The sequence below is a fragment of the Notolepis coatsorum genome (assembly GCF_963971535.1).
Source record: "Notolepis coatsorum genome assembly, chromosome: 2".
In the NCBI taxonomy this organism is placed as follows: Eukaryota; Metazoa; Chordata; class Actinopteri; order Aulopiformes; family Paralepididae; genus Notolepis; species Notolepis coatsorum.
This window is the reverse complement of record NC_140166.1, coordinates 24,574,210-24,646,298: the sequence shown is the minus strand read 5'-3', so window position 1 is coordinate 24,646,298 and position 72,089 is coordinate 24,574,210. Positions and strand designations below refer to the sequence as shown.

The following is a 72,089-nucleotide window of genomic DNA, read 5'->3' as shown; positions in this document are numbered from 1 at the left end:
AGACATATGTACAATGTTCTGAGTTACCATATAATATACAATACACAATACTATGCAGTGTACTAATGTACAGTACTATCTAGTGCAAAGCAGAAATGGGATGAGGTACAATTTTAGGTACAATTTACAGTAAGGTGTACGAGTTGTAGTGCAATCCTTCATCCATAAATATAAAGTGTGGGGAGTGGGTGCTACAGTGTGTTTGTTTAAAGTGGGTGTGTGCTATAAGTGTGTGGAGTGGGTGCTACAGTGTGTTTGTTTAAAGTGAGTGTGTGCGTGTGGATGTGTGTGCTATGTGCGTTTGGTGGTTGTTGTTGTGTAGTGTTCATTCATTGTTCGTTTAGCAGCCTGATGGCCTGGGGATAGAAGCTTCTTCTGAGTCTTTCTGTGCTCGCCTTGAGACTCCTGTATCGCTTGCCTGACCGCAGCAGTTCAAAGAGGCAGTTGTTCGGGTGACTGGAGTCTTTAATGATTCTCTTAGCCTTGCCCTTGCAACGCTTGTAGTAAATGTTCTGGAGGGTGGGGAGCCCCCCTCCAATTGTGCGTTCGGCTGAACGTGTCACTCTTTGTAGTCTGCTTTGGTCTTGTGCAGTGCTATTCCCAAACCAGGAGGTGATGTTGCCGGTCAAGATGCTCTCTATTGTACATGAGTAGAAGTTCTTAAGGATCTTCTGGCTGACTTGGAACTTCCTTAGGCGCCTGAGGAAGTAGAGGCGTTGTCGTGCCTTCTTCACAACACTGTTAATGTGTGTGGTCCATGTCAAGTCCTCGGATATGTAGGCTCCGAGGTACTTAAAGCTGTTGACTCTCTCAACCGGTGCCCCGTCGATGCTGAGGGGGCTGTAGTCCTTGACCCCCGACCTCCTGAAGTCCACAATCATCTCCTTTGTTTTGCTGACGTTCAGGGAGAGGCTGTTTTCCTGGCACCATCCCGCCAGGACCTTGACCTCTTCCAGGTAGGCCCTCTCGTCGTTGGCAGAGATCAGGCCCACCACCACTGTGTCGTCAGCAAATTTGACGATTGTATTGCTACTCCGCTGAGCCACACAGTCGTGTGTGTACAGGGAGTAGAGGAGGGGACTCAGAACACAGCCCTGGGGGGCCCCTATGTTGAGGGTGATGGATGAGGAGGTGCAGTTGCCTGCTCTCACCACCTGGGGTCTGCCAGTCAGGAAGTCCAAGACCCACTGGCAGAGGTCATAGCCCAAGCCCAGGTCCCTGAGCTTGGCTATGAGTATGGAGGGGACTATGGTATTGAATGCCGAGCTGTAGTCGATGAATAGCATTCTCACATAGTTCCCCTGCCTCTTGTCCAGGTGTGATGCTGCTGTGTGCAGCACATGGGATATGGCGTCCTCCGTGGACCTGTTGGGGCGGTATGCAAATTGCAGGGGGTCCATGTTGATGGGGAGGGAGGAGCAGATGTAGCCCTTTACTAGCTTCTCGAAGCACTTCATGGCTATGGAGGTGAGAGCTACAGGGCGGTAGTCGTTGAGGCAAGCAGGCTCAAACAGTGTAGATTGTAGAAGAACATAAAAACTAGTAAGAGGGTAAAAAAGAACATAAAATAAGTAGGACTAAAACTAGTAAAAGAGTAAAAAGAACATGAAATCTGAAGGACTAAGACTAGTAAAAGAACATTGATTGATTGATTGATTGAAAAGTTTATTAACAGATTGCAGAATGGGTACAGTACAGTACATCTCAATACATACAATTGTTAAGGGGATGCAGACCAGAGAAAGACTTTTGTCTTGTTTCCACCAGGGTCCCCCATTTTCAATTCATCATAACATATATGACATACATGACATACAGATAGACAGTACTGCTACATCTATACATTTATGACATATCAGATTTGCAAATACAGTACTGTTTGTGATACAAAAGTGTCCAGAAAAGGAGTGTATATACATTTGGCGTAGAAACTGTACATTGGAGGAGGTTGGTGGGGTGGGGTTGGGTGGGTTGGGTGAGGGCTGTACATTGGAGGTGGGGGGGGGGGGGGGGGGGGTTGGGTAGGGGACACACACACATTTTACACTGTACATTGGAATGTTGACAAAGCCTTACTTGGTCATTTACTGTACAACTAGGTTAGGACATTTGTAGGGGCCAGTTTCGAATTGCAGTCTCACGTAGGTGTTTTTTGAGAGTGTTTTTGAAGGTGGGTAGTGACATAACATCAGGGTCGCCTCAGGGGGTGTGCGAGCAGTGCGGTCGCACAGGGCCTCGCGGGAAGGGGGGCCTCGCAAAAAAACAAAACAAAAGAATATATATTATTAATTTAAAAAAACATTATTTATTTATTTTTTTAATTTTTTGCGAGGCCCCCCTTCCCGCGAGGCCCTTTTCATCACAGACCTAAAATCTAGTTTTGCTTACATGGTTATATATTTCACATTAGACACGTTTGTAGAATTGTGTTCCGGGCTCTGCGGCTCTGCAGATATACTATTGGTTTCATTCAATTACTTTTGTGCAAAGCATCGTTGGGGGGAGCCGAGCTGGTTGGCGTCGGTCTGGTAGTCGGTAGAGAGATGTGAAGAAGACCGGATCCACGAGGGGAGGGGGTACAGCCAGGTACAGGGTCTATTCAGCGCTATCAACAGGAGCGAGTGGATGTCTTTTGAAAAGCAGCATCGGAGCAGAAGAAATAACACTGTGTGCCATAAGCTTGTTATCAAAACCAAGTATGATTAGGTTATGCCAAGACGAAGAGGACGTTCGGCAGATGGACTGAAGATGAAAGTTGTTGCGTGTTAGAACATTCAGTCAGGCTATAGCTATGTCGGCTAGTAGCAATTAGCTAAAGGCAGGGAGTCGGGACAGCTAACTAGCGTTAGCTACGTTATCGAGTGCTAACGCGTGGCAGATAAACTAGGACTCCCAAGTTCATCCCAACGGGGGGACAATATCATGGATGCGACTGGTGAACTTTTTCATCTCCACGGTAGGAAAATGCGCAGACGTCGTCTCCTTCCAACTTTGCCATTGATTCTGCGTTAGGGTGAGTTTTTCATGCAATCTATTCTGTTCCCGCCGTGGTCTCTCTCTCTCTCTCTCTCTCTCTCTCTCTCTCTCTCTCTCTCTCTCTCTCTCTCTCTCTCTCTCTTCTGTTGTGCTGCACCCGCCGTGGTGTGGTCTCTCTCTCTCTCCATCTCTCTCTCTCTCTCTCTCTCTTCTGTTGTGCTGCACCCGCCGTGGTGTGGTCTCTCTCTCTATCTCTCTCTCTCTCTCTCTCTCTCTCTCTCTCCATCTCTCTCTCTCCATCTCTGTCTCTCTCTCTCTCTCTCTCTTCTGTTGTGCTGCACCCGCTGTGGTGTGTGTCTCTCTCTCTCTCCATCTCTCTCTCTCTCTCTCTCTCTCTCTCTCTCTCTCTCTCTCTCTCTCTCTCTCTCTCTCCTCTCTCTCTCTCTCTCTGTCGTGCTGCAACCGCCGTGGTGTGTCTCTCTCTCTCTCTCTCTCTCTCTCTCTCTCTCTCTCTCTCTCTCTCTCTCTCTCTCTCTCTCTCTCTCTCTCTCTCTCTTGCTATATGTTGACAGTTGACTGTATAGCCCAGCCTCGGGCAGCGCTATTATTTAAGAATATGTTGACTGTATGCCCAGCCTCGGCAGCGCTATTATTTAAGAATATGTTGACTGTATGAAAAAGAATATATAATAATTTTTCTTTTATTATTATATAATTTTTTTTAATTTTCTTTTTATTTACACCTTTAGGGGGGGGCTCACGTTTAAATCTTGCACAGGGCCTCGCATTTCTCCCAGGTGGCACTGCATAACATAAGAAGGGCTAAAACTAGTAAAAGAGTAAAGGAACATAAAATGGGAAGGGCTAAAACTAGTAAAAGAGTGAGAGTAAAAATAACGTAAAATAAGAAGGGCTAAGGCTAAAACTAGTGAAAGAGTAAAAGAACATTAAATGTGTGGAGCTAAAACTAGATAAAAACCAACAAAAGTCTCTATTATAAAAAGATGTGTTTTGAGTCCTTTTTAAAAGCATCCATGGTCTGAGCGGATGAGCAGAAAGCCTGATCTCCCATGGTGCGGAGTTTGGTCCTCGGGCGCTGGAGGCGGTTTGCCTGGCCGGAGTGGAGATGTCGTGAGGAGGATTGAGGGGTGATCAGTTCTTTAAGGTAGAGGGGGGTGTTTCCGTGGAGACACTGGTGAGTGAGCAGGGAGACTTTATACAAATAGACGTATAAAAGGTCACGGACCCCTGTTTGATAAGATGTACAGTAGTTCCAGGGACTCTCATCTGAGAAGATATTTGTTGTAGGATGTGATTTAGTCTAGAATTCCACAGTCATTACTGTATAGGGATCAGAGGAGAGAGTGAAACCTATATCAGAATAGTCACTCTTATACATTCTCTCATTGGCTTAACTAGTGAATAAAATGTTTGTGAAAGTAAATTATTTCCCACTCATCTCCCACCCCTGGGGGTCTGCTGGCCCCACTTTTAGGCCTTTCACACCGGCCGGGCTCCATGCCGGAGCTGGTTCCCGAACGTAATCTCTAACCGGCCGGCGCGTTCATACCGGGAATAATTGGTTCGGAACGTTAAAAATCGGTGCTCAGTGTTTTCTTAGAGGGCCGAACTAAAGCCTCTTTACGTTCGGGAACCGTTCGGGAACCCAGCCGGTGTGAAAGGCCTATTTGAGGACCACTGGTTTAAAGTCAATTAGGATAAATGTCTCCTAATATCCACAATCACATAATAGACCAAACGTCATTATGAGGAAATTAAACGGTAGTGTGCCTTTCATCTCCCAGGAAGAAGTTCTTCAAAAAAAGACAAAACCCACATAATAATCCCAGAATCACATGTGGCAAAATATGAAGTAAGTATTTATTTCTCAACTTGCTGTGCTATTGTATTTTTTATAAAAGGGACAAACTTCAAAAGAGCCTCGTCAAAAGCTTCCATGTGTGCTTCCAAACACTAGGCTACTGTAGATCCACAAAGAATGGATTGCAAGGTGATAATTGCACCCTTACTTACAATTCATTATGAATTGAAAATGGGGGACCCTGATGTAAACAAGCGGTGATTGATTGAATGAAAATGTTATTAACAGATTGCAAAATGGGTACAATACAGTACGGCTCAATACACACAATTGTTAAGGGGATGCAGACCAGAGAAAGACTTTCGTCTTGTTTACATCAGGGTCCCCCATTTTCAATTCATAATGAATTGTAAGTAAGGGTGCAATTAGCACCGTGCAATCCATTCTTTGTGGATCTAGCCTAGGTATGGAAGAAGAACATAATTCTTCTTCCTATATTATCTTATTTTATTGTATATCTGTACTGTATTCTATTGACTTCGTAGTGTTTTGTCACCACATGTTATACTGTGGTGCTTGTCATGGTTTTTGCTTCATTTCGTCTTTCTGTGAGGGACAGCTGTCTATTTCGTCTTTCTGTGAGGGACAGCTGTCTATTTCGTCTTTCTGTGACGGACAGCTGTCAATCACTGGCCTGAGGCCTCTGTGGTTAATTGCCTCATGGTAGGGCAGATATGTGGGCTTGATTGCACCTGATTCAGTGCAGCTGTGCCTATGGTAGCTGAGTCTATTTAAGTTTGAGTCGCGCAGGGTTAGCTGCTTTCTCATTCCCTTTGTGTTCCCTTTGTGTTGGCTATCCTTCTGGTCAGGCTTGTTATATTAAAGGGGAACTATTTTACTATTTCTTTCACTATTTGGGCACTTTTACACAATTCCTGTGAGTCTATGGAACACCTCTGTAATATATATATTTTTTTTATTCATTGTTTTGTATTTCTAATCAAGTCCTCAAAAACAGCATTTTTCTACCTCAAGATCTCGAGCCGTTTTGAGCCTGGGCTCCAACCACAATGGTAAGTTACTGCGCCGGCGCCTGGTTCGCCTGAACATTATCATGCAGCAGTGTCTCTCTGACATCACAAATGGCGCACATTTTCAAATGACTCAGTTCAGTGAGGGTGAATATTGTGAGAGGAGAATTGGAAGAATGCGCCAATATGAGAATTTTGAGACATAGATCATATCAATATAAGTTCACATAGCTAGGAAACAATGCTAAACACTCAAAAAGGCCATTTATAAGATAGTTCCCCTTTAAAGTGTAGTGCTGATCTCTGCCTTTCTTTGTAGCCATTCTGGTTTTAGGCTACTGGCTTTATTTTACACTTTGTTTTATGGAATCATTTTCTTTTTTTAAGATTTCTTTTTTTGCGTTTATCCCTTTTTTCTACTGGGCAGTCCAGTAGAGAGAGAGAGAGAGAGGAAGAGCGGGAGACAGAGTGGGGGGAAGACATTCGGCAAATGACGCCGGGTCTGGGTCGCGTGAATATTTTAGGCAACCAACTTGTGTTTAGCGTTTCTCTGATTGGCCAATACGCCCATGTGACCACGGCAGCGCGAGAGAGCTGCAGCGCGGAAATAGGCTGTCTATTGCCATTCTCTAAGACAAACTCTAACCTTAACCAGCTCCTTAACAGCGCCTAAACTTAACCCTTCTAACCTTAAGCAACTCCGAAACAATGCCTAACCTTAACCAACTCCGAAACAATGCCTAAACTTAACCGGCGAAAGAATGCATGTTAAAAAATATTGCCATTCTCTAAGACAAACTCTAACCTTAACCAGCTCCTTAACAGCGCCTAAACTTAACCCTTCTAACCTTAAGCAACTCCGAAACAATGCCTAACCTTAACCAACTCCGAAACAATGCTTAAAGTTATGCCTAAACTTAACGGCGAAAGAATGCGAATGCACGTTAAAAAAAAAAAAAAAAAAAATTGAAGGGAATCGAACTTGCCAGCAACGGGCCGTAGGATCCACAGCAATGCAGCGCTGCCAATTGAGCTAGTTCTGGATAGTAAAAAAGGGCGGATTACTGCTACATAATGCTGCCGCGACGGAGCTCCGCGCTACCGCTCCGCTGCTGCCGCGACGCCGCGGGGGCGTGGCTAGACGCAAGTTGGGCGTGGTTAGACACAAGTTGGTTGCCTTTAATATTCACGCGTCTGGCGTTGGCAATCGAACCCGGGTCGGCCGTGCCGCGACGCAGCGTGTTACATGGTTCGCCACTTGGGCGCCCCTGTTTTATGGAATCTGAGCCTTTTATGGTACCCAGGTGGCCAAAAAGTTCCGGCCCATTAATGGCCTGTATCCGGCAGGCCGGAAGAAATTAATCGGCCCAAGTCCGGTTGACAGAGTCGGCCAAGTAGGCGGCAATGACTGACTGGCCGATTCCGGCCCGAGTACACTGGGCCAGGTCCGGGGTTGCCGGAAGCGGTGAACGTCCGGAATTGGCAGAATCGGCCCAGTAGGCGGCAATGACTGACTGGCCGATTCCGGCCCGAGTACACTGGGCCAGGTCCGGGGTTGCCGGAAGCGGTGAACGTCCGGAATTGGCGGAATCGGCCCAGTAGGCGGCAATGACTGACTGGCCGATTCCGGCCCGAGTACACTGGGCCATGTCCGGGGTTGCCGGAAGCGGTGAATGTCCGGTTGCCTAAAGCAGCCCAGATGCGACCCACACACACTGGGCCAGGTTTGGTTGCCCGAAGCCTAGCCGACACTGCCAATGCAATACTGGTACTACACAGTAAATTACGCAGAGTACATTTGACTCAAACTGAGTAAAGAAATTTTACTCAGTTTGAGTGAAATGTACTCAGTTTGAGTCAGCGGAATTTACTGTGTACCCAGTATTCTGCCAGAGCTACTCCACTATCTGCCTATGACCGTACATTACCGGAAATACAGTAGGAAATGGTTGATTAGTAATACAATGCCACATATTTAAGGACCCTTCCCTTTACCAATTCAGTATTGGCATGTCCCTCATTGAAAAATTCAGAAGTTTCCATGCTGTCTCCTACCTCACTGAAATATATTCTCAGTGTATGTACACAATATACATCATTCTGCAGTGAAGCTCAAATATCAAGTAAAGTAACAATTACCCTCATACATGCTACTTTTTCCAGTTAAAAATGACAACTTGAATAGATATTTAAACATTTATTAACAAAAAATATCACATCCTCCTCTCTGAACCCAACGATAAAGCCTCCAATTAAATGAACCCATTGTTCCCCTGCAACAGCTTCTCCCACAGGGGATCTTTGATTAAACACCTGCTAGCAGAAGAATATAGACAGTCAGAAAAAAAGTTCACTGTTTACTACTTAAGTACATTTAAAAGTAGAAACTTTGACTTTTACTCAAGTGTGTACTTTCACTTAAACTTCCATGTTAGTCTAGCTTAGCAAAAAATTTTAGGAGAATTAATACAAAAACCAAGTGATATGGCCGTTCAGTTGTAATTGAAAGCCTGCATTTAGTAAGACGTTGTTTATAAATGTCTTTTGGTTTGGTTATGAATGAATGACAGCATCTCTATAGCACAGCTCTATTACTAGGACATAAAGTGCTTTGGAATGACTGCATACATCTTTCACAACGGGTGGCCCCAGCAGGAATCAAACCCCTAACCGTGACAGTGTTAGTGCCATGCTCGGAGTGCCAAGCACAAGACCCCAATGTTATGCGGGGCTCTGCTCATAGGCGGGCGGCTCGTGGCGTGGCTCGTAGTCCTGGTAGTCCTGGTTGTAGAAGCGACCGTCGCCCTCCATGGAGCCCCCCCTCCTCCCGCATCACCCCAGCGAGGTGGCGGGTGGCGACGCTGACGGGGTGAGCCATGGTGGGGTGGCAGGGGGCCGGCAGGGGGAGGCCCCTGGCCCTGGGGGGGGGGCTCCGGAGAAAAGCGCCAGGGGGCCGGGCCGGGAGGCGTGGGCATAGCCTTACGGACCACGGGGGAATAGGTGACGTGGCACCACGGGGGAATAGGTGACGTGGGGGCGTGGCGTGGGTCTGGGGGAGCTGTCGCCGGCCCCGGCGAGGCGTGCTGGTCCCCGACGTGGAGGGGACGGGACTTCCACTCACCGAACTACTGCCCTACACGAAAAGTGAAAAAGGCAAATAAAAAGAACAAACCACAAATTCAACGACAGAACGAAGACAGAAGAGAAGAGGATGAGAGATGGAGAGAGAGAGAAGAGAGAGAGAGAGAAGAGAGAGAGAAGACAGAGAAGGAAAGCAAGATAACAAAATACAACAAGAGCCACAGTATGGAAGCAAATGAGTGACAGAAGTATTTGAATTTGATCAGACACCGAATTTATAGCATTGAAAATAATTACTTTGAAAACATGTATCTGAATTTTTTCAGACACCGAATTTATAGCATTGAAAATAATTACTTTGAAAACATGTATTTGATTTTTGAATTTTATCAGACACCGAATTTATAGCATTGAAAATAATTACTTTGAAAACATGTATCTGAATTTTTTTCAGACACCGAATTTATAGCATTGAAAATAATTACTTTGAAAACATGTATCTGATTTTTGAATTTTATCAGACACCGAATTTATAGCATTGAAAATAATTACTTTGAAAACACGTATCTGAATTTTTTCAGACACCGAATTTATAGCATTGAAAATAATTACTTTGAAAATCATGTAACTGAATTTTTTTGCTCCGAATTTACCTATGTGAAATAAAAATTCAATGTAAAAAATTCGAATGCATAATAAAATTCAATATAAAAAATTCTATGCATAATTGCGGTGTATAAAATTCGATGTAAAAAACCATCATCCGGGCTACCCAGACAGGATAAGCAATCGAGCCTGGATGCAATCGAATTGACTTCTGGCCTATCACTGCACGGCTTTGTCAGTCATGTGATCACACCAACCCGGGAGAAAGATGGCGGTATATATACATACGTTGGGGAGAGAATATACATACGGTGGGGAGGAGACTGTACATTAGGAGGGGGTGGGTGGGAGAGAAATATACATACGGTGGGGAGAGAATATATACATACGGTGGGGAGGAGACTGTACATTAGGAGGGGGTGGGAGAGAATATATACATACGGTGGGGAGGAGACTGTACATTAGGAGGGGGTGGGTGGGAGAGAAATATACATACGGTGGGGAGAGAATATATACATACGGTGGGGAGGAGACTGTATATTAGGAGTGGGTGGGAGAGAAATATACATATGGTGGGGAGAGAAATATACATACGGTGGGGAGAGAATATATACATACAGTGGGGAGGAGACTGTATATTAGGAGCAGGTGGGAGAGAAATATACATATGGTGGGGAAAGAATATATACATACGGTGGGGAGGAGACTGTACATTGGGAGGGGGTGGGAGAGAATATATACATACGGTGGGGAGAAGATTGTACATTAGGAGGGGGTGGGAGAGAAATATATATATATGGTGGGGAGAGAATATATACATACGGTGGAAAGGAGACTGTACATTAGGAGGGGGTGGGTGGGAGAGAAATATACATATGGTGGGGAGAGAATATATACATACGGTGGGGAGGAGACTATCTATTATATGTATATTTCTCTCCCACCCACCCCCTCCTAATGTACAGTCTCCTCCCCACCGTATGTATATATTCTCTCCCCATCATATGTATATATTCTCTCCCCACCGTATGTATATTTCTCTCCCACCCACCCCCTCCTAATGTAGTCTCCTCCCCACTGTATGTATATATTCTCTCCCCATCATATGTATATATTCTCTCCCCACCGTATGTATATATCTCTCCCACCCACCCCCTCCTAATGTACAGTCTCCTCCCCACCGTATGTATATATTCTCTCCCCATCATATGTATATTTCTCTCCCACCCACCCCCTCCTAATGTAGTCTCCTCCTCACCGTATGTATATATTCTCTCCCCACCGTATGTATATTTCTCTCCCACCCCCTCCTAATGTACAGTCTCCTCCCCACCGTATGTATATATTCTCTCCCCACCGTATGTATATTTCTCTCCCCACCGTATGTATATACCGCCATCTTTCTCCCGGGTTGGTGTGATCACATGACTGACAAAGCCGTGCAGTGATAGGCCAGAAGTCAGTTCGATTGCATCCAGGCTCGATTGCTTATCCTGTCTGGGTAGCCCGGATGCGTGAATACCAAACCAAGCCACATTTCTCGGAGACGCTCTCTGATTGGCCGACGCCTGTTTTTACACTGGTTAAGCTTAGGCACTCTTCGAAGTTGGTTAAGGTTAGAGTTTGTCTTAGTGCGTGACGGCAAGTTTTTTCGACGGTTAAGCTTAGGCACTCTTTCGAAGTCGGTTAAGGTTAGAGTTTGTCTTAGAGCATGGCGATAGAACGCCAGGTAGTTTGCAGGCTGTTTGACGTGGAAATGGGCAATTAATTTTGGGGGGCTTTGAAGGTGAGGAGTAGTGTTTTGAAGTTAATGCGTTCCTTGATCGGGAGCCAGTGGAGGGAGTGGAGGACAGGAGTGATGTGTTCGCGGGACCGGGTGTTAGTGAGGAGGCGGGCGGCTGAGTTTTGGACCATCTGCAGTTTATGGAGGGAGCGGGAGGTGATGCCAGTGAGGAGGGAGTTACAGTAGTCCAGGAGGGAGGAGATGAAGGCGTGTATGAGGGATTCAGCAGCAGGGGGTAGAGGCAGTGACGGATTTTGGCAATGTTGCGGAGGTGAAAATATGAAGTTTTGACAATGGAGCGGACATGGGGGTCAAATGAGAGGGTGGGGTCGAGGATGACACAGAGGTTACGGACTAGGGGGGAGGGGGTGATGGTGGAGTCATTGATGGTGAGTGTGATGGGTAATACAATAATTTATACTGTAGCATTACAAACCATTTGACAGCCAGGTCCTGCACCTCCGTTCTTGTCCTCTAGGAGCCATCGCAGCATGGCCAAGACCTTCCTCATCCAGCATACTGTCCTTCTGAAGCTCTGAAGTCATTAGTGGTCATGAACCTAGAGAGAGAGAGAGAGAGAATACGTTAGTAGATAGTCTAAGGCCAGTGATTCTCAATATTATTTAGCATATCTAGGACCTCTAATTTAGTCCACGTCATGCACATCTACATACAATATACTGTAGCATTACAAACCATTTGACAGCCAGGTCCTGCACCTCCGTTCTTGTCCTCTAGGAGTCATCACAGCATGGCCAAGACCTTCCTCATCCAGCATACTGTCCTTCTGAAGCTCTGAAGTCATTAGTGGCCATGAACCTAGAGAGAGAGAGATAGAGAATACGTTAGTAGATAGTCTAAGGCCAGTGATTCCAGGGATTAAAGCAAAAGAAATTCTCCTTTTAAGGGAGCCTACCCCCCCCCCCCCCCCCTAATGTACAGTCGCCTCATCATATGTATATATTTACTGTTAGGATCTCTGGGTAACAGTACTGTATATTTGCATATCGTATATGTGACAAATGTAACAGTACTATATACCTGTAAGTCATGTATGTCCCTATGTCATAAATGTCATGATGTCATGTATGTTGTGTATGTCATAAATGTCACTATGAATTGAAAATGGGGGACGCTGATGATGTAAACAAGACACACATCTTTCTCTGGTCTGTATCTCCTTAACAATTGTGTGTATTGCTACTGGATTTACCAGATCCAGAGTGAATGAATGAAAACTTTATTTAATACACAAGACCCTCTTCTTGGGACCAAGTAAGGTTTCGTCGATAATCCAATGTACAGTCCCCCCGCCCCACCCCGCCTACCCAACCACCTCCAATGTACAGTCCCCCCACCCCACCTCCTCCAATGTACAGTTTCTTCGTCAAATGTATATATACTCTCTTTTTTAGACTATTTTTGTATCACAAACAATACTGTATTTGTAAATCTGGTATGTCATAAATGTATAGATGTAGCAGACAGTACTGTCTATCTGTATGTCGTGTATGTTATGATGAATTGAAAATGGGGACCCTGATGTAAACAAGATGAAAGTATTTCTCTGGTCTGCATCCCCTTAACAATTGTGTGTATTGAGCTGTACTGTATTGTACCCATTCTGCAATCTGTTAATAAAATGTTCAATCAATATTTAACAGATTGCAGAATGGGTACAATACAGTACGGCTCAATACACACAATTGTTAAGGGGATGCAGAGCAGAGAAAGACTTTCGTCTTGTTTACATCATCAGGGTCCCCCATTTTCAATTCATAGTGACATTTATGACATTACACAACATTGACATCATGACATTTATGGCATAGTAGGGACATACTACAGGTATATAGTAATGTTACATTTGTGACATACAGTATATGATATGCAAATATACAGTAATCAATGTTACCCATAGATCCTAACAGAGAATATATACATTATGATGGGGAGGAGACTGTACATTAGGAGGGGGTGGTAGAAAAAAAGATACATACGGTGGGGAGAGAATATACGGTGCTACGGAGTTAAGCTAATAAAGGTGACTCGCAACCACAACAGGGGACTCACGTATTTGTACTGTGAAGTAACTGTTAACATGACAATGACAAACGTGGTTTCTGTTTTTCTTTTTGACATACTTGCGGCACATGGAACAAGTTAACTCACCACTCTACAGCCTGCAGTAGCCTAGCCAGTCTCTTGAAACACCGCTATCTTCAAACTTCCATATCTAGGACCTCTAATTTAGTCCACGTCATGCACATCTACATACAATATACTGTAGCATCCATCAACACTTCTTGATTTGTAAGAATTCTTTGCAGAAGGACTAAAAGTAAGGACATTCAACAGCCAGTATAGGCATTTACAGGATGACTCTTTCCAGCTGTTGAAATGAAAGTCCCAGATTGAAAAGTATATATATACACAGTCACACACACACACACAATAAAACATTTTATACATCACTTACAAGCATGACCACTTGAAGATCTTGAAGACTTGGTAGATCTTGACCGTCTTGGGAGAGAGAGAGAGAGAGAAGGCATTACAGGATGACTCTTTGAAAATGATGTCCCAGATTAAAAAGTATATATTATATATACAGTCACACACACAATAAAAAAAATTATACATCACTTACGACCACTTGAAGTATACCGGTAGTTGTTATTGAGCTGTCTTCTGCTTTCATGTCGTTGTTGAGATCCAGCACTGTAACAGTATTTGCTGTGAAATTATATATTTTATAATTAAATTAAACCATGAAAGATCTGCGTGATATGCATTGGTTAGCTAACGTCAGTATTCTGCAGTCTAGGCCTGCTAGCAGTAGTGCTACTGTAGTTTACAGATCCCACCAGTTTCATAATATCGAGCAAATAACGTTACAGTAGACTAGTCACTGAAACACAGACTAAACAGCATTTATATCAGCAGCATGCATTACTTATAAATAATAAAATATATGTGTTGCACAATTACCTGAGATGAGAACAGTTGGTGACAACGTGAGGCTCTGCCTGTAGCAGTATATGTAGCCTAGTAGCACGTGAGCTCGCGCTACAGTGTATGTAGCCTAGTAGCACGTGAGCTCGCGCTACAGTGTATGTAGCCTAGTAGTAACGTGAGCTCGCGCTACAGTGTATATGTAGCCTAGTAGTAACGTGAGCTCGCGCGCAGTGTATGTAGCCTAGTAGTAACGTGAGCTCGCGCGCAGTGTATGTAGCCTAGTAGTAACGTGAGCTCGCGCTACAGTGTATGTAGCCTAGTAGTAACGTGAGCTCACGCTACAGTGTATGTAGCCTAGTAGCTAACGTGAGCTCGCACGCAGTGTATGTAGCCTAGTAGTAACGTGAGCTCGCGCTACAGTATGTAGCCTAGTAGCTAACGTGAGCTTGCGCTACACTCACTGAAACACAGACTAAACAGCACTCATTTATATCAGCGGCACGCATTACTTAATAATTAAATAAATAATAAAATATATGTGTTGCACAATTACCTGAGGAGAAGATGCAACAGTTGCTCACAACGTGGTGCAGGCTCTGTCTGTAACGCGCTTCAATTCAAATTTCAAACCGGGATCCCCCACAATGCAACGCATCAGTGTTGCCAGATTTGAGAGTCTGCCTTACTCCAATAGGCTACTCCTTTCATCTGACAAACCTTTGATAATAATGGGCGGTTCGGATATTGTTAATCCGATCTGGCAACCATGCTCTTCCTTGTTTCTCTGCACAGACTGACCACGGTTTTGATTGATTGATTGAAAACTTTGTTAACAGATTGCAGAATGGGTACAATACAGTACAGCTCAATACATACAATTGTTAAGGGCATGCAGACCGGAGAAAGACTTTCGTCTTGTTTACATCAGGGTCCCCCATTTTCAATTCATCATAACATGACATGCAGTGGTGCGTTCCTGAAATCAACTGGGATTGCACTCGCTATTTGCATATCAATAGCGCCGGTCGTCAGGTGTGTTAAATACGACCGGCGCTATTGATATGCAAATAGCGAGTACTTATCTGGGCTTGCACTTAGTGCACCCCCGTCCCATGAAGAACGCATGCCTGATGACATGTGACATACAGATAGACATTTCTATACATTTATGACATACCAGATTTGCAAATACAGTAGGGCCTACTGTTTGTGATACAAAAAGAGTCTAGAAAAGAGAGTAAATATTTGACGTAGAACCGTACATTATAGGTGGGGTGGGGGGGGGGGTAGGTTGGGTAGGAGGGGTGGGTGGGGGACACTGTACAACTGCACAAGCACAACTGTACATTGGAATATTGACAAAACCATGTTTGGTACTTTACTGTACATTGGAGGGGGTTGGGTTAGGACATTTACAGGGGCCAGTTTCGAATTGCAGTCTCCCGTAGGTGTTCTTTGAGAGTGGTTTTGAAAGTGGGTAGTGATTCACATTCCTTTACATCTTTGGGTAGGGCGTTCCACATTGATGTGGCATAATTGCAAAACGTGTTTAGTCCCTGTTTGAGCCGAATCTGGGTTTAACATGATTTGTGGAGCTCCATATTTACTGACCTTTGGGAAGTATTTTGACATGTACACATATACCTTGGTCGTGTATGTGTAGACAGGCCCATTGCAAGTTGCTGTACTCTGTCGTCTACTCTAAGCCATCCTAGGTTGTCACGTGGGCAGGGGCGAGGTGGGTTCTAGAAGTAAGGTCAAGCAGTAGTCTGACCAGTTTGTTTTGAGATGTTTGTGTAGCAGGGTGGATTATCCCTACTTTATGAGATGTACACTGTCACCAGGTAGGGGGGAACGCAGCAGATCTGAGTCCAACTGAATCCCCGACTTTAGTGCAGGAGTGGAGCTTTAGCAGAGGGAGTGGATGGGGCCTATGATTTACTAACCTAGGTGTAGTGCGCTGGTCCAGCTTTAACAAATTATCTCTGTATCTTTTCAATGTAAATAATAAAGTAACCTCACAAAGATACTAATCTAATTATCTTTAAAGTGCACTATGCAGTGAGCTGCTGGTTAAAGGCATTAACCACGTATTGTTGGAGACTCGTGTGACTTGGAGACTCGTGTGACTTGGAGACTCGTGTGACTTGGAGACTTGTGTGACATGGAGACTTGTGTGACCTGGAGACTTGTGTGACTTGGAGACTCTTGTGACTTGTGTGACTTGGAGACTTGTGTGACTTGGAGACTCGTGTGACTTGGAGACTTGTGTGACTTGTGTGACTTGGAGACTTGTGTGACTTGGAGACTCGTGTGACTTGTGTGAATTGGAGACTCGTGTGACTTGTGTGACTTGGAGACTCGTGTGACTTGGAGACTCATGTGACTGTAGGCTAGCTAAGCTGCATGTTAGCCTAGCACAATGAATGGAAGCGGACATGACTGGGTAGCCGTCGGGAGAGGTGTTAGTTGGACAATGCCTAGGCTAACCAGTCATGCCCGCTTCCATTCATTGTGCTAAGCTAGGCTATCATTGTGCTAAGACTGAGCGAATTTTCCAAAATGTTGGCGTGTTCCTTTAAACTGTATAAAGTTAGCTGTATTGTCTATAAAACACTTAATATTTCATTAGATGATATGTGTACTTATATAAGCAGATAATTTTCTGCAGAAATGTTGTGCCTCTAATTTAATGTGTTTCAGATGTACTCATGTATGGGATGCATGACTTTCATGTTCAGTTTTACTGTAAAAGGTAATGTACAATTAGCAATTCTGTATATTGGGCTAAACCTTTCTGAAGCAGAGACTTAGTTAGTAGCTCCCCTGTTAGCCTCTTTAGCTCCCATGTTAGCTCCCCTGTTAGCTCCCCTGTTAGCTCCCCTGTTAGCCTCTTTAGCTCCCCTGTTAGCTCTCCTGTTAGCCTCTTTAGCTCCCCTGTTAGCTCCCCTGTTAGCCTCTTTAGCTGCGGCTGTTAGCTCCCCTGTTAGCTCTCCTGTTAGCCTCTTTAGCTCCCCTGTTAGCTCCCCTGTTAGCCTCTTTAGCTGCGGCTGTTAGCTCCCCTGTTAGCTCCCCTGTTAGCCTCTTTAGCTCCCCTGTTAGCTCTCCTGTTAGCCTATTTAGCTCCCCTGTTAGCTCCCCTGTTAGCCTCTTTAGCTGCGGCTGTTAGCTCCCCTGTTAGCTCCCCTGTTAGCCTCTTTAGCTCCCCTGTTAGCTCTCCTGTTAGCCTCTTTAGCTCCCCTGTTAGCTCCCCTGTTAGCCTCTTTAGCTGCGGCTGTTAGCTCCCCTGTTAGCTCCCCTGTTAGCCTCTTTAGCTCCCCTGTTAGCTCTCCTGTTAGCCTCTTTAGTTCCCCTGTTAGCTCCCTGTTAGCCTCTTTAGCTGCGGCTGTTAGCTCCCCTGTTAGCTCCCCTGTTAGCCTCTTTAGCTCCCCTGTTAGCTCTCCTGTTAGCCTCTTTAGCTCCCCTGTTAGCTCCCCTGTTAGCCTCTTTAGCTGCGGCTGTTAGCTCCCCTGTTAGCTCCCCTGTTAGCCGAATCTGGGTTTAACATGATTTGTGGAGCTCCCTGTGTTGTGGTCGTGGTATTCACTGACCTTTGGGAAGTATTTTGACATGTACACCGGGTACCTTGGTCGTGTAGTGTATCTTGTAGACCAGGCCCATTGAAAGTTGCTGTACTCTGTCGTCTACTAGCCATCCTAGGTTGTCAAAGTGGGCAGGGGTGAGGTGGTTCTAGGAGTAAGGTCAAGCAGTAGTCTGACCAGTGTGTTTTGTTATGTTTGTGTAGCAGGGTGGATTCCCTACTTTATGAGAGTAGATGTTCACACTGTCACCAGCGGTAGGGGGAACGCAGCAGATCTGAGTCCAACTGAATCCCCGACTTTAGTGCAGGAGTGGAGCTTTAGCAGAGGGTCACAGCCTCTTCACCCTGCTCCCCTCTGGGAGAAGGCTGAGGATCCCAAAGGCTGTGAAAGCTCGACACAGACTGAGCTTCTTCCCCTCAGCCGCTAGGCTGATCAATGCCTCAGCCCCCCCCCCCCCCCCCCCCCCCTCGGTACCCCCCCCCCCCCGCCCCCCCCCTCTGCCCCCAAGTGACACTGGCACAATGACACTGACTGCACTGCACTAGTCCGTACTGGATCCCTGCACTCTTCACTTTATATATATGTATTTATTGATTAATCCCCCACTGCACTGTTTCGTTTCTTGTCTGTGTTGGTGTTGTTTTCTGTGAAAAAAGAAAGGAAATGCATACACTGTATTGCTGCAACAATTACCAATGTGTTTTACACAAATGGCTAAATAAAGGAATCTGAATCTGAATCTGAATCTGGGGCCTAGGATTTACTAACCTAGGTGTAGTGTGCTGGTCCAGCTTTAACAAATTATCTCTGTATCTTTTCAATGTAAATAATAAATCAGTAACCAGTATTGTTATGTTAGCGTACTGAGCTGCGGTTAAAGGCCTTAACCACAGGTTAAAGGCCTTAACCACAGTTGTTATGTTAGCTACTGAGCTGCTGGTTAAAGGCCTTAACTACAGTGTTGTTATGTTAGCTACTGAGCTGCTGCAGGCCTTAACCACAGTATTATGTTAGCTATGAGCTGCTAACTATAGAGGCCATAACCACAGTATTACATATACTCTTGTTAGCTTTATGAGGCTACATCAACATCCTATGAGTGCAGCTATAATGTTAGCTTTATGAGGCTACATCAACATGCAGGCTCCTATGAGTGCAGCTAATGTTAGCTTTATGAGGCTCTTCCCCCCCCCCCCCTCCACTCCTCTAACACCCACCTCGCTTTGCCCCCCCCTCCACTCCTCTAACATTTTATTTATTAATTTTATTATTATTATTTTATTTGTTGCCATTAAAATAATAGGCAAGCATAGGGCTAAAACATTTTCATAAACAATAATATAATTTTTGTTATTTGGTTATAATAAGGGCTTTTCTATGCATTTGTCTGATTGATTGATTGATTGATTGAAAGCTTTATTGACAGACTGCAGAGTGGGTACAGTACAGCTGTATTCACTTGTTGCGGTGGTCTCAACGGAACAATTTTGATTGACAGTCGATTCTGCCAATCACACCGCTGTTGTGTGTGGGGGCGGCGTCGCTTGACTGAAACTTCGGCTCTGCCCCGGCAACCATTGCCGGGCCAGAGCCGGTTTATCTTTGGCGAGCCCGAGTCGGCTCTGCCCCGGCAACCAGACAGTGACTCACAAAACAATTATTTATATTTGATATATTAACGTTATATTGTGCATTGGAAACACAAACATGCATAAAATGAGTAAATATTATTCATTTTAAACATGTTTATTTTATTTCTAGGGTCTAAAATACAAATTTTATATTTTCTTCTTCTTCTGTTTCAAGTTTCAAGTTTCTTTAATAGTTGTCATACAGAAGTACAGAATACTTTTATACAAAATGCTTCTTACTGTTACGCTCCAGAGACTGTGCAAGACAAGATAAGTATGAAATAAAATAACATAGTATAGCATGTACTTCTGCTCTCTTTACCAGGGATGGCGGCGGACAAGCGCCCCTAGTGAACGCACCGCCACTGGTTGTAATGACTTGAAAGCACTTTGGCTCAACTCCTGTTGTTTTTAAATGTGCTATATAAATAAAAGTGTACTTGACTTGATAATGGTAGAAGTTGTTGCAGTCACATTGATTGGGATATTTTGGGAACAGGGTTCATGGGAAACGTGGTCTAATCATGAGAATTAGTCTTCCAATTAATTTGCAAATGGTCTAATTTGTTTACTGTAATTAAACACAACTATCAATCTGACAATGATATAAATTATATATTACTGTTGAAAATGTTTCTTGTAGTAGCTTTAATAACAGTTTTGAGGTATTGTACTAAAACAGGACTACAAAACCTTTCAATTGAATCATTTATTTGAATGAATACTTTTACAGTACTTTATCTTTTGATACTTGAGTACATTTAATTTCAAGTACTTAATACTTCTGTCTTTTTGTTGTAATATTGAATGGAGTACTTTTACTATCATAGTATTTGTACTTAAATATGCGTACTTCCTTGCCTCTATTAATACTCAGCTAATTGTTCCTCTACCAGAGAGCAGAAAGGTCTCCTCCAGAGAGCCCAAACATCCCCTCCAGAGAGCAGAAAGTTCTCCTCCAGAGAGCCCAAACATCCCCTCCAGATATCATAAAGGTCTCCTCCAGAGATCATAAAGGTCCCCTCCAGAGAGCACAACGGTCCCCTCCAGATATCATAAAGGTCCCCTCCCCTCCAGAGAGCACAACGGTCCCCTCCAGAGAACCTAAAGGTCCCCTCCAGAGATCTCTGCTCAGATTTTGCACTTTGAGTATAACAGTAAACAGCCCAGCAGAGCGCGCTCTCCCAGTCTCTTCCCATCTCAACTCAGCAGGTTTGATTGATTGATTGAACATTTTATTAACAGATTGCAGAATGGGTACAATACAGTACAGCTCAATACACACAATTGTTAAGGGGATGCAGACCAGAGAAAGACTTTCGTCTTGTTTACATCAGGGTCCCCCATTTTCAATTCATCATAACATATATGACATACATGACATACAGGTAGACAGTACTGTTACATCTAGACATTTATGACATACCAGATCTACAAATATACAGTACTGTTTATGAGTACAAAAATAGTCTAAAAAGAGAGTATATACATTTGAGGGGGAAGGAACTGTACATTGGAGGTTGGGTGGGTGGAGGGGGGCAGGGGGGGGTAACTGTACATTGAAGGTGGTTGGGGGGGGGTGGGGTAGGGGGGGTAACTGTACATTGGAGGTGGTTGGGGGGGTGGGGGGTTGGGTAGGCGGGGTGAGGTGGGTAAATTGTACATTGGAGGGGGTTGGGTTTGGACATTTACAGGGGCCAGTTTCGAATTTCAGTCTCCCGTAGGTGCTCTTTGAGAGTGGTTTTGAAGGTGGGTAGTGATTCACATTCATTTACAGCTGTGGGTAGGGCGTTCCACATTGATGTGGCATACCTCTGGTGTTGTGGTCGTGGTATTCACTGACCTTTGGGAAGTATTTTGACATGTACATGGGTACCTTAGTGGTGTAGTGTATCTTGTAGACCAAGCCCATTGCAAGTTGCTGTACTCTGTCGTCTACTCTAAGCCATCCTAGGTTGTCAAAGTGGGCAGGGGTGAGGTGGGTTCTTGGAGTAAGGTCAAGCAGTAGTCTGACCAGTTTGTTTTGAGATGTTTGTAATTTTGTTTTTAGCGCCTTTGAGGTGCTTTGGTACCATGAGGTGCAAGCATAGTCGTAGTACCCTTGAATGAGTGCTCCTGCCAGTGTCTTCAGGGTATTCTTGTTTACCAGAGAGGAGATCCGGTACAAGAATCTAGTTCTTTGGTTGACTTTTTTGATTAAATTGGATGCCATTTTGTCACAGGAAAGATTTGCCTCTAGGATGGAACCCAGGTATGTAATTTCATCTTTCCTTGTGACATTATTGTCGCCCACTGTAACTGAGAAGCCGTCGGTCTTGCTGAGTTTGTTATTTGAACCGAAGAGAATGGACTCTGTTTTACCCAGGTGTAATGATAGTTTGTTATCAGCGAGCCAGGTGCAGATTTTGCCTAGTTCCGAGCTGAGGGTTTTTTCAACCTGTAACTCTTGTCAGAGACCAGCAGGGCTGAGTCGTCTGCAAACAGGAACAAGTTGCAGTCACAAACTGACGATATGTAATTTGCATAAATTAGGAACAGTAACGGTCCTAGTATGCTCCCTTCCCTTCTTTCATTCGGAGGTGTTGGCACACAGGAAGCAGTCTGCGTGTGGAAGAGAGCGCTGGTGTGTCGCACTGTGAGCTTGACTCACCTGCCTGCAGGCTCACATTCTTCCAGGAACTCATTTACAATTTCTAGTTTGCATGATGAAAAATGGAAGACAACAAAAGTGCGTGCGTGCGTGCGTCATAATCACAGCAAGAGCATTCTTCACTCCTCCTCATCCCCCCTTCACATTCACCACACACCTTCCTCACTCCTCTTCATCCTCCCTTCCATCCACCACGGAAGCCTCACACCCATAGCACTCCTTCACCCCCTGTCACTCAACTCAGCTGCACCTCATCTCCTGATTCACACGCACCTCACTCTTCACAGCTGTATCCCATTCCCTGATCACCAAGACCCTACTTCTACCGGAGGATGCTGACCAAAAGTCGTCGTGGTGTTATTATCATTACCTAGGTACGACACCTCAGTCCGAAGACCTGCTAGACACTCTTGTGTGATTATTCCCTTTTCTAACATTCCTTCTCTTGTGCCCAGGACCTCCGTTCCAGCGAGCCCCTGTCTGGACCCCTGGAGCTATACTAAGGAGTTCCTGCTCACTCTCTCGACACGGACCTGTGTCTTCCGTCCGCAGTAGCACTGGAGTGCACCTGCTCTCATTGCCCCAAGAACATTCCCAATTCCTGTCTGTTGTACATTTCTGGATGTAACTCTTGTCTGCTTGGGGAATACTATTAAATATCCTGAAACGATCCATTCTCTCTTCTCCTGTGTTCAGCGATTGGGCTCTGCTTAAAACCCATTCTCACAGTATCTTGTTAGGCTTATGATTATTTTAATAATTATTCTATTGGTAACTTGTTTGGGTTAGGATGACTGGTTTTATAATTATTCTATTGCTAATGTTTTATGGTTAGAAGGATTGGTTTTATCATTCTTCTAGTGGTAACTTGTTAGGGATTGTTTTTTATAATTATTCTATTGATAACTTGTTAGGATTGTTTTTTATCATTCTTCTAGTGGTAACTTGTTAGGATTGTTTTTTTATCATTCTTCTAGTGGTAACTTGTTAGGATTGTTTTTTATAATTCTTCTAGTGGTAACTTGTTAGGATTTTTTTTATAATTATTCTAGTGGTAACTTGTTAGGATTGTTTTTTTTATAATTCTTCTAGTGGTAACTTGTTAGGATTGTTTTTTATAATTCTTCTAGTGGTAACTTGTTAGGATTGTTTTTTATAATTCTTCTAGTGGTAACTTGTTAGGAATTTTTTTATAATTCTTCTAGTGGTAACTTGTTAGGATTGTTTTTTTTATAATTCTTCTAGTGGTAACTTGTTAGGATTGTTTTTTATAATAGCTTGTTTGTCATGCACCTCCAACCACCAGGCTTCCCTCCCCCTGTCTCCCTAGTTTTTCCCCCACTCTATCTCTCTCTTTGTCTCTATTAATCAGGAGTGGATCCAGGTGTGGGGAGTCAGGCGATCAGCTGTTCCATATCCAATCAACCCTGTCATAAAAGACTGGTCTTCCACTTTGCCACATCGCAGACTTACATCCTGTTAGTCAAGTCCTATGCCTTCTCGGCATACCTATTGATATTCTATGCTCAAGGTCTCTGAAGGGAAATGTGCACAAAGCTGACATCACACTGTCATAACTATGACATGACATCATGACACAACATGAATAACAATAATGAACTAATTGTTTCAGTTTTAGTTTTTTTTCTATGAATGTTTGACATTTTATTCCCTTTTTATATATTGTCAGTCTTTATATGATGTTAATTTATTGTTTCTATTTACAGCTGCAGATAGACAGACATACATATACATACATGCATGGTGTATGATAACAATATGACTAAAATTGCTGTAATTTTAGAATAAAACTAATAAATATCTGATTAAAGCTTTAAGCAGTCAGTGGCAGATTGTTACACAGTAATACAAAGGGGGGGGCTGGTGGGGGATTCCCATGTACAGCGTGTTAGAACACGACACTAGCGAAACAGACTAACATAAATATGTCTGGTAGACAGCTGCCTGTGTCTGTGTCTGAGGAAGGTAAGATGGGAAGTAACATAAACATGTCTGGTAGACGGCTGCATGTGTCTGTGTCTGAGGAAGGTACTGTAAGATGGGAAGTAAAACTGCATGGCATTACAGGGTACTACATGGCTTACATAGCTCTACATGGCACCACAGGGTACTACATGGCACTACAGGGTACTACAGGATACTACGGGGTACTACATGGCACTATGGGGTACTATAGGGTACTACATGGCACTACGGGGTACTACATGGCACTACAGGGTACTACATGTCTGCTCCTTTGCAGCACCACAAACATGGGAACTCTCTAACTCCTCCCCCCCCCCTCTCCCCCCCCCCCCCCCCCCCCCCCCTCCCTCCCCCTTCTCTCTGAGTACCCGTCTCCTGGCGCTGACCAAGGTGATGGATGCCTCGGGGTCCTGGCCAAGCTTGTAGTGACTGCTCTACATGCACCTCCGAGGCATTGGATCAGTTATTCACCGCCGTCTGTCCGTGGTCCTGTCAACTGATTAACAGACTGTTAACAGATTAACAGTCAACGCGGTTTCATTGCTGGGTTAAGTACTTCTATTCTATTCACATAATACGCTTACTTCATATATCTACTCCATTCACATATATGCCTACCACTTGTATCTATTGCTATGTCCGCCTACTACAATCTCATGAGCTGTCTAACGCCTGTCCCGTCTCCCTGTCTTCCTATGACTTGCTGTCCTGGAGTGTTGACCGGAGTGTTGGACGTCCCGTGACGAAGGCCGGGAGATTGCGACCCCCTCTGCGTGCCCCCCTGTCTTCGGAGGTCTCGTAGTGGTGACCGGAGTGCCGGATGTCCCGCGATGATGTCGGGAGTTCGCGACCCTCTCTGCGCCACCCCCCTTCCCCCTGTCTCCGGCTGTCCCTGAGCAACGACCGGAGTGTTGAATGTCCCGTGACTAAGACGGGGAGGACGTGACCCTCTTGCGCCGCCCCTGTGCCTCAAATAGATCCGCTATCAACTCTATCTTTAATCTTTCAAAATGTTCAGTTGCTATCGCTATTAGCTCTATCTTTAATTTTTCAAAATGTACAGTTGCTATTGCATGCACTCATCTGTGTCTCACCACACACATGAGTGCATGCTTACCAACTGTCCGTCTGCAACACTACTATCACCGACATCTAAGAAGGGAGATCCCCCCTTGAACGGCCCTTCTAAGGTTTCTCTCCTCCACATTGCCTGTGGAGCTTTTTTTCCCTATTGTTAGGTTTTAGTGAGTTTTTCCTTACCTTCGCGTGGGGTATGTCTGGGAGTGCTTGCATTCTTTCATTTATTTGCATTCATCTAAAAAATGTTTGGACCCTATGGTGTTCTTGTTCTGTTCTTGACTTATTGTTATGTTGTCTTCTTGACTTGTTTAAAGAAGACCTGTACGGCCCATGGGGACATTAACGTGTGTTGTCGGGCCCTATAAATAAATTTGATTTGATTTGATTTGATTTGAAAACTGTTTCCAGCAATCACTCTCACTTACAGATTCTGTAACTAATAAGACACGATAAGATAAGATATGATGTGATATTTCTCATATCATACATGAGGTACAGGTATGGGATAATAGTAGAAAGACATAAATATAAGCAATAAAAATAGATCTGAATATAATGAGATATGAGATAAAGAGTGTAAACAATATAATTAACTCTGAATAGAAAAATATAAGAAAAAATAAACTACTAAGGTGCAGATGAGGATCTGTATGCCCTATTTGTTATAATAAATATAGGCAATAAAAAATAATTATCTGAATATATACTATGAGTAAAGGTAAACGGTATACACAAGATGCAGGTGAGGGTCTGACTCTGTACCCTAACTGGCATGATATACGTCATACGTTATAGTCTGTGCAGGTTTTGGTGGTTAAGAGAGATTTCTAATAGTTCTAATAGACCTGCAATACAATACACATGCACACGCACACATAGACACTGAGACCGCTCATGACCTTTAGTGTATGTTCCATTATCAAGTCAACTACATAATCACAGCTTGTTAATAATCTGACCTGCATGATACTTCCAGTGCTGTAACCGTTCCTCATTAAAACCTTAACTGTCTTAATCCTAAAACAATGTGTGTAAACAAGGCACAAGTCAGGAGAAGACATTTTTTCAACTGAGAATGTGTTTGTCTTGTGAAGCCGAATGTAATGGGGGGGAAAGAAAAGGGTTGTTCTTCCAAATCCTATTTGAGGTGTCGGGATCCTGGAGCTGATTTCTGATATGTGTCAGGATCCTGGAGCTGGTTTCTGATAGACCTGTGTCAGGATCCTGGAGCTGATTTCTGATAGGTGTCAGGATCCTGGAGCTGGTTTCTGATATGTGTCAGGATCCTGGAGCTGATTTCTGATAGGTGTCGGGATCCTGGAGCTGGTTTCTGATAGACCTGTGTCAGGATCCTGGAGCTGATTTCTGATAGGTGTCATGATCCTGGAGCTGATTTCTGATAGGTGTCATGATCCTGGAGCTGGTTTCTGATAGGTGTCGGGATCCTGGAGCTGATTTCTGATAGGTGTCAGGATCCTGGAGCTGATTTCTGATAGGTAGTGTTTCTTTCCTGTGGAGCAAAATGATAAATGGCTGCATTTATATAACAGCTTTTATCAAAAGCGCTTTACAACTTATGCCTCACGTTCACCCATTCACTCACACATTCACACACCGACGGCGGAGGCGACCATACTAGGTGCCAACCTAGTCAGGATGCTCAACGAACAATAACACTATGTAACAACCATCAAATGCACTCACAGCACACACATCCACATGCACACACTCACTTTAAACATACAACTCACTGCAGCACCCACTTTAACCACTTTAGTACACCTAAGCACACTTTATATTTATTGGTAAAGAATTTGCACTACAACCCATACCTCATTACACCTTACTGTAAATTGTACCTCATCCCACTTCTGCTTTGCACTGTATAGTATATTGTATGGTAACTCAGTTACTTCTACTCTACATTGAGCATTGTATATATGTATATACTGAAAATTTTTGTCTACGTACTTGACTTCTATTTTATACTTGCTATACTTATTTTATACTTATCTATGTTTGCCTAGCACAGTCTCTGGAGCGAAACAGAAAGAAGCATTTTGTATAAAAGTATTCCGTACTTCTGTATGACAACTAATAAAGAAACTTGAACTTGAAACAACCTGCTCATTGGAAGCAGGTAGGAGGTTAAGTGCCACCCATTCTCCGCCACCACTTTGATTCATCCTAAACCGTCCTCTGCCAGCTCTATTTGTCTATGGAGATGTTCACCTTCTTTGCAGGGCTATAACTTTTTTAATTGTATTGCTAAATTGACATTACTGTGGCCCATTCAACATAAATTATCTATCGTTCAGGATGTAGGAACGTTTTACTTTTTCATTCACACATTCATACTAAAATACCGTCCAGAGTATAAATGTTTTTATCGTTTTCTGCTGTATTTCATAGAACGTGAGATATAGCCATAAATGCATATATTAGATGATCAAATGCAGTTTGATACCGATAAACGTTATATTAGAAATGTCAACTGTACATGGGGGGGGGGGGTCGTTTATAATGCAATGACCAACGTTAAATGATTCATGTAGTATGGGTGATATATAGATCAGAGCAGTTTGTATGGTTAATAATAATCAAAAACGCTGAAACTCACGGCAGCTTCCTCGTAGCGATGGGGGATGATACTGGAGCAAAAAGATCGCTATTATGGGATGTTGATCTAGGTGATCCAGTTCCGGTTTGTATAATACTAATATACGTCCAATCATGTTGTTTATTGAGTTATGGCAACGGATCGATATGCAATGTGTCTGGATAGAGTCCCGCGAGCGATAGCGAGTGGCAGGACGGAATAGCGTGCGGACCAAGCATTTCCGGCCACTTCCGGTTTTGGCAACTCGCCGATCGGCCACCAGGTGGCGGTATTGAAGCGTTGGAGAGTTGAGCGGAGATCTACAGCACCAGTCAAGACTCCGTGGGTGAAATGTGAATACCATGACGAAAATTTTAAATATTGATCTCAATGACGTCGTAATCAGTCATTGGCAGACAACGCATGGCGGAGAATGACGTGGTAATCAGTCATTGGCGGGAGATGGGTTAAGTGCCTTGATCAAGAACACTTCGACACACTACCGAGAGGAGCCGGAATTTAACCGGGAACCTTCTGATTACCAGACGACCTGAGTTACTGTTAACTCACTGGAGGCCAAACCCGAGATAGTCCGGGTTAACTCGCCATGCTCTGGGCGCCAAAGCCGAGAAATCTCGGGTTTTAATCGATATTTCTTTTATTAGCGATATCCATACATTTTTCATCCATCCAGCCTGACGTTATCATTGGGAATGGGTCTGAGCTCGCAAAGGGCAAATACCGCCGCTTATCGTCTCCCGGGTGGTATTGCACATCATTGGATTGGATTGGCTGGGACTGTGCATCAAAAAAATAAGTCTGGTCCAGGTTTTACTTCTCGGGCATGCAGTATCGTTATAACAGATGGACTGAGGACACTCAGAGCAGCATGGATTATGTGTTTTGGATATATAACGTTGGATCAATAAACGCGATTAATATTTGGAATGGCGATCAGGAATTGGATTAGTCTTTTTGCATGACATCAGATGTGAGGTAAGGACTTTATGTTACGAATATTGGGTTAATCAGATGTTCCTTTCACCACCATCGGAGCGTGTGTGTGTGTGTGTGTGTGTGTGAGGTTCGCGCCGACCAAAGTACGGAGAATCGATTTTTCAGACCCCGCTTCTCTTCGTGCATGAGGACACATATACTATCGATAATCTAGCGTTTATTTGAAAACGATTCATAAATCAAGCGACAAATGGCATGATTTCTAAGGAAATACATTTAAGCTCGATTTGCTGGAGTTTATTGAGATGAGACAGAACGCCCTAGAAATATATTGATATTCATCACGGTATAAAATGGAAATGTATCTGTTTCGAGCATGTTGACTGGAAGCAACTCATTGACGATCACTGTGTTATTTAGATCTATTGCTAATATATTTGATATGTTTTAAGCACTCGCAAATAAGTCCTATCCTCCATTGGATAAAGCACTGGCAACGAAGGGCCATCAGCAGAGGGCACTGTTGGCCCTCAATGAGTTAATTGTAAGTAACTCACGAGAGTCTTTCACCTTTCTGTTAAAGAAGGCCATTAGGGCCAAGCTCGGACCTCCGGTCAACAACTAATAAAAATACAATAAGGACTAAAACACAATAAGCACAAATTTGCTATTTCATTTCATTTCAAACCTTTATTTAAACTCGAAAGGTTTCCCTAATTTATAGTCACGTCGAGTGTACATACAGAGTTAAGCATAAAAAGGCATATAAGATCACACAGCATATGCAATCATAACAATAAGACAAGTAAGGATAACAATCAATTAAAACATGTACAACTTGATTGACAAAGGTTGGAGAACTCTGCAACGGAGGGGAGAATCTCAAGCTTTAAGAACTGTTGGAGTTCATTCCATGAGCTAGAGGGGCATCATAGCAAAATGCAGATTACCCTGATCCATAGGTACTAAAATTCCATTCCAATAATGATGTAGTATAAGGAGGTAGCTTACCAATAAGGGCCATAAAAATGAACAAATACCAGTGTTTGTTGCGCCTCTCCATCAGCGAGAACCAACCAACCTTCTCATAAAAGACACAGTGATGAATGATATAAAGAGTCCAAGGATTTTCCACAGCATTCCTGTAAATTACGTCACCATAGTCCAGGACTGATAAGAAAACTGCTTCGACAACGCTCTTCCTACTAATCAAAGGAAAGCTGGTTTGTTTCTGTATAGGAAGCCAATTTTCTGTTGCAACTTGGAGGCAAGGTTGTCCACATTTAATTTAAATGTAAATATAGCTGTGATAGCAGTGACCTTTTGCAACAGGCCAACTCCCATTTTGACCAATACACACACACTCACACTTGACCTCCATGCCCAATTCCAGCCTCCTAGGGCGAAACCTGCGGCCGCTAGAGGGATGTTTTTGTGGGCCAACCAACCAAACCACTGACGGAGACCTATAAAGCTGCTGGTCACAGCCAGTGTTATAGTACTCAAGTCCGAGTCCTGGACTGATTTTCAGGACTCATGACTAGAATTGGACTTGAGCACTGATGACTCTGACTTGGACTTGGACTCGAGCATTGACTGCATTCGGACTCGGAAGGTGCAGACGAGGACTCAGAATTGTTAATTTATTATTTTTGTATTTATTTTTTTGTAATAGGCCCTAATCATTTGGAATAAGTTATTGATGGCTAGTGCATTTGTTTGGCTATTGTGTCACAAAGTAAATAAACTGCCTTTGAAACGGTGATCGCTGTGTAATTTTTTTATTTGTACGTCAGCTCTTTGACTGCCAGAGTGGAGTGGACTCAACCTTGATGACTTGGACTTGGACTAGGGTAATGGGGACTCAGGCTCTTCTTTGGTGACTCGGACTTGGACTTGAACACTGGGGACTCAAGACTCAACTCGGACTCGAGATTTAGTGACTCGACTACAACACTGGTCACAGCTAATAAATGTTCTTAAACTGTTTCCCAGTGACTTAGATTTCATGTCAGGCAAGTTGAGGCAATATTCATAAAGGTATTTCCTTCTTGATTGCTTATATCAAAAACAAAATACCAATAGATTTACTGGAAGTGGTTACATAATTACCAATATTGCTACATCTGTCGTTACTCTAACCAAAGGTTGAAATGTTATCAGTAGTGATGCACGATATATCGGCCGCCGATATAATATCGGCCGATATGGCCGTTTTTTTACACATCGGTATCGGTCCGATATCAAGATAGGGCCGATATTAAAAAAAAAAAAAAAAAAAAAAAAAAATTATTTAATCTTTTTTTTCTTCTTTTTACATGTTTTGGCCTTAAATAGTTTCAAAATATCAGTCATTTCTGAAAATAAGTTACAAAAGTAAAAGAAATTATGCGTTTTGGAAAATAGCTCTTTATTTGATTATCATAAAAAAGTGTTTTCTATACAGAGATATCGACATCAGTAAATATCGGTATCGGCCAGAACAGCAATATTAATATCGGTTATCGGTATCGGCCACAATTTTCACATCGGTGCATCACTAGTTATCAGTGTCTCTGCTCGGGTTTGCACACCGCCCTATAGCTCCGATGAGCCGGTCTGATGAGACTATATCTGCAGACATTCATTATTCCCACCCCACGAGCTGTCGAAGTTCGTATCAATGAGGGAGAGAGTATTATGGGTAAAACGGGTTGTGTCAGTGGGCACTTACTTCAGGGTTAGAGAGACCGCCCGGTAACCATAAGGTCACAGGTTTCATTCCTTAAACAGGGATCTGCATGCCCTTGAACAAGACGCTAAACCCTCCAACATGCTCCAAGGGGTGCCTGAACCTGACCTCTCTGGTGAAATGTCTACGTGTATGTGCATCTCAGAGGTGACATGCAAAAAAACAGCTATTAATTACAATGTGAAATATGGCATTTTAGTGTTTTAAAAATTATTATATATTGAACAACCACTTTGTGTAGTTGTGTAACAATTTACCTGTATATCCAGTGACTGTCTGGCGCTTCAGGCACCCTATGTTAGAACTGAGCTTGGAAAGACTGCTTTTTGTGTTGATGCAGCTGTTGTCATGGAATCTCTTGCAAACTGACCTAAAATGTAGTATTTATGTCTCACTAGGGCACTTTAGATTATTAATCAACAACAGAACATTGTCAACTTGTAACTGTTTTACATTATGAATCAACAACAGAACATTGTCAACTTGTAACTGCTTTAGATTATGAAACAACAACAGAACATTGTCAACTTGTAACTGCTTTAGATTATTAATCAACAACAGAACATTGTCAACTTGTAACTGCTTTAGATTATGAAACAACAGAACATTGTCAACTTGTAACTGCTTTAGATTATTAATCAACAACAGAACATTGTCAACTTGTAACTGCTTTAGATTATGAAACAACAGAACATTGTCAACTTGTAACTGCTTTAGATTATTAATCAACAACAGAACATTGTCAACTTGTAACTGCTTTAGATTATTAATCAACAACAGAACATTGTCAATTTGTAACTGCTTTAGATTATTAATCAACAACAGAACACTGTCAACTTGTAACTGCTTTAGATTATGAAACAACAGAACATTGTCAATTTGTAACTGCTTTAGATTATTAATCAACAACAGAACATTGTCAACTTGTAACTGCTTTAGATTATTAATCAACAACAGAACATTATCAACTTGTAACTGCTTTAGATTATTAATCAACAGAACATTGTCAATTTGTAACTGCTTTAGATTATGAAACAACAACAGAACATTGTCAACTTGTAACTGTTTTACATTATGAAACAACAACAGAACATTGTCAACTTGTAACTGCTTTATATTATTAATCAACATAACATTATCAACTTGTAACTGCTTTAGATTATTAATCAACAGAACATTGTCAACTTGTAACTGTTTTAGATTATGAATCAACAACAGAACAGTCAATTTGTAACTGTTTTAGATTATTAATCAACAGAACAGTCAATTTGTAACTGTTTTAGATTATGAATCAACAACAGAACATTGTCAATTTGTAACTGCTTTAGATTATTAATCAACAGAACATTATCAATTTGTAACTGCTTTAGATTATTAATCAACAGAACATTGTCAACTTGTAACTGTTTTAGATTATTAATAAACAGAACATTGTCAACTTGTAACTATTTTCCTTGGCCTGCTACTATCTCATTGTCTTATTTATTTGTACTATACTGTTGTGTACAACTGCTCTTGTTTTACTGTTTACTATAAATGATTGAATGTTCTGTAATCTATGATGTCATTGTGTACCCTTGGCGTCATTGAAAAATGATGGTTCCCCTCAATTGACTCCAGAGGTAAAATGAAATAAATAAAATAAGTAATAAGGACGAGCAGGAAGAGGTGCAGGGTGGAGTCTTTACAAGAGCAGGTAGAACATATTCCAGTGAAAAACATGTTGCCATGGTGCCTGAATCATGTGACGACGAGGGAAACTGGATTGCAGCCACGCTGACTCACACTTACGATAACTGCTTTTATTTTCATACTGGTGAATTAACTCTGGTAATAGTGAGCACAGGGTCTCATCTCACTATCATTGTCCTGTTAGCAAAACACTAACACTGCCAGGGTTAGGGGTTCCATTCCCCATTAGCTCAATATATAGAGCAAGGCATTAACACTGCCAGGTTTAGGAGTTCCATTCCCCGTTAGCTCAAAAGATAGAGCAAGGCATTAACACTGCCAGGATTAGGGCTTAGGAGTTCTATTTCCTGTGTGGCCAGAGCAAGGCACCAACACTATATTAGGGGTTATATTCCCTGTGTGGACAGAGCAAGGCACTAACACTGCCAGGTTAGGGGTTATATTCCCTGTGTGGGCAGAGTAAGGCACTAACACTGCCAGGTTAGGGGTTATATTCCCTGTGTGGGCAGAGTAAGGCACTAACACTGCCAGGTTAGGGGTTATATTCCCTGTGTGGGTAGAGCAAGGCACTAACACTGCCAGGTTAGGGGTTATATTCCCTGTGTGGGTAGAGCAAGGCACTAACACTGCCAGGTTAGGGGTTATATTCCCTGTGTGGGCAGAGCAAGGCACTAACACTGCCAGGTTAGGGGTTATATTCCCTGTGTGGACAGAGCAAGGCATTAACACTGCCAGGATTAAGGCTTAGGGGTTCTATTTCCTGTGTGGCCAGAGCAAGGCACTAACACTGCCAGGTTAGGGGTTATATTCCCTGTGTGGGCAGAGCAAGGCACTAACACTGCCAGGTTAGGGGTTATATTCCCTGTGTGGACAGAGCAAGGCACTAACACTGCCAGGGCTATGGGTTGTATTCCCTGTGTGGGCAGAGCAAGGCACTAACACTGCCAGGTTAGGGGTTATATTCCCTTTGTGGACAGAGCAAGGCACTAACACTGCCAGGTTAGGGGTTATAACTTATATTCCTTGTTAGCTCAATGGGTGTGTGCATGTATGCAATCCTTGTAAGGCGCTTTGGATGATAACTTCACCGAAGATTATGAATGCAGAGCAAAACAGGAGTGAGCTCACACGGAAACAACAGGGAAGCCCCTACGACGCTACCCTGACGACATCAGCACCTCCCACATGCTTCAACATAAAAGCCCGAGTCGTTTTTAGAAGCAAACGATAACGACTCCTCCAGCAGAGCTGAAGCTGTTTTTGAATAAAAAAAAAAAGACAACACAGACCAACACACACCATGAAGCTCGAGATCAAAAACCTCTCGATGAAGCGGACCGAGAGCTCGGAGAGCCAGAAAACGACCAATAATAAAGGTAAGATTTTGAAATGTCGCCTCCAGCTCTCTCACAAAAACTTGGCTCAGCGTCGACAATGCTGCATGTGAATGCGTTCGTTTGGTCTCTTGAATTAATTAAGTTATTTATTCTCTCCCCCCCCCGGCCCCCACACACACAGATCAGAAAGGCATCATAGAGTGCGCACAGCAGCTGTGCAAAATCGGAGACCTTTTCAACATCAAGTGCATTCGTGCAGAGAAACGAGCGAAGAGGTTCCTGTCCGACCAGAAAGTCAAGTGACCGTGATGATATTCATTCAAAACGACCCAAAGAAAAGGCTGTGTGCAGTCAAATCGCACTGCGTTGAACGGTCAACACGTGCGTCAGTCGGAGGAGGAAAAATACGGATGCAGAGTTTTCCTTGGAGACAGATTTCTTCTCAATATGTAGATACTTTACTTTTCGTCAAATAAAACTGACAGCGATGGAAGAGTTCCAGCTTCACACCCCTCGCTCGCTCGCTCCCTGTCAGGAACCGGTGTCACGGTGACGGCAGCGTCACGCACTTGTTGTGGACGCAGGCTGTGACGTAGCCAACCAGGAGATTGGACTTTGTGTTTTTCGGCTGAGCTGTAGAATGTTTAAAATGTCCTTGTAAACATTGCTCTATACTAATAAATATTTATTTCCTTGTGTTTTGCATGGTGTATATTATGGACTATTTATTGGAATAAAAAAAACATGGCATTGCAATCACTTGTCATATTTTTAATGAAAACAAAAGTCCATTATATAGGCTACTGGTCCTATAACAAAAATAAACCTTGGATCATCACACCCGAAGTTACAAGTCCTGGTGTTCTATTTAGACTCAGACCTAAGCTAATTAAATCACACATCAACAAGGTGACAAAAACATAATTTTCCCACCTTAGAAACAGCTAGGTTTATTGATTGATTGAACATTTGGTGTGTGGGGGGGGGGTAACTGTACATTGGATTATCAACGAAACCTTACTTGGTCTCGTATTATTGGGTTAGGACATTTACTGTACATTGGAGGGGGTTGGGTTAGGTCGGACATTCACGGGCCAGTTTCGAATTATGTCTCTCGTAGGTGCTCGTTGAGAGTGGGTAGTGATTCACATTCCTTTACAGCTGTGGGTAGGGCGTTCCACATTGATGTGGCATAATTAGGGTGACCAAATCCATATGATCCAAATGCAGGACAGCGTGTCGATTTTGCGGGACATTTGTTGAAATTGCTGGACAGTAATGAATATGTATACAATAATCATGTTTACATAATGTATTCATTTTGATCAAAATATAAGCATTTATGTGTCTTAATTGCTTATTATACTCAATCACTAGCTGTATAGAAGAATACCACAATCCAACATGCTGTTAAATTACCTACCGACTCCTAGCGGATTATGGCTATAGAGTTAAGATGAACCCTGTGATCTCTCTTGTAATGTGATACTGAAGTGTGCATACACATTGTCTACACTGGTAGTGGCTTCCTTGATTCTAAACCTGTGCAGAACACTACAAACATTTCATTTTTCATTCAATGATAATCTGACAAAATTTTACAATTATTAAAATGATAATACTTTTAATACTTTTTTTTATCATATACATTTAATTTTTTTAAACTTTAATTAACAGGTTAAATGTAAATGGATATATACAGGATGAATATAATAACATGAGCATTAGTAGGCCTGTGTTATGGCCCTAGAGCAGGGGTGGCCAACCAGTCAGAGACTAAGAGCCACAAAAAAATTACTGTGGTACCACAAAGAGCCACACCATATACCAGCGTTTCTCAACCTTTTTTTTCAGTCACGGCACCCTTCATGTGTTTATAGGTCTCACCCTCTGGCCTCTGAAGTTGCTAATGTCTTTTTTATTTGGGCCTCACAGGGTTAAAAGTACCCTGTGAGACCCACGGTTGCAAAATTACAAAATCACTTTTAGCCATTTAAAAAAATAATGTTTATTTAAAAAAATTTAAAGGGGAACTATTTTACTATTTCTTTCACTATTTGGGCACTTTTACACAATTCCTGTGAGTCTATGGAACACCTAGGTTTTTTTTTTTTTTAAATGCATTGTTTTGTATTTCTAATCAAGTACTAAAAACCGCATTTTTCTACCTTAAGATCTTAAGCCGTTTTGAGGCTGGGCTCCAACCACTGTGTGGCCTGGTGCCAACTGCCACATCAACTGCCACATTATTATGCAGCTGAGAAATCTCTGACATCACAGATATGCACATTTTCAGATGACTCAGTTCAGTGAGGGTGAATATTGTGAGAGGAGAATTGGAAGAATTCGCCAATATGAGAATTAGAGACATATATCCTATTAATATAAGTCCACATAGCTAAGAAACAATGGTAAACACTGAAAAAAGCCATTTATAAGATAGTTCCCCTTTAAGCACATGTATAGTCAATTGGTCCTGTTGTTCAGCCTCACAATGCTATTTGATAGTAAATGTGTTTATATGTCCCACCCTCTGGCCTCTGAAGTTGCTAATTTCTTTTTAATTTGGGCCTCACAGGGTTAACCTCTTAAGCCCGAGATATACAGTAAAAGTGTATATTTTCAGCATTATGTTTGTTTACCAATTATTTTAACTGTTATTAGTGAAATATAAGATTATAGAAATCTCAGGGCATTGAGTCGGAAACCGGCGCATATTGACAGGAGGAAGTGGCACAGCCAGAAGTGAGTGTAGTCTTTTGAAGGAAGAGACGCAGGGCTTTCAAATTTTGAAAAACTACCCTACCCAGCTCACACCAGCCCCTGTCAATCATCTGACTTCTGGATTTACTTTTTAATTTCTCTTATTTTTTGGGATTATCTCCCACAAACCTGAACGTTATTGTCATAAAACAGAACGCAGTTAGTTTCTCTACCTTTCTGTGAATGTCTTGCAAAAAACGGTGTTGCAATATGATGAAAATGGTGGAGAAATTTACATTATAAAAAAGATGGCAGAATTCAGTACTGTATCTACAAAACCTTCTGTTTAATCATCTTCCCTTTATTCATTTGCTTAGATTTTTCAGGTCTGGTCAATTTTAGCATGGTGTTATTTACAGTCAAAGATAAAAAAAAATTTAAATAGAATTGATATTCTCCTTTGGTTCATTACAATTTACTCAAGCCTAGTAACAGACACACTATTTCTGACACTGATCCATATATGTCCCTAGATTCAGATACCAAGAACATGCAAATGGACCATTTAAAAAAAAATTGTAAATGTTTATTCTACGTCCTTATGGAATGAGTGACATACAAAAAAAAAAAAGTAAAAAAAAAAAAAAAAAAGTAAAAAAAAAATAAAAAAAAAATATTTTTTTTTTATTTTTTTTTATTTTTTTTTATGGATGGAAGAGCCGCACATTGACGGGCAAAGAGCCGCATGCGGCTCGCGAGCCGCGGGTTGGCCACCCCTGCCCTAGAGTGTTATCCTCTAAGTACATATACAAATATATAAATATATAAATACATATACAAATGAAAACAGCAGTGAACAACAGGAAACAACTATATATACAAAATATATCCTATGGGGAACAATTATAGGCTGGCTAAGCAAATGGCTCTAACACTTTTTTTTGCGCGGTTTGCGTCTCGAACATAGAAATGTGCCTCTGAAATTTTCAGCACCATGGAGAGCACCATAGTGCCTTAGTGCTTGAGGAATTTATATTTCTTCCAGTAGAGCCTTCTGACCAAGAGCATATTTATAAAAAGCTGAACATGTGAGAGAGAAATTAGTTTTGACTTGTATTTCTCTCTTCACGAGCTCCACACTGCATCTATTTCTCTGGACCGTCCACGCGCCGCGGTCATGAGGGAGAACAACCTCTCTACGAACGCATTCGGACGCGGGATGCTTAATCATTTTAGGCAACCAGCTTGCGCCTAGCCACGCCCCCGCGGCGACGCGGCAGCGGCAGCTCCGCTCTGCCGCCGCTCAGGAAGAATGAAGCCCGGGTCAGGTTGGGGGTCTGGATGTCCTTCAACAGCAGCCCCCCCACTTCACTCCAACAGTCGCCTCCATTCTCCACCACTTCCTTCTGATGTGGAACGATTAATTAAACAAAACTCCTCGAGAGCGCATCCATGTCTAACAATAAGGGCTTCAGCGCTGTAGGCAGCGCACAGGTCAGTGAAGCTGACGTTTCTCTTTAGAGACATGCAGTGGTGCAGTCGTAATATGACGAGTCGTAATATGACGCGTGCACACAGATTTTTTTTTTTTTTTTATTGCGTTGAAATAGAGAAGCTGAAAAAGGTAGCAGGATGTAGCCTTCAATATATAAAGAAATTATATTGTCAACAGATATGGTTGAAAAACAAACAATGTTTTAAATGTAATAGTAGTTACAATTTCTTTAATTGAATCAACTTAAACTAGAAAAGTAAATACAAACTAAATTAACAATGTAAGTTACATTGTTAATTTAGTTTGTATTTACTTTTAGTTTAAGTTAATTCAATTAAAGAAATTGTTTTACACACAAACACAAAAGCAAACTTAAAATAATCAGACAACTTGTGTTTACTTGAAGTTCTTTATTTTGAGAAGGGGAAAAAGTACACATCACTTACATTTTTTCAATGTAATTTGTTTCACAACAGTGGTTTCCAGGCATGCGTTCTTCATGGGACGGGGTTGCACTCCGTGCCACCCCATGATAAGTACTCGCTATTTGCATATCAATAGCGCCGGTCGTCAGGTGTGTTAAACACGTTCTCAGACACATTCACACCTAACTTGTTGTGAAGACATGTGTTACATTCCATTCGCAGAGGCAATCAGGCACTGTCTCCAGTCCGTGCTCAAGCGAGGGGACATTAAATGCGCATTCGCGGGAGCGCGCGCACGCGCCGGGAGCGCGCGTGCACGTGGTGCGTGCAACCCCCGGTGATTTTAATAACGCACCACTGGTGGTTTCAAAACAGTCAAGCAAGCCCCTAGCCCCTTTCGTGACTGCGGTGCTGGGCCCCAGCGGTAGAGCCCGCGGTAGAGCCCCAGCACCGCAGTCACGAAAGGGGCTAGCAAGCCCCCACCAAATGGTCCTGGGCCTATATTTAGGTTTTGCTCTCCTCGTTCTCTTGTCCTCAGCTGAGCGATGGGCTCTCAGCCAAGTTGTGACATATGTTGTTGGATCCCAGAACCTTCGAGGTGGCCCATTGATCTTAATGAACATCAAAGATGCTACCCGTGAAATCATTAACCGTGTGCGGGTTGGGGAGATAATTTGATTCATGGCACTGAATCCCCTTTCACATTCGGACGTGGTTGGAGACACCGAGTCTACCTGCGCTTTTGTTATGTAAAACGGTGGCCGGGTACTTAGCTCACAACGAATGGGTACAGCGCATTTTCTGCGCGACTGCGCGTACACGCGCGTACACATCCATGCACGATTGCGCGTACTTCTGCCTCAGTGACATACCTAAACGGCGTTTAACCGCGTTTGTGCACGACTGCATGCCTGGAGACATGACAGAAAGAGCCTTCAGATAATTCTCATCAGAGAAATCGAACCACTTCTCGAGGTAGACGATGCAGACCTGTAGAACGATGTGAAGTCTGCTCGGCCAATAACAGCTTGCATTATAGTACCTGGCGCGAGCCGTTTATTGCCGCGACCGGAAATAAACAGCTTGCGCCAGGTACTATATAATGCGCTTGTGCTGGTTAGACTATAGGCTATGTTACATAACGTTACGTACAGTGGCGGCTGGTGAATTCTTCTCCAGGGGGGGCGCTATACCAAACATTTTGCAAACATGTACAGAGTACAAATATCACCATTGCCATCAATCAATATATGATTGCAGTCAGTCAAATAGATCTATCCAATAATAATCACATATCGCTGCTGTCGGGACAAAACCTCATAACTCCATTTTTTGAAATTTTTTTTATTATATAAATCAACTCCGTAGATCATCCTCCATATGTGTGTGTGGGTTTTACAAAGTTTAAACAATGGGAAAGCATTAAACCGATCATCTGTCTAAACCTCCTAACTCTATTCACCCTCAAATCTGTGTTAGTTTTTTTCATCTGCTGAAAAGTTGGGTTTTTGGAGTTATGAGGTTTTGTCCCGACAGCAGCGATATGTATATCTTGTCATTTTAAACAAGTTACCATTATATTGTCCGTGAGTATGCCCCCCCCGCGGCGAAATTAATTAGTTAGTTCCCCCTCACAACAACAGAGCATCGCTCTAACAGAGAGAGAGAGAGAGAGAGAGAGAGAGAGAGAGAGAGAGAGAGAGAGATATCGCGACCGCAACTCACTTGTTTAGTTCAAACGCGGTCCAGAAGGGCTTGATAAAGTGTACAGTATATGTCCATTGTCCAGACTGTTGATGTCCACTGTCCAGACTGCATCCAGCTAGCCATATAGCTTGTTGTTGTTGTTGTTGTTGTTGTTGTTGTTGTTGTTGTTGTTGTTGTTGTTGTTGTTGTATGGTATATTAACTTGAGCAGACTGTTAGATCAACCCTGAAACTGAAAATATCTGTTATAATAGTTAATTCAAAATAATGAACTGTAGCATTACATGGACTCTCAGGGTAAGACTGATTACTCAACTGTATTAGAGAAGAACAGGGCCCCGTTCCCCGTACCTGGCTAACTGAGTTAGCCGGATAATTTTCAGCATAGCTTGACTTAAGCCAGACCTTTCCATTCCCCGACGCTCGATTGTCTGAATCACTATGACAACAGATCAAAAAGTTTGAACCTGGTCGAGGGCAGGGTTAAGTTCAGTTAGCTGGATGAACTATGGCCACACCCCCGCAAAGAAATCCCAGCTCCCTTCCTGAAATATTTCTCACAATCTAGATCCCATTATTCCATTCTGAATTATGTTTTTGTGCTTCGTTTGAAATGTAAAATAATATGTCTGCAGTAACGCTGATAATAAATCATATTCAGCCTATGAATTTACTTTGTCCTATATAATGCACGTCATATTTATACGGATACGGCGCTCGCGAGTCGCGACACACACAGTTATTTTAATAACGGACTAAACGGATCATTGCAAATGTGAATCCCGCTGGGATATTTTTAATGAATGAAACGGGTGTTTGGCTCTGATTAGTTTAATATTCTTCGCTGTGTATTTGCTTAACGGAGCACCCGGATGCGTTTCATTCAAGCTGAAGCGTCTATGCGCGGATTGTGGATATGAATTATGAGGAATCTGAATCTGTGGAGTATTTAATTGTATCACTGTGACAGTGTCACACGTTATTGTGATATTGTAACTGGGATTAAAATATATGAGGAGATGCGCTGTTTGATGGATTTGATGACGTGACGTGACTTGATAAATTGAATGAGCCTTTGACGTTTTTGATGAATGAATTCGAGAAAATGCATTTATCTTTTCAAGCACTGTTATCTGATGATGAACATGAGGTGTCACTGGTATAAACCAAATGGTAATCAATTCAATGCATGTATGGATTAGGTCAGAAACAGATTAAAACCTGATTAATAGTGTAACTGCAAGCCTCCCTCCAAGCCTCTCTTTGGAAACCATGTATTTATATAGTACATAATACCTAAGCACATACAGATATCCTCATGATATAATTCGTATCAATTAGATATACTATTTGGGCTTGTTTTTATCGTTATTCTGAAAGAGCTGAACTAATTATTTTCGCTAGCAAGATCTCATTTGATTATTCATTCCATAAGCCTATACTGCCAGCAGGTACGTTTAAAGAAATATAATCTGATTGATTGGGGTAATGAGGGATTTAAAATTAGCCTATAGATTATGCATTTAACTTGTCGGCGAGGCTATGAGCCGTACTGCATTGTACCCATTCTGCAATCTGTTAATAAAGTTTTAAATCAATCAATCAATCAATGCCGTTAGAAAATCAGGATTTCTGCTATCGACACTTGCTGTCTTTTCAGCTGAGGCGGGCGCGCGCAATTATCCTGAGTCTCAAGTCTGGTTCAAATGAACGAGACTGAATCCACCTTCGAGGAACAGGAAAATCCCGGATTCAAACATCGGGTTAATTGAATCTGGATAATGGGACTCTTGATCGACTTAGTTGAACCAGGTACGGGGAATAGGGCCCAGTTGCAGGTCATAAAAGCCCCCACGCTAACAGATGTAATCAGGGAAGAACAAAGACTATGTAAATATAAGTCACACCCCACAGAGGGGACGGTCACTCACTCTACTAGCCGAGACAGCAGCTGGTCTAACAGAGATTAGAGGTCATAGAAAATATAATTACATTATACTAGATTAGAATGAAAAACAATATTGGAATAACAAGATCATAGTAACCTATTAGAAAGTAACTAGCAAAGAAGATTTGAATACCATTTTAGGAATGTCAAAACTGGTTAAGTAATAAAGCTATTTCCTTTAAATCATAGTTGTAATACAAAGTGTCAGTTTGGTAAATAAAGGTTGGTGATGTCTTCTATGATGTTTGGTATCAGCCTAGAAGCAATGACTGTACTGGGGTGATATTAGAGATCTATAGATCATTGCATGAACCATGTACATTGGAAGATCAAAATAGTACACGAAGGAATGTTAAAGTGTTGGATTCATTCAGAGGAGACACAGGCCACCGACCCCCTGGACTGAGAAGAGCACAGCCCAAAGGAGGGGGCCACCGACACCAACCCCCATTGTGCAAGGACAGACAGCCTCCCAGAGGACAAAGCTGATTGGAACAAAACTCCTTATTTAGAGATAATTGTGATTGGTTAAAAGGCAGTCTAAAAATGATGTCATTTAACCTATAAATATTGGAGCAGTAAAGATAGTTGGGAGGCCAGCCACACCCCAGGGGGTCATGCTGAGCCTCCACCAACCACCAGAGAATGTGCTGTAATACATGTGAGTAGAATCATGGACTCATTATTGTTGGTTAGAGTAACATGTACAGATTCCTACCTTAGACCAGGTTGTACCCATGTGTATTGCTCAGTACATTCTCGTTTCATTGACATAACATGACTTCTTTTATGTGCAAAACTGTCTTGATGTGAAGAGCCACTGTGAATGGGCTATTTGATTATGTAAAACCTCATCAATCCTTTTGTACAATCATGTCTTATGATGAATAATTCCTGTATGTAACTGACGCATATCCACTTTTGGCCTCTCGGCAAATAAATGCATGAGTTTGAATTCGAACTCTGTGGTCTGGACTGCACGTTTATTTCTCATCTGACTAAGTCAGGTGAGGAGACCAATTTCTATCACTCTGTCCTTCTTCCCTCTAGTTAGCAACCTGTATGCACTGCAAATTACCTTAGATATTGTGAATATACCACAGTTGTTATTGTTGTTGTTGTTGTTGTTGTTGTTGTTGTTGTTGACAGAGTATAGCCTTAACCCCTTCGAGAAGCTTTGTGGTCCAGGGCTTGAACTTTCCATAAAAGTGTCCATATAAATCTATTTAGTTAGATCCAACACTGTCTGAATGTACAGTATCTTGTGATTATTATCAATTTCCGACAACTACTAGCAGAGCGTATTTCCTAGTAGCCCCTCGATAGCATATATCTGGAGAGCCAGAGCCAGTGGCGGCTCGTGGATGCTTCGCCACTAGGGGCGCTATACCAAACATTTTGCAAACATGTACAGTACCACGCAACCGACTCATGGCAAGACGTGAGCGATTCGACTCACGCTCACGGCAATGAATCGGCTCTTATGAACGAGTCGCTCAGCTGTTACTACAACAACACACAACCAGTCAAATAAAGTATAGTCTAATTCACAACTTGAAACACAATATATAAATAGAAAAGTTAGAAACAAAACTCGCTCCGTCTCCAAACACACGCAGATCTCTCCCTCTCTCCTTCTCTCTCTCACACACAGCGCGACGTGGAATCGATTCGTTACACAATCAGACCTATTATATACCAAGAATAACTTCAGTATGAGTACAGGGCTGTACACATATTTTGCATATTGTTAAACGAGCCAAGGCTAGCTATTAAACTATCGATATGAATCGAAAATCTGGGACCCTGATGTAAACAAGACAAACGTCTTTCTCTGGTCTGCATCCCCTTAACAATTGTGTGTATTGAGCCGTACTGTATTGTACCCATTCTGCAATCTGTTAATAAAGTTCTCATTCATTCATTCATTCAAACATAGATGATATTGAACAAGCCATAATCCACGTATTTTCAATCCAAAAGCGAGAGAGAGAGAGACTCACTGTTTAGTTGACACGTCCAGGGCAGGAGGGCTTGCCTTGATAAAGTAGTGTATAATCCACTGTTGATGTATTCCAGACCACTGTCCACTGTGTCCAGACTGCATCCGCCATATAGCTTGTTAGCCAAGTGTTAGCTTGTTAGCAGAAGCACCACACAACACAAGTACTTCATTCCTTTGTCCATTTCCGCTCGAACAGACTGCAAACTACCTGGCGTTCTATCGCCATGCTCTAAGACAAACTCTAACCTTAACCAACTTTGAAAGAGTGCCTAAGCTTAACAGTCTAAAGAACTTGCAGTCACGGCACGCTCTGCTGCCTGCATCTCACAACAACACAACAACACAACTATCTCTCACCAACGGACCAACCTAGGAATAAGCTAGAATTGGAACATTATAAATTCGATTCGGCCAATCAGAGATCGTCTCTGTGAAATTCTGCTACGGAAAAAAATACTGGCGTCGGCCAATCAGAGAGCGTCTCCGCGAAATGCGGCTACAGAAATTCTTGACGCTACTGGCTAGACCGCTTCAAATCGCGCCCGGATTCCAACATAATAGTCATATTTCAACGCACAACGCGTTATGCACTGATTGGCTGTGACGGATACAGCGATCAAACTGTGACGCGCACTAAGAGCGCTATCGCGTCTAGCCCGGGCCGAGAAATACGAAAAAAAATAAAAAAAACGTCACTTCCTGCTCAGGAAAACGAGTGTTTTTTTATTTTAGATAATAACGTTATATTGTGCATTGGAAATACAAACATACTTAAAATGAGTAAATATTATTCATTTTAAACATGTTTATATTATTTATAGGGCTATAAAACAAAAAACTAAAAAGTTTTATTTTCTTCTTCTCTGATTTAACAGCAGGTGGGGCGGCGCCCGTGCGCCCCTAGTGGCAGAGCCGCCACTGGCCAGAGCCCAACGTCTGGGGACGCGATGTCACGTGCCACTCTCACTAGAGCAAGCGCCCTCGGGTATCGTATTTGACAGCGCTATGTTGTACGTACGTTATTTATTTACGTACGTATATATTTGCATTTTACCCTGTGAGTTGCGCACTTATGGCGGAGCTGAGATGAGCGCCCATGAAAAGGGTGTGGAGGGGGCTAGGCGCTGGGGGATAAATAGGACACGCAAAGAATTCTTTCTTTTTCTTCTTTTAACCAGGGGGGGGCGGCGCTCTAGCGCCCACTATGGACCAACCGCCACTGGTATGTAGTACTTGCGGTGCGTGCATTAGTGCATGTTTTGGGGATTAATGAGAGGACAAAAACAATAATTATTAATAATAATAATTAATAATAATAATTGTTTATTGAATTGCGGGACACTTATTGAAATGCGGGACATCGTTCTTCTCTTGTGGCATGCGGGACAGAGGGCTGAAATGCGGGACTATCCCGCACAAATTGGGACGTTTGGCCAACCAAGGCATAATTGCGAAACGTGTTGTGGTCGTGGTATTCACTGACCTTTGGGAAGTATTTTGACATGTACATGGGTACCTTAGTCGTGTAATGTATCTTGTAGACCAGGCCCATTGCAAGTTGCTGTCTGTCGTCTACTCTAAGCCATCCTAGGTTGTCAAAGTGGGCAAGGGTGAGGTGGGTTCTAGGAGTAAGGTCAAGCAGTAGTCTGACCAGTTTGTTTTGTGATGTTTTGTTTTTAGCGCCTTTGAGGTTCTTTGGTACCATGAGGTGCAAGCATAGTCATAGTACCCTTGAATGAGTGCTCCTGCCAGAGTCTTCAGGGTATTCTTGTTTACCAGAGAGGAGATCCGGTACAAGAATCTAGTTCGTTGGTTGACTTTTTTTATTACATTGGATGCCATTTTGTCACAGGAAAGATTTGCCTCTAGGATGGAACCTGGGTATGTAATTTCATCTTTCCTTCTGACAATATTGTCACCCACTGTAACTGAGAAGCCGAAGAGGATGGACTCTGTTTTACCCGGTGTAATGATAGTTTGTTATCAGCGAGCCAGGTGCAGATTTTGCCTAGTTCAGAGCTGAGGGTTTTTTCAACCTGTAACTCTTGTCAGAGACCAGCAGGGCTGAGTCGTCCGCGAACAGGAACAAGTTGCAGTCACAAGCTGACGACATGTCATTTGCACAGTAGCGGTCCTAGTATGCTTCCTTGTGGAACACCACAGCTCACTGGGAGGGGGGGGGGATAGGGTACCGTTTACCTCCACCATCTGTTCTCTCCTCTCCAGGTAGGATTGCATCCAGCTTACTGATTTTTGAATTTTTTATTTTACCTTTATTTTACCAGGTAGTCACTTGAGATCAAAAATCTCTTTTTCGAGCAAGACCTGGCCAAAATGGCAGCAAAACAAAAACAAACATACAAAATACACAAAACACAGACAGAGACCATCTGTTCTCTCCCCTCCAGGTAGGATTGCATCCAGCTCACTGATAGACTATCAAAAACAATTGCTTTTAGCCAGGGGCGGACCTAGCACATTTGGCGCCCTAGGCAAGACCCCCCCCCAAAATCAAAACATCTTCACCCTTTCACTGCCGTGCTACCAAACGGTTAACCCTTTTCACGGCGACAATACACAGAAGGTTAACCCTTTCACGACCATCGGTTGTGTGATAGTAAAGGGTTAACCCTCTGTCATGTGGCAGTGAAAGGGTTAAGAGTTATACAGTAAAGTACTGCACCTTTATTTTTTACAAGCAAGAACAAGAGCTAAGAATAAATGTAAAGTGCACACTAAAGAATTAAAACAAATAAACAACTTAGCTAACACACAATAATAACAATAACAAACAATAAAATAATGTGCAAATTTGCTTTCAAAGAAAAATAAGAAGAAATGTAAAGTGCACACTAAAGAATTAAAACAAACAACTTAGCTAACAATCAATAATAATAACAATAACAAACAATAAAATAACATGCAAATTTGCTTTAAAAGAAAATGATTTATTGTAAAATATGTTACACATATAGAATTAAAATATAATATGCTAAATAAACAAGCAAATAAAAATTACAAATTCACTTTGTCTAAAGAACTATTTACATTCCACTCCCTATCATCACACTTCAAGGTTAGCCTGTAGCTCCTACTGGTTTCCATTTACAGTGCAATCCTTCTGGCATTCCTCGCTGCAAAGTAATCAATCACATCATCATATGAAATCTGACCACCAACCTCATGGTTAATACTGATTACAGCCAGACCACTGAGGTGTTCTTGAGCCATGGTTGACCTCAGGTATGTTTTCAAGAGTTTTAATTTGCGGCCAGGTAACGCAGCGGACTAAGCGTCTGTCTACCACCGCAGATACACTGATATCGAATCCAGCTGTCAGCGGTGCCTCCGGCTTGGCCGGTCGTCATACTGACACAATTGGCAGTGTCAGTGGGAGGGAAGCCGGTGGGTGGTAATCTGGTCATTGTAAAAAGCGACTCCTACAGGTCGGTCAGGGCACCTGCACAGCGAGGAAGCTAGGTGAGGTAGTGTGCCCTCTGTGGGATATTTGTAGATATCCTGATGAAGAATGTGCTCAGTCAACCGAGGCTTGGATAATAACAAGGGTTTATTAACCAAACAGATAGAATACATAGAGAGAATGGCTGAGGGGCTCTCCCCAGGTGATCAGCTGAAATGACCCAGGTAAAGCGACCTTGATTGTGGTCGGGAGGAGCCCTTTATAGTTCAACAAAGGGGGTGTGTGGTCCCATTTGATAGGTCAGATGGGGGGGAGGGGGTACAGGTTTGGGGACACAGGGGAGGGGGGTGATTCCACAGAGAGGGGGGGGGGGCACAGGTAAGGGGAACATATTTACATGAGGACATATTATACCACAATACTCACTTTTCTTTCTTATAATGTGGGTGAGATTAATGTATAATATACCAGGATTGTTTGGAACAGGTAAAAGTGGGGACCGATGTAATCCATCGGTTATCAGATAATGAAAAAAATAGAAAATAATTAAAATAATGAAAATGTTGGCCAATGTGTTCTGTTGGTTGGCCTAATAATTTAAACTAATATTATTTATATACATGATTCATGACATGATCGACTGGACTGCGGTCTGTGTTATTTTGATATCAGAGATGTGGGAATAGATGTCACCCTTTTCTTTTATTAATCGCTCAAAATACCTATATCAATGAGTGGTCCTCATCTCTGATATCAAACAACAATTAACATAATCATTAGAAGCTATCGCTGTGCAAATATCTTGGCATACCTTCAGTCGTTCATGTCGTGACTCTGGGGAGCTAATGTGATCGTTGTGCATACAGGCATCGTAATAAACCAATTAAATACATGCACTGTCTGTGTGGTCAGAGTGCACAGGGTGAAAAAACAAAATTGTGTGCATAATTATTAGGAATAGGATTTACACATAAGGCTAATGTGTACAAAAACATTTTAACAACCGTTAACCTGGTGGTTAATAAAACTAACATGATTGATTATGGGAAACTGTTCAAAAATATATATATATATTTTTGCACGTTTTATGATGATTCTTGATGAAATTACTTAGGATCCAGTTGTATTTACCCTGAGTTTGAGTGTCACTTTCATCTGTGATTGCCTCAGTTTTGTTGGTCTTTACTTAGAATCAGGCAATTTTCTCCATTTCTTCTCTATAAATGAGGAGATAAAACGTCTTATGCATCGCTTCTGTATGTAATTCTAGTGCATATACTATCAATGGTTCACCATACAGGTGCAAAACAACGTTACATGTCCTCTTCTATGAGAGAATAAAACAACTGATTCTTTCTTGTCTGACAATACAATTTTGTAACCTAAGTAATTCAAATGTGATGTAATGTGATCATGTGGTCACTTCTTCCTTCAGCAATACATTTTAGCTCATTATTACTAACCATTGTTAATGCTTTCTCATTGATTTCTTTTCATCACATCCCTAGTTCATCGTTTTGCAGATACATACAATTGTGTGAAAAGTTTCCTGCTTGTGAAGGTATTAATCTGAATGATGTTGCGTCGTTGTTGACAAGGTGTTCTCTGTCGGTCGTGTGGCAGGGCCAAACAGTAACACATAAAAATTAAATAAATACATAACAATGTGGACACTGTGTTCAGAAGTCTCTTGGTTCACAGGTCTCTGATGATGTCTCTTCTTGACGATGCAGTCGGGAACATTCACTGTCAAGGGTCACCTGTAGCAGTCAACTATAGTGGTCTTGCAGACTCTTTTCCTAGAACCTGTGTTGTTCTCCACCACCATCACGTGTCTGCCACTGTGCTCACGCTTGGCCTCTATCAGGCCTAGAGACATGGTGGTCAGGGCGTTCTTGAACGTGCTGTGTGGTGGTTGGTCCCCCCCGTTCCTCGTCATCGCGGTACTAGAGGGGCGAGGGGGCGGGCGTTTTTGAATGTGTTGTGCTGGTTTCGCTGTCCTCTCCTCGTCATTGCGGTACCACTTGATGGAGGGCGAGGGCCCGCCGGTGTAGTGGCTAGTCAGTAGGACGCTCTCTCTCACACGGATGACAATCTTGTCATGGGAATCCACCTTGATGGTCGGGGACTTCAGTTCCCGTTTGCAGGTGATGGGTTTGGTCTGTCGTGGTCTGCAGTGCCGGGGTGGAGGCCGTCAAAAGGTTGATCTCCTCTTCGTCAGTGTCTCCTTGGTCAGTCTCCTTCGTGGTCCCCTGCTCCACTTTCTTGGGGATGTCTGTGGGCTGGGTTGGATGGCGGTTCGCCCACGTTTGCTGTCGTCGTTCTGGTTGTGTCCGCAGCTCCTTGGCGGCGTCTCTGGTGGTAGTATGCTGTCGTGGGTCGCTCAGGTCGCTGGGTTGTGTTCCTCGTTCTGTCCTCTCACCAATTCGTGATCTGAGGATGATAAAAACTGCCTTAGAAAACTCCTCACATAAATGATTCAACGCCTTTCTGCTAAAGTGGAAAATCATTTTGGGATTAATTCAATTCATTGCAAATAAAATCATTTAATTGAAAATAGGAAATGCAAGCTGATTGCATTAGCAGTGATTCTTTATGTTAAGAAGGTCACATTCACTACAGTCTTATCAGATCTTGTATCTAACTAGATCTTACAGCATTAGGCTTTAAATAAAATTGTAAATGAATGGCCAAAGTCTTGAATTAGATAAAATAGTCTGTGATGTTAAATTGAAGTTGATCTTACCTCAGGATGCGTTGGGTGTGCCTCAGGATACTTACCTCGCCATGACTTCTCTGGCGTTCTTCACATCTCAGTGTGGCTCATCATGGCATAGGGGGGAAAAAAACATAAAATCTAGACAGCCAGTTAATTTTGCATGAAAAACAATCATTCGTTTTGTCATCTAACCCTAACTAACCTTACTGTCATGCATTTGTCCTAATAAACTAACCTACACTGTAGCACTCAACACGAATAAAACTAACCTACACTGTGGCACTCAACACTTTGATGAACATTGTTACTCAGCTGATAGAGTTGTGCCCTTTTTTGATGTCCTGTCATACAGTGTCAGCTAAATGATCAATGTACGTGTATACCTTGTACATTTAGATAATTGTGTTTCAATTTTGTGGTTGATATTTTGCAGTCATGGAAATGTATTAGTTGTTAAAAGAATAGTCTAAGGAATAGTCATGCATGTTATTGGTTATAAACAGAGAATAGAAGGAGGGGATTGTAAGTAGTTGTTTTCATCATTAATCTTTCATCTCGGGCACTTCTCTAATTCATGTGCCTCTTGAAAAGAGATGATGAAAACGACTGGTTAGTTATTGTTAGTATGGGAGTTAGGTAGATTTTCATAACTGCAAATTCATCACCGGTGTCTAATTCATGTTAATTAAGTGGTTCTCTGTTGCCATCCACCGCCAGGTGAGTTCATCAAGTCTGTGGTCACGAGTGTAGGCATTTGCATTGCTTTGTCTCCCAAGTGTAAATCTGCATCTAAAGCGATACTTCCTACTATACTAAGTGGAGATACTAAGTTGAGTCTCTATAGGTGTGGTCAGACTGGCTATTTGCATTGTCTTTCACTCCACATCGTCCTCAGCTGGTTTGAGTGTTCAAATGTAGATTACTTTGGGGTCTCAATTTAAATGATTGTATCTGGTCTCACTTTGTGTCTTGTCTGTGTTCAGATGCAAATCACTGGAGTTTCAACTTTTGTGATACAATGTGTTTACACCCATTCTGCATCTTGACCCAGAGCCAGATCTGTAAATACAAACACATGTTAATTTTCCACTCTTTTCTAAGACCATCTGAGTGGGTTCTCCTTGATTGTCTGTGAGCTTAACAAAACATCAGCTATTTCTCATCCATCCCGTCCTAGGATGTAATGATAGTGTTATCATTTATCAATCATATCGCATATGTACACAAGCATCATATGAATGTGGACCCACACATTTTGAATCATGTTTAAAATGTCTTACAATGGAAAGGGCTAGTTATCTTTCATTGGTTCTTTAGATAAACACATTAACTCAAGTGAATATAACCTAAACATCTTACTTTTAAACATGATCTATGTTGTTTGTGCCCAAGTTTTTCAACATTGAAAGCTTATAAAGTCTAATCTAACGCTGTTTATGTGGACTACAATTCCTGTACTGCCATATACTGGGAACCGGAAGTGTTTGTTTAGCTCCCATGGTCAGTATGACCGGTACGCCCACAGATGTATTATAATTCTGAAACAGACATTGTAATTAGCTTTATGTGACTTATAATGTGTAAATTAAAGCACATAAACACTCAAGTGATCTGAGATAGTTGTAATTTACTGTAACTGAGATGATAGTTGTGTATGTACAGTTTCTACGTCAAATGACTCCCTTTTCTTGACTCCTTTTTTATCACAACCAGTACTGAATTTGCAAATCTGGTATGTCATAAATGTACAGATGTAGCAGTACTGACTATCTGTATGTCATGTATGTCATAATATGTCCTGATAAATTGAAAATGGGGGATCCTGATGTAAACAAGACTAAAGTCTCTCTCTGGTCTGCATCCCCTTAACAATTGTGTATTGAGCTGTGCTGTATTGTACCCATTCTGCAATCTGTTAATAAAGTTTTCAATCAATCAATGCATCTATATTTATGATTTTCATACTCACCGGGGACAGCTGTTGTGTTGACGTTGGATCCGTTACGTGTCGTCAGCAACCCGCATCTCGCCACCGCAACTCAACATTTTCCAATAGCAGCGCGCACATACATATACAAATAAAACATATACTACACGTGGATTTCACGCACCCTTGGCCTTGGGCACATTACACTTTACGTTCGCTTATGGATAGTTTAATATAAAATAATAACTTCACGGCGCGCATAGCGTGACGTCATCGCTCCATGCGACGTTCGTGCGTTCTCATTCGCCTCGGAAATAACGCTTTGCAATTCATACAATATTTTTCCCACGAGCTCTCAATAGCCTGGAATTCCTAAACCAGCGTTTTGTTACCGAATGAACGCGCCTGTGCATATGTGAAACGTAAACAAACTGAAACGATAAAACTATACTTCCCCAAATGGTTGCTCCCGTGGGCCGGTTCCGGAAATTACTATCCTAATATGTCGCGTGAACTGCACTTCAATGTTATTACCTGAACTTCAATGTTATTCTCTATATAACGGTAATAGTCTCTCAATGCTCGGCGCACGCAAATACAAACGAGACTTTAAACAGACAAAACAACAATAATACATATAAGTTAACGTGCGTGTATATCTGACTGTATTGGATCGCTGTACGTTTAGTCGGCCAACATCTGTTGCGACAAGGCATTTATCCCTTGATATATAACTACACATCGTTATTAAAGTCATAACGACCGAACCTGACTTCGAAATTTACCAGCGATATATTAGATTATATATACCGTTTAATCATTACTCTCGGTCTCTTTTACTCGCGACTAATGTCCTGTTTAATGTACTTTCCGTGACTGATGTCCCGTTTAATGTACATTCACGTACTCTCGGGACATCGCGTAATCATGTATACTAGGACATCGCGTGATCATCTTCCCGCTATCTGTATTGATCAATTGGTTAATTTAATCCAAAATACATCGTTTTCAGGAATGGAAGAGATTGTGGGCTTAGTTTGAGGTTGAAACAATGAATATTATGACGCTACTCTGGTAATTTCTAATTATGATTCCATCAGCTTCTCGGTCCTACTTCCCGCCTCTTTGCAAAGGAATCACAGAACGTTTTTAACAGAGTAGCGTTTTCCAAGGATATCACATCATAATAAGCTCACGTATCTTCTTTTGTTGCCTATATTTTTAGTCTGCATCAGCTAGACTAGGGGTAGCAATCCAACAACCTGTACTGTGTGCCTTAGCTTTTGGTCGGCTCCGACTCGACCTGGAATAGCACTTCAACCTTTGTGCCTAAACTTTTGGGACTAGCACATATAACCCATCCTTTCAGAACCGCCTGATAAGGACCCAGGTGCACGCGCGCCCTGGTAACGATTCTCAATACAGATCAGATATATTAATGCACATTATTCTTACTCAGCCATGATCTCAATATTTGACAACATTCTGTAATATTCACCTGGCACAGAGAAAAGCGGGAAGATTTTAATTCCTTTCCATACATTTTTGGTCGACCAGTCTATTATACTCACTTTTCTCTGTATAGTTGAAATGATACAGCACGCCGGGAGGACGCAAAAAGTCTGTCACAAGTTCGTAGACGCCAATTGTGGGATATTTGTAGATATCCTGATGAAGAATGTGCTCAGTCAACCGAGGCTTGGATAATAACAAGGGTTTATTAACCAAACAGATAGAATACATAGAGAGAATGGCTGAGGGGCTCTCCCCAGGTGATCAGCTGAAATGACCCAGGTAAAGCGACCTTGATTGTGGTCGGGAGGAGCCCTTTATAGTTCAACAAAGGGGGTGTGTGGTCCCATTTGATAGGTCAGATGGTGGGGAGGGGGTACAGGTTTGGGGACACAGGGGAGGGGGGTGATTCCACAGAGAGGGGGGGGGGCACAGGTAAGGGGAACATATTTACATGAGGACATATTATACCACACCTCCCACGCGTTACACTCACCCAATGAGTCCTCGCTGCCAGGTGAAAAGAGGCTGCTGGCTGTCTCCTATGTATCGGAGGAAGCATGTGATAGACTTCAGGGCTCCCTAGACCGGCAAGTAGGGGGCAAATGCGCGCAACGACCAGGAAGGGGAGGGGGGAATTGGCATAACGACTAAATTGGGATGGGAGGAAAATACAAGAAAAATAGGAGGAGAAAAAGTGGATAAAAAATGTGTTTTAATTTGGAAAAACTCTCGGCTGAAGCTACTGTTACTGGTAGCGTTGCACTGATACGCAGAGCAATACACAAGTTGGGATATATTTCTGTGAGCTGCTTTGTGTGTATGAATTTCAACAACTCAAGAGTTGTCATGCTCTTTGATGGCAAGTCTGGTACATTTTCCAACTCCTGAGCCAGCTCCTTCCCATCCAAATCAGATTGCCCTCCATGGTTTAAGGTGTGTACAAGTGCCTCTGCTTGCTTCATCAGCTCTTGGTGTGGCAAGTCTTCTTCTTCTTTTCTTCTCTTTTTATACTGCGACCTGGATGGCTTTTGTCTCTTCATAGTTCTCTAACATTAGTCTTTCTTTCCTCGACGCTCAATTCTATAAACACTTGACCGATACCCATCAATGCACAGCACTCTAGCATGTTCTGACTGTGAACACCTAAAGCTGAGGCTCAGACCGACTGACAGTTTTAGATTTTTGGCTCATTTTCCCTTATGTTAGAATTTTTTTTATGTACAAATAATGGTTGCAGATATAGAGGGGGCCGCCAAAACTGTGCCAAGTAAAAAAAAATATATATAATAATTAAACAAATTAAAAATAATAATAATTATTTTGGTGCCCCCCTCTGGGTGGCGCCCTAGGCAACCGCCTATATCGCCTGTAGGAAGCTCCGCCCCTGCCTAACCCTGTACTCTCTCTGGTGAAATGACTAACCCTGTACTCTCTCTGGTGAAATTACTAACCCTGTACTCTCTCTGGTGAAATGACTAACCCTGTACTCTCTCTGGTGAAATTACTAACCCTGTACTCTCTCTGGTGAAATTACTAACCCTGTACTCTCTCTGGTGAAATGACTAACCCTGTACTCTCTCTGGTGAAATTACTAACCCTGTACTCTTTTTTCTTTTTTTTTCTTTTATCCTTTATTTATCCAGGAATGTCCCATTGAGATACAAGATATCTTCTTCCAGGGAGTCCTGACCAACACGGCACAAAACAAGTTTCAACATAAAACAGGGCATTAAACAAAAAACATACAATTCAAATATAAATACAGAAAGCCATTTGTGCAGTGGCAAGGAGCATAATCAGATCAGCAATAGCATCAGGTAAAACAGTTACATGTTTCATAAAGGGTTAATCGTAGCATACCTTTAAAAGCATTCACAGTAGGAAGTGCCTCTAGACAAAGTTTTACTTGCAGCATATTCCATAAAAAGGGAGCATAGTGGTAGAATGCAGCTTTACCAAGCTCTGACTGCATCAAAGTGTAGCAACCTGAATATGTCTGGCTATTATTCAGGGTGGCTAACGTAATCTTTTGCATTCCCTGTGTTCACAAGGACGTTGTAACCAGTTGACCGCTCTTGATCATCCCTCCTGGACATGGACAATTAACGTGCGGTTCTCTTTGATTCTCCTCTTTCAAAACATTGGCATTTCATAGCAAGACAGTACTACATACAGGTGCCGGCAGGCGGCGGTGGTGATCGCTGGGCAGGAAGGACATCAGACGAGGAAGAAGGGAGTTTAACGCCAAGTGCACCAGAGAAGGACTTCCTCTTGGACGTTCTACTCAGAGGAGAGAGGACGTCTATCCCAAGAGCAACAGAGGAGCGAGCGTGCAAGGAATAGACTCAGCTACAAAACGGGTTATTCCAGAAATACATGCGGTAGTTGAGCGTTTGATTAATGCGCCGGATAAAGGAATAGACTCAGCTACAAAATGGGTTATTCCGGAAATATCTGCGGTAGCTTAGCGTTTGGTTCGTGTGCCAGAGACACTGTGAAGGCTTCACCCGGCGAGCAGAGCCGAAGACCAGGTGATAGGCATTGGTCACCTTGCGTTAGCTGTGTATATAGGCGTCATAGTAGGAGGGTTCAATACGACCTACAGTTTAGCTGTGTTTAGGTGAGCACCACAGTTTAGCACGCGCGACGACTCCCCTCTTCAGCCCAACAGAGGACGCCACTACACTGCACACTTCTCCAGCCTCTTCAAGCCGTTGCCAGCAGCACCTGCCCCAGCATCCACTCCGCCCCGCTGGCTGTTATCGCGGGATCTCCGTCGGCCATCTTAGCATCCGGACTAGCGGTGCTGAGTTTGGGCCCACCATCTTGGATAAGTAGTGGCGCTCTGAGTTTCAAGTTTCAAGTTTCAAGTTTCTTTAATAGTTGTCATACAGAAGTACAGAATACTTTCATACAAAATGCTTCTTACTGTTACGCTCCAGAGACTGTGTTGAAACGTGTTCGGTAGACAGTACACTGTGGGGAGCAAGCTCTATAAGAGTGAAGATAAACAGTGCTTTGAATGCACACTGGAGAGCAGTGTAAAGGGGCGCCCCAACCATTACAGCCGGCTTTATATAGGAGTTTATTTGCTAAATGTGGGCCCACTGTTAATTTCTTTTGAGTGTAATAATATGTGTGTTCCTTTATAAAATTCCCATTCAGTAACCCCTTTTATCCCTTCCCTTTTCCTCCCCTCTCTCCCCACCTATGGAGTAGTGGAACAGTATATATAAACCCTTAAAGGGAAGGTCTTGTTACTGTGTCTAGCTCAGTGTGGGAAGCACTTTAGTCTGTGTTACAGAGCGAGAGCACTTGGTGCCCAGGGCGTAATTAACTTGAATCAGACTGTATTTAATTGTAACTTGAATCAGACTTCTCACTAAACAACTACTGAATGGGAGCACTGTGTGTGTCTGTTACTGAGTCTGTGTCTTAACCCTTTTTCTGCCTGGGTAATGCTCATTATTATTTAACCCTTTCTCCACCCCTGCCTATAGTTTATCGTTAAAAGTCTCTACAGGTCATTAAGGAAGGGTACTGCTTTGGGGAGCGAAAACATTATTCATCTTACTGCCATCAGGTGTGGGAGGGCGCAGGAAATACTGGGGAAAGTGGGGGTGTGTAGGGAGCTACTGCTGATCGCCCTGGAAGGCAAGAAGGACCAGAGTACCATCCCTAGGTCAGTGAATCCTAGGCCCCATCCGCTCCTGCTGCTCGACCTCCATTTCGACATTCCTGGCCTACAGTCGGGGGTCCAGCTAGACTCAGCTCTGCTGCATCCCGCTACCAGGTGGCCGTGTACAACCACTCCCATAAAGCAGGGATAATCCACCCTGCTACATTTGGCGTCACGAACAGGATCAACATCCTAACTTACTTCCTTGAACTTGACCAGTAGAGGGACCCACGATGTCCGAAGAACCGACCTGCGCCGCGCTGAGGCGCTTCAGGAGGAGTGTCGGGCTCAGGCGGCACTACTGAAACAACAAACCGAAGCGGTGAGGGATTTGACCGAACAGGCAGCCCTATGGGAGCAACGAAAGTCCAGGACGCCGGCGCCGAGGTAAAAGAGGAGGAGGAGGCCGAAACGATGGAAAACCTGACCGCACAGGTGAAGGCTCTGAAGAACCGAGCCCACGTCCAAGCAGACCTCCTGGACCGACAGGCGGTGGCCATAGAGAAGGCCCAGGCTGCCCTCGACAGGGATGGCCGCGAACCCCGCGCGACCCCCGCGACTGTGTACGTCCAACGGGACCGAAAGTGCAGCGAGTTCGGGGGGGGGGGGAAAGAGAGGGGAGAGCCGCCAGTGGAGGATTGGATCCGGGAAATGAAAGCGCATTTCCGGACCAACCGAGTGCCAGCCGAAGAGCAGACGGAGTCTTTACAACAGCACCTGAAAGGCGAGGCTAAACGGAAGGTGCGATTCGTGATGGAAGGGACCGCCCCGGAGCCGGAAGCCGTGTTCCTGTTGCTGGAGGAGACATACGGAGATAAAACCCCGGTCAGTGTCCGGCTGGGAGAGTTCCCGACAAACAGACGGCGAGACCGTGAGAGAGTTTGCCTACGACTTACAGGAGAAGATTCATCGCATACAGTGCCGGGATCCCACACAGGTCGCAGACCCCGCCACTTGGGGCTGGGAGCCGTGCTGAGTCAGAAGCAAGAGGGCGTGGAGCGCGTCATCGCTTTCGCGAGCAGAGGTCTACGAGGGTCCGAAAGAAACGACCAAAACTACAGCACGTTCAAGCTGGAGCTCCTCGCCCTGAAGTGGGCGATCACGAGAAGTTCCGAGACCTCCTGCTCTGCTCCCAATTCGCCGTGGTCACCGACCACAACCCTTTGCGGTACCTATTAGTGTAATAATAATGTGTGTTCCTTTATAAAATTCCCATTCAGTAACCCATACCCCTCTCCCTCTAACTCTCCTAACCCCCCATCTATGGGTGCAAGAACAGGTATTTAACCCCTTAAAGGGAAGGTGTTGTTACTGTGTCTATCCCAGTGTGGGAAGCACTTTAGTCTGTGTTACAGAGCGAGAGCACTAGGTGCCCAGGGCGTAAATAACTTGAATCAGACTGTAATTAATTGTAACTTGAATCAGACTCCTCCCCCCTGACCGACCTCTCCATCACAGTCGAGAATGCAGCTGTGACCGCGTCCCCGACCGCCAAGAACCTTGGTGTTGTCCTCGACGACCAGTTGAACTTCTCTGCTCACATCGCAGCAACAACCAGAACCTGCAGATTCCTCCTGAGCAACGTCAGAAGGATACGCCCCTTCCTGACAAAAGAAGCCACCCAACTCCTCGTCCAATCAACAGTCATCTCCCGCCTCGACTACTGCAACGCACTGCTAGCTGGCCTCCCGGCCACTGCCACCAAGCCTCTTCAACTCATTCAAAACGCAGCGGCCCGCCTGATCTCAAACCTACCGAAGTCGGCCCATGTCACCCCACTTCTTAGGGACCTGCACTGGCTCCCCATTGCTGCACGTATCCGCTTCAAGGCCCTCGACCTAGCATACCGTGCGGCAAAGGGAACCGCTCCCGCCTACCTCCGGTCAATGGTCTCTAACTACACACCCTCAAGACCCCTACGCTCTGCATCTTCTGGCCGCCTCAGACCTACTCCTATCCAAGCTCCCGGAGGGTCATCAAAGAGAAGCCGCCTATTCTCAGTCCTTGCCCCACAATGGTGGAATGAACTACCCATCCCAGTTAGGACAGCCGAATTCCGTCCAATCTTTCGCCGTCGACTAAAGACTCACTTCTTCAACCATTATCTGAAATGATTAAAAAAAAAATATATATATATCTAACCCTGACTAACCTTACTGTCATACACTTGTCCTAATAAACTAACCTACACTGTAAAGGCCTCTGCATGCTACAGCAAATTCAAAGCAACTTCAACACAACATCGACAAAGCAACAGTGTTGCAGACATTCTACCTTTATGCTTCTGCAAAATCAACGCGCAGCCTATGTAACGTTGTACCCCGTATGTAGCTAGGTTCCCTAGATAGATGACGCTTCCCTTCTCAACCAACCCATTGATAACAAGCAGAAAAATAAGCATAATTTTTACTTCCGGGCAGGGGGTTTCAAAATAAAAGAGCGAGTCTAAAAGCACCGTAAATACGTTTATTTTTTACAATATCTAACGTTACACGAACCTAAACTAATCTAAAGTTAGTTTAGGTTCGTGTTAACGTTAGATAATGTACAAAATAAACGTATTTCCGGTGCTTTTAGTCGTCGCTCTTTTATTTTGAAATTCCCCGACCGGAAGTATTATAGTGTCTGTTGCTAGCAGCTTAACTTTTGTCAGCCGGTTCTTTGCTTTTTTTTTTTTTTTGGTCTTTTTCCCCCTCCATTTTTCCGCCGATTTTCTCCCCATCCCAATGTTAGTCGTATGCCAATTCCCAGCCCCTTCCTGGTCGCTGCGCACTTACCCCCCACAGTCAGATCATTTTGGGAGAGTGGAGGCTACCACGTGCTTCCTCCGACACACGTCCAGCCAATCACCGCTTCTTTTCACCTGGCAGCGCGGATTCTCATTGAGAGGGCGTAGCGTGTGGGAGGACCACACTATCCCTCTCACGTCCAATCCGCGCTTAGCAGGCGCCCCGACCGAACTGTAGGAGTCGCTGTTTACAACGACCCGGACCCACCCCGCCAGCTTCTCCCACCCTCTGATACAGCCAATTGTATCAGTGCAGACGGCCAGCCAAGCTGGTGACAACCCCGGAGCTGTGAGCTGGATTCGAACAGGCAAATCCAACTCGGCTCCGGGGCTGGTGACGAACGCAATCTCCGCTCGACCACCTAACCGCCTCGGTTCTTTGCTTTTTAACGTAACTTCATTAGTTTCCAATGGAGAGGAGAGAAAGACCGGCTCACATGCAGCTCAAACTACCTATTGGAATAAATTAATTGATTGATGTTTAACTTGTCCCTGTGTGTGTCCAGTCATTTCGACTAGCAAACGTTGTATTTAACGTTAAAGTTACCTCAGGATACCATTGTATTTAGTTGGTTAGCTATGTAGCTAATGTGGATAGCATTTTGTATAGCACCAATGCTAGCTGGCTGGCTACAGCTTTATTTACTAAATTATGGAGGCTTTTTTATCGTCAAGGTAAGAGAGGATTTGTCATGATCAACTGAAGGCGTATGCTATGGAACAATATGTGCTTGGGTTTTCAGAAAAAGGCTAGCTATGTGACGCTAATTATTTAGCATCAACGCTGGCTGGCTACAACAATGGCGGATGGTATTCTCTGCAAGACCTATATTATTCTATGACAGCCCCGCCCCCATTCGCTAACCAACCAATCACTGCTACGCAATATCAACGCAACGGTTGTTTAGGTTAGATTTTGGAGACATGTACGCAGATTCCTCGCAACACAGTCTACAAGACCCTAAACAACAACCGCGCTGAAATCGCGCTGATGTTGTGTTGAAGTTGCTTTGAAGTTGCTGTAGCATGTAGAGGCCTTAACACGCAACACTTTGATGAACATTGTTACTCAGCTGATAGAGTTGTACCCTTCTTGCTGTCTTGTCGTACAGAACTTGTAAGTCGCTTTGGATAAAAGCGTCAGCTAAATGACTAAATGTAAATGTAAATGTAAAGAACACTGAATGGGAGTACTGTGTGTGTGTCTGTTACTGAGTCTGTTGTCTTAACCCTTTTCTGCCCGGGTAATGTTATTTAACCCTTTCCCCACCCCTGCTTATAGTTCATTGTTAAAGGTCTCTACAGGTCCTTAAGGAAGGGTACTGCTTTGGGGAGCAAAAAACATCATCCATCTTACTGCCATCAGGTGTGGGAGGGCGCAGGAAGTATTGGGGGAAGTGGGGGTGTGTGGGGAGCTACTGCTGATCGCCCTGGAGGGCAAGAAGGACCAGAGTACCATCTCTAGGTCAGTGAATCCTAGGCCCCATCCGCTCCTGCTGCTCGACCTCCACTTCGACATTCCTGGCCTACAGTCGGAGATCCAGCTAGACTCAGCTCTGCTGCGTCCCGCTACCAGGTGGCCGTGTACAACCACTCCCATAAAGCAGGGATAATCCACCCTGCTACACTAACAAGGCCACTGGCCATGACAACATCCCCTCCAAAATCCTCAGAGACTCAGCAGCCGCCATCACCCCAATTGTAACTGAGGGGTACAATTCCCTGACTGTATTACTAGATATGATACTTACTACCACTACCTTTGTACTTTATATTCGGCCACCCAGTACTCGGCATAAATATATTATGATAAACACTCTCACGTAGATGAAACGGATCCAACACAAATGTACGAAGTCGAAGTATGCGTTTATTACTACACAGCAATGGTGTGTAGAGCAAGCACTTAATCACTTAATTACATTTATGAATTGAAATAGTATGCACTTTTATGGCAAAGAGTATTCGTCGGTATATCAATAGAGAATGTCCAATCTCTGATGGCGCAGGCGGTAAATATACGACCTGGAATAGTTAAGGAATAACAGCAATGATACTTTAATGATTATAAGACTGGATACACTAAGGGGGGTAATCCGGTCGCTTGTAAGACAACAGGAGTAGGAGGGGGGGGGGGGGGGTAGAGTCTGGCTGCCTCGTCCGGCCAAGGGTATCCTGGGTGAACCCACAGTTGTGCAGCTCGGTGCGCCAGCGATCCTTGGACCACAGATGAAAGCAGGTGGACTCTCTGTGAGCCGGCTTTCTCCGGTCCACGGGGGAGAGACGTGAAGCGACCTCGTCTTGCAGAGCGTCTCCTCACCTTGCGTCCTCTCCAGGGGGGGGGGGTTCCAACACACGGCAGTGTCGGGGGTCTTTATCCATGGAATAATCACTGTACACAAAGCATAATCCGTGCCTGGGAAGGCGGGCTGTCGTCGGTAGAATAATCCGGTATACAGGTCCACTCGCTCGTCGGCTCTGGGGCTCCTCGGATGCAGTCTCACATGGGGTCGACCATCCTGGATAAGCAGCCAGTTCTCTGCCCGAAACGATGGGGTACTGACTACGATAGTATTCTCACCGCACGAAGCACTACATATTAATAGACTATTATTAGCTTAATAGACTACGTCCAACTCGACGATATAGTGCCAAATATGACTATTCAAATATTAATATACACGATGTCTCAATACCGATGGTAGGCCGAACTTGGCCTTACTCCCACACGTGGCGTCGCGGGGAGGCTTTACGTCTGTCACTCTATTGGAGGGTAAGAAACTGGACTGAAAAGGAAGTCCTACTTTAGTAGCGCAGTATATATACGCACTATGAACAAATAGTACCGTTGGTGGTGCGGTAGCCAGATTCCTACGCGGAACTAGGACTTGTTCGTACATGTTGAGCGGTACGTTTGAACTGGGTCTGGGGGGTATGGCAGCCTGGCACCAAGGTCTCGACCAATAGTAGAATGGAGACTATTATGGGATGTTCAGTAGGCTAGAATGGATATTCAATGCATATTGTACAAGGAATATACAAGGGATATCAAGGAATATTAGAGAATATACAAATACAATTAAATATATATATATAAATAAATATATATATTCGGTTTAATCTGGCCCTTCACAACACCAATCATCACCCACATAATAAACCTCTCCATAAAACAGGGATACGTCCCCAAAGACTTCAAAATTGCAAGAGTGACCCCCCCTGCACAAAAAGGCAGCAAATTAGACCCAGGCAACTACCATCAAGGAGAAGCCGCCTATTCTCAGTCCTTTTCCCACAATGGTGGAATGAACTTCCCACCACAGTTAGGACAGCCGAAACCCATCCAATAATTCGCTGTTGACTAAAGACGCACTTCTTCAACCATTATCTGACATGAAAAAAAAACGATCTAACCCTAACTAACCTTATTGTCATGCACTTGTCCTAATATACTAACCTACACTGTAGCACTCAACACTTTTATGAACATTGTTACTCAGCTGATAGATTTTTTTGCCCTTCCTGATGACTTGTCGTACAGAACTTGTAAGTCGCTTTGGATAAAAGCGTCAACTAAAAGGGGATCCCAAACTTTTCAGGCCACGAACCCCAAATAACGGTGTCAGAGAGCCGCGACCCCCACTATTATAGGAGATAAAAATAATAATAAAAGAAAATCAAAAACTTTTAATTTTTTTTAATAAATGGAAATGTATGGTTGAAACATGCAAACGTTCAAACGCACACACACTAATAAGCATTGGAGGCTTTTAACCAGAACCGGACTGGGGAAATCATTCAGGCCAGGAAATATAATGCAAAATATAGCCCCAGTCAGGCCACTTTTTAAGCAGGGGGTCTGGGGGTCCCCCACCAGGAAATTGTTTGTTACAAAGACTTCATTTCCTGCATTCTGGTGCAGGACTTTTTTAATTTGTACCCTTTAAATGCCAGTGTTTGTGATGGCATCACAAATGATTGTTAAAAAAACAGGCTAGCATATGTATGATTAGCAAAAACACTGATTTTGTTTTTTGTAATCTCAGATTGAAAAAAATACAATCTTTTATTCAACTTCAGCCCTGATCATAACACCACACATTCATTTTATAATTCTAACCCTTTAAATGCCAGTGTGTGTGACGGCATATATTTGTGTCAATCGATTAAAATATTTAACTCGATTAATCGCATGATTGTCCATAGTTAACTCGCGATTAATTGCAAATTAATTAAAAAATAATCTACCTTAAACAGATCTTTTTCAAGTTCCAAGTTTTAATACTCTTATCAACATGCAAGTCAACAAATGCTTGCTTTATGCAGCCATTTAACACAAAAGGATGACCCTCATGCATTGCAAATTTGCATCAAATTCACAACAGAGTGATGCACAAAATAACTTAAAAGAAAATAATAATTTTAAACAATGAATAAAGTGTGCATGAAATAATAGGGGAAAGAAAACGTTAGGAACTTGTTACATTCATCCACACAAGGGCTGAGTAATCACACCCCCCCCCCTCTCTCTCTCTCTCTCACACACACTCTCCCAGCTCTCTTTCTCTCTTGCCCCTTCCTCATCTCTCTCACCCCCCTCTCTCTCTCTATATCTCACACACACACACACACACACACACACACACACACACACACACACACACACACACACACACACACACACACACACACACACACACACACACACACACACTTCAGAAACAAAAATAGTATCAATGAGAGCATCAATAATACACCTGAGTGAAGTCTACAAAAACACCTTGTGGCACACACCCACACATCCCTGCTAACCCACCGAAAGGCGGGAAGCAGGGGAGGTTCCAGACCTCAGAACCGCCTGGGAGACAGAACCCCCAGTCATGTCCATGAGGTAAAACCTAAAGAAGGGACCCGGGGAGGACCATGAGGCCGCAGCACAGATATCCTCCACCGAGGCCCCTCCTAACAGGGCGGCAGAGGCCGCCACCCCACGAGAGGAGTGCGCCCTGACACCCCCAGGGGGGGCCAGCCCAGCCAATGTGTAGCAAAGGGCAATGCCCTCGCACAACCAATGGGACAGGCGCTGTTTCGACAGTGCCTTACCAGCGCGAGAGCCACCGTAACAGACAAAGAGCTGATCGGTAGCCCTGAGGTCCTGAGTCCGGCTGAGGTAAACCCCCAAAGCCCGGACCGGACATGACAGGTGAAGGCGCGCCTCTAACTCATCAGCGTGAGGAGGCGGATGAAACGCCTGAACCACAATATCCCTGGAGTGAAAAAAGAGCTCCGGATATTTTTTGGCACGAAGACTGGATTAGGCCTCAGAGTTGCACCGCTATTGACACGAATGGACAAGCACTCAGGCCGCACCGAGAGAGCACAGAGCTCACCCACGCGCTTAGCGGAGGTGATGGCCAGCAGGAACGCAGTCTTGAAAGACAGCTGTTCCAAAGGTGCCTGCTCAAGAGGCTCAAACAGGGCCTCGGACAACCGACCGAGGACCAATTGAAGGTCCCAACTCGGAGACAAAGAACGTTTCACCGGCTTAAGGCGCCGAGCGCCAAGCAGGAAACGCTTCACAAGAGGGTGGCTGAACAACGTAACACCCTCAAACCCCTCATGACAAGAGGATATAGCCGCAGCATATACCCTCACCGTCGAAGCCGACAGCCTATCAAAAATAGACTGAAGGAAAGTAAGGACAGCGTCCAGGGGGCAGGACACCGGGTCCCAGCCCCCCACCTTACACCACTCTTGGAAAATACGCCACCTACCCACGTAAACCGCGATAGTGGAGGGAGCATGCGCGTTCCGGATGGTGTCAACCACAGAAGGGTCCATCCTCTCCAGACTCACCCTCTCACCAACCAAACCATCAGGTGCTGGCCCAGCACAGGGAACCGACACAGAGACCCGTGCGCTTGAGAGAGGGCCCGCGACGACCAAGGAACAGGCCACGGCGGGGCTACCAAGAGCTGGATCAGGACCGGGAACCACACAGCCGTGCCCCGGTCCGGCGCAATCAGGATCAAGGTCCTGCGCTCCCGACGTACCCGCTCCAACAACTGACTTATCAGGTGTGTGGGGGGAAAGGCGTACAGAAGCCCGGGCGGCCATGGATACATCGAGAAGGCATCCACCCCCAAGGGAGGATTGTCCCCCCGACTGACCGAGAACCACAAGGGGCACTGGTGTGACTGTCTGCTTGCAAACAGATCCACCGAAGCTTCCCCGAAGCGGTCCCAGACCTGCCTGTCTCGACGTAGTGTCCACTCGTCGGGACGAGGACCGCCCGCGACATCACATCTGCACCCACATTCTCCCAGCCAGGGATGTGGAGCGCCCTCAGGCTGCGCAGATTGTGAGACGCCCACAGCCAGAGCTCGAACGCCGCCCGGTGCAGACGGATGGAGCGTACTCTACCCTGTCTGTTGATATATGCCGCTGCTGTCATGCTGTCCGTCCTGACCAAGACGTGCTCGCCTACCACTAAGTGGTCGAGCTGCTTGAGGACCAGGAGGACCGCCTTCAATTCCAACACATTGATGAGCATGGCAGACCGGGCAGCATGGATTGTCCAGCTGCCCCCCACTGCATTGGACCGACACGTCCCCCCCCATCCCGCGAGGGAGGCGTCGGTGAAGACCGTGACGTGCGACCGCCTGCTGCCCATGCGGACCCCGCTGGTGAGGGTACCAGGCCTCCTCCAGTGGGCGAGATCCCCCCATATCGACAAGGGAACCTTCAACCGTTTCCACTTGTCCCTCACCGGGTCTATTTTCATACTGGAAAACCACCTCTGTATCCTCCTCATGAAGAGGAAGCCAAGAGGGACCACACAGTGAGCAGATGCCATCAAACCGAGCAGGCGCATCGCATACAGCGCCGTGACCGTCCCGCCAGGACGGAAACCCCTGAGCACATTGAGGATAGACACTCGCCGTTGCTCCGAGAGGGTAGCCCTCATGGGCCTTGAGCTTAGAACCAAGCCCAAGTACTCCACCTGTTGACTGGGAAGAGGTGTACTCTTCTTCCAGTTCACAGCAAAACCCAGCTTGGTGAGGAATTCCACCACCAGCCTGGTATGAGACCTGGCGACCTCCTCCGACCGGCTGAGGAGCAGAATGTCGTCGAGGTAGAAAATAATTCGTATCCCTTGATGATGCAGAGGCTCCAGCGCGATCTCTACGCACTTGGTGAATGTGCGGGGGGCCAGAGAGTAGCCGAACGGCAACCTCTGGTATTCGTACGGCACGCCCTGAAACAGGAACCGTAGGAATTTCCTGTGAGGAGGGTAAATCGGGATGTGAAAATACGCATCCTTCAGGTCTATGGAGGTGAACCAGTCCCCCACCCTGACAGCGTTTAACAGGTGTTTGACAGTCAACATTCTGAACCGTCTCGCCACAATCAGAAGATTGAATGCGGACAGATCCAGTATAGGTCTGACACCTCCCGTTTTTTTGGGCACCAGAAAATAACGGGAGTAGACGCCCGACATCGCGTCCTCCCGTGGGACCACGACTGCGGCCTGCTTCGCCAACAGAGATTGGATCTCGTCGGCCAGAGCTGTCACTGCTGCCGACCCTGACAACAGGGTCTGCACCAAACCTGAAAACGGAGGGTGGGGTTGTGCAAACTGCAAGACAAGCCCCCGCCTCAACGTTCTCTCCATCCACTTCGACATATGGCACTGCTGAAGCCATATGTGATGATACTCCCAGAGCGCACCCGCCGCCATTTGGCGCTGGTCCGCAAGGAACTGTAGATAGGCGGCCCGGTCCCTCCCGCTGTGCGTAGCCAACTCTGAACCCGCCAACCGTGCGGGCAGGGCGTTCCGTGGAATCGGGACAACGGTGCCTGATACAACCCACGAGGCAATCGCACCCAAGGGGGGACCCCGACAGAAAGGGCCGGTTTGATACGGGAGAAGCTGACATCATACCTGGTGACAAAAGCTCCCCCCCTGAACACCCCTCCAGAACATACTGAGGAGTCCAGCTGGACATGCAAGGTGTGAGGCCCCCATGGGTTCCTACTAGGGCTGGGCGATATGACGATATTATATAAATATCGGGTACAGTTCATTAACGATACACTTTTTCAACGTATCGTGGATATCGTGATGTTTTGCCCAAGAGGATTGTGTCGCGTCAATCTGTCCACACGTTACTCGTTCATATCTCAGCCTGTGCTGAGATATGCCCATTCCGCGGTCTGTTAATAAAGTTTTCAATCAGACCGATGTATGGAAAGGCTTTTATTATAACATCATTATGCCTCATTTAGTCATCCTGTGAAGCACTGGTCTCCTACTCGACGGCCGCGGGGAGCTAACGTTAGTAGCTTTGTTGATGTTCAGCACACGGGACATTCAGGAAGTCAAAAACGAATAACGCTTGCCGATTGGTGCTAAGAACAGCAGGGCGGGTGCAAGCGGTGTGACGTCATTGGCAGACTCGACTGTCAATCAAAATGATTATGTTTCCGTCAGAATGAATGAATGAAAACTGTATTAAAAGGTTGCAGAATGGGTACAATACAGTACAGGAGGATGAAGACCAGAAAAAGACTTTCGGCTTTTTTACATAAGGGTCCTCCATTTTCAATTCATCAAAACATTTAGAGACATACATATATACAGTAGTTTCATAAAAATGCTAAAATGCTATTTATTGATTGATTGATTTAAAACTTTAACATATTGCAGAATGGGTACAGTACAGCTCAATACATACAATTGTTAAGGGGATGCAGACCAGAGAAAGACTTTAGTCTTGTTTACATCAGGGTCCCCCATTTCCAATTCATCATATTTCATATCTAAATCATATAATATCTCATATGCAATATATAATCTAATAATCTAAATCTAATATAAAAATGCTAAATGCATGGGTATTTTATTTTGTCTTTAATGTTAGCTTGCAAACTCAAATACTGTCTTGGTAAGCCTCATAATGAATTGTTTAGGGTAAAAAAGAAAAACATCGTGATGTGTATCGTGTATCGCCGAAAGGTCAGAAAATATCGTGATATCATATTTAGGCCATATCGCCCAGCCCTAGTTCCTACACACCGTAGCCCTGCAGTAATATTACTATTACCCAAATCACGCGCGCCTGCCAGACCACTGCCGATCTTGTGGGAGTGGGAGGCACCAACGTGATACCCGGCCTGGCGAAGGCAAGGTCGGGGAAACCCGCGCTGAGCATTCTTTCGAAGAGGCCTCGAGTCCCCCTGCTGACAACCTTTGAAGGTGACAGACATAACACCAGGCTCACCAATCGCAGACGCATACACCCCCTTGTAGCCTAATACATCTTGAACTCTTTGAGTCTAGTCGACTTTCCAAGATATGGCAAATGTTCCAAATATGGGCAAATGTTCTTTCAAATTCTGGGGAGCCACCAATTGGAACTTGCACAGTTAAATGTATTAGTAGCTGATACAATTTCAAGAAAAAAGTTAAATCATGGCTCCTCGACAATGTTAAAAACTAGATTTTAAAATGTATGAAATTGTTGTTTAAGTTACATTGTTGTCTGTGGCTATGTTTGTACTGCACTTAAAATGTACATGTCTATGTAGTTTGTCATATTGTTATTTGTGGTCATGTCTTGTATTGCTTATCTGTCTGAGACCAAGGACCACAATGTCCTTGTGTTTCATCCTTGATTTTTTCTTGATTCTTTTGAATTTTTTTAAATGTCAAATAAAATGTATCAATCAATCAAGATATGATTATTGCTATATGGTCTTTAGTTCACTAGATATTTGCGTGTAATCCTTTTATTTATACTGTACATGTTGTGAAATAGGAGGCAGAAAAGTCCTGACACCAGTAATTAGTTGGAACATGGATGTTTTGGCAGTGTCAGATTTCCAGAAGACTGACTGGTGCTGTGGTCCAGGGAAGCTTAAAGCGTTCTCCTCACTGAACTGAGTCATGTCAGGTGAGGAGGGGATCAAAACAACCCATGAAAGGAAGATATCTAGTCTGACCTGGCAGCTGAGCGCAGAGAAGCTGGTTGGAGGGCCCTGTATTTATGAAGTATCTCAATCAGTCATAGTGAGGTGTATATGGTCATGTGACATGTGCAGTCTGATCCTAGGTCAGTACTCCTATTGTTAGAAGTTTGAACAATACAGGCCCAGATCTGGTAGTACTGTACCGTGTTAGTACATTGGCAGTACACCTCCTGAGGGACCTGGGTGTGTGTGTGTGTGGGGGGGGGGGGGGTCCTCTAGTTTGTTTGTTTGTTTGTTTATTTACACATATAAAACAATTACATATATAATACAATACAATCCACAAAGGGGTGTGTAGGAGAATTGCCATATGCATGATCAAGTTCAACAATGTGTGCTTTTATTTTGATATTCCTTAATTCCACGTTGAAATTACGCGATACATTAAGTGTGGGTCCCCCAAAAAAGTCCTAAATAAAATGGGGTCACGATATGAAAAAGTTTAAATTGATGGTAAACCATAGAGTAATATAACATTGTACCATGTTATGATGGTATTGGAGGTAGATTACTGATATCCATTCAATAATCCATTGTGAAGCCCTTATGTCATATTTGTAATATATCACTGGAGAAGGGAATCGTCCCACAGGAACTTAAAATAGCTAAGATCATCCCTATGTATAAAGATGATGACCCAGCCGTCTTCAACCATTAATTTACAGACCTATATCCACTCTGCCTCGTCAAACATACTTGAAAAGCTTGTCTATAAAAGATGAATTGAACATCTTAAGAAGCACAATATTATTTACACTCACTGGTACGGGTTCAGAAAGAAACATTCAACATATAGCAATCACACATCTAATGAAGGAAATATATACAAAGCTAAAGACAGAAAGGAAAACAATATAGGTATTTTTTTTAGACTTATCAAAGGCATTTGAGATATCATCATATCCTCAGGCAGAAGCTCTCACATCTTGGAATAAAAAACAATGCACTGGTTTGGTTCACCAGCTACCTTAAAGATAGACATCAGTATGTATCCTATAAGCTACACGATTCCTTGGTGTTCTGCTTGATGAATCCCTATCATGGAAACCTCATATCACAGCCATAACTACTAAAATGGCCAAGAGTATTGGTATTCTTGGAAAAACATGTCACTTGTTAAGCACTGAGGTTGCCACAATGTTATAAACTCTAGCCCTAATTCCTATTTACCAATGGTGTTGTTGATCAGTAGCCTATCGTTCTTTTTCAGCACAATCCCTGGGGA

At 43.6% G+C, this 72,089-nt stretch overlaps 1 long non-coding RNA gene across 1 annotated transcript; it reads left to right on the top strand.

The window, feature by feature from the left end:
- The first annotated feature begins 34,406 nt into the window (after window positions 1-34,406).
- Window positions 34,407-35,199, top strand: LOC311224248. Its single transcript, XR_014619427.1, has 2 exons — window positions 34,407-34,540; window positions 34,683-35,199. It is a non-coding gene; the product is annotated as an uncharacterized lncRNA (long non-coding RNA).
- The last annotated feature ends 36,890 nt before the right edge of the window (window positions 35,200-72,089 follow it).